Consider the following 72,089-nt stretch of genomic DNA (forward strand, 5'->3'; position numbering starts at 1 on the left):
GATCATAACAAAAGGGGGAACAATGATCATTCATCCGCCTTTGGAAGGTAATGAGTCTGGCTGGGGTTTTGTTTTGCTGATTGGGTATTAAAGTATAAGGATTGAACCGAATGGCTTGGGTTGGAGTAGAGATTGATTATTTCATTTTACTTCCTTGCCCTTGTCGCCTAAAACTAATTCTTTCATTAAAAAAATGTTTTCATTTTGGAAGGATGCTCATTATCAGTTTGTGTGGGGGACCTCGATTCCTGCTCATTTTTAATTATTATTTTATTATTATTAGTAGTAGTAGTAGCAGTAGTATTTACAAATGAGCTGGTTCAAAAAGGTGAACTGGTGGACTAAAAATGTCCTTACCTAAGCCCTGGCCAGATCACTTAATCTGGCATTCCTTACCAGAGAACAGTGTTTCACGTACAGGGTACTCCCTGGACCAACAGCAGCAGCAGCATCGCTTGGAACTTGTTAAACATGCAAACATTAGGCCCCGCCTCCCACCTATAAGTTGCAAACGAGGATGAAGAACAGCCATCTGTGTTTCAAGGAGCCCAGATGATTACGACACACTTTAAAGTTCAAAAGTTTTACTCTCGCAAGTGTAATAAACATTTTAGAGGTAATTATGTATTAACACTGATGAAAACAAGAAATTTCCACAGCTGTTTACGAACTAAATTTTAGTGAGTAAAACCAGCTTTTGACCGACATCCGAATGGTCTTCTGTCATCAAAAATGAACAAACTGTCTTCACCCATGCTGACTGTGTACCTCCCAACATCCTACTCTATTTTGGCCAAAAATAATTATTCATTGTTCAAGTTCACTCATGACAATTCCTGTGTGTTTTTTGTTTGTTTATTTTTCCCTCCTAGAACCCAACTAAGTTCTAAATCAAACTGGCTTTCCCCTACTGCTATAGGCATATTTCTACCAAAGCGAATTTAAGACCCCACTTACTCAGTTACAATAACCGACTTTCATTATTAGGTTTTATACATTTGAGGGGCTAAAATAATTTTATTAATCTTTGCAATACATCCCTCCATACAAGCAAAGTACTATCTACTACAGAGTTAGTATTTAATATATGTTTGTTAAATGAATGATTATGTTTATGAAGCCTATCTGGTCCTTATGGTATTAAAAATCGTATAACCAACTGTCTTAGGAGAATTCTAGTCACTATCATTTAGGTAATTCTCTGCTCTACTTAAAAAGCTAAAAAATTACTTATGTCTCCATCCTTCTTATATTCCACCAAAAGGCTCTGATTTCATTGATTTGGAATGCAGTCAGGGCATCAGATTTTTTTTTTTAATTTCTCAAATGATTCTAATGTGAAGTCAGAGCTGAGAATTACCAACCTAGAATGATCTCCAAGTAAGTGTCAAGAGTTGTATTAAAATAACAGAAATCAAACTGTATCACTGTGTTATGTAGACCTGGTTTAGGTCTACTGATATGGCTTACTGGGTTTATCTATCAACTCCATGCAATTAAAAAAAAAGATGTTTAGAAAATTAGAGATGCAAATGTTTAGAAAACATTAATGAAGGGCAGACATTTCTAAAACTGGGAATACACACTAATTGCTTCAAATGTCTCACCTAAATCCTTCTCCAAGTCTGCAGCTGACAGATTGAAGAATGATCCTCATAGATAAAAATCTCACAAGCCCCTGCCTTAGTCAACAATAGCATTTTGGGATTCTATGCAAGATTTATTTGCTTGGCTAGACAGTTTCTCAGAGCCACGATCTGGTTCTTTAATGAAAATGCTACTATTGGCATATCAATCCTAGTGCCAACTATTTGAAGAGATTTCTAATATAAGGTTTAGACATTCTTACTTAGTACCCTTTTTGAAAAACATCAGACTCATGCTGCCAATTATATAAGATGTACTATATTCTAAAGAAAACAGAAAAATGAAAAAGAAAGACAAACACACAAGGGAAGGGAGAAAGTGAGAGAGGGGCTTTTTATAAATTTGGGAGATTTTATTTAAAATGAAAATTTTAGCTGTTCCTAAAACAAAAACTGCTGTGATTAGCAACTCTGGGTAGCCCCATCCCTCACGACACAAGAGAAGAAAGCCAGAAGCTACAGTACCGCGCTGACTCTGTATAGGCCTCACATCCTTGAGTGTGCAACAGTCCCCATAAAGTCTTCTTAACTCATTTAGTAACTGCCTGGCTCTTGTTACCCCATGCTTAGGTGGAACTCAGGGTTTCACTAACGAGAGCATAAATTCTGAGGGTGTGGTAAAGCAGACATTTCTCCCTGTCGGGTCAACCTGATGACCTTACCTTGGTTACAGCCAGTTCCACAAAGTGAGCAGAGTCAACCTTACAGGAATCGTACACAGTCCAAGTATTTTAGAAATTAGCTAAGGACAACGTGGCTGGGAGGGGAAAAAGAAAATAATATGTGGAGAGAAAGGAAATTTTAGTTTAGGAAAAATTGTCTGGGTACAGAGATGGTTTATGGATTTTTACTGTCAATATGCCTTATAATTCAGAAGAAACTAATACATCAGTTTATAAATGCCCATGTGCACACATAGTAGAAATTAGTCTCTCCTCGTGTCATATTTTCTTTTTCTTGTTTAAATTTCAGATACTTGAAACTTTCCGGTGGCTTTGTTTTATGTACTTTGTCTTTACAAGTGCTCTGATGTGGGTGACTACGACTTTTTAAAATGTCTATTTGATAAAATCCAAAAATGTCGGATACAGGAATCTAGCCATTCTGATTTCGTTTTGAACTTCACTTTAGCCACCAGCTTCATTAACTACATTTTCTTTGTTTGACTTTCTTTGATCACTTCCTGTTATACATATTTACCCCTCACTACTATTTCAGTTGAAATATTTTCTTCAGGTGTTTATATGTCTATGTATATGGATTTCTAATTAAAAAAAAGAAAAGCAAAAGCACTAACCCAAGTATGACAAGAGGAAACTTTTTCTGAGAAGTATTTTAATGACATAACTTTCAAAGTCTTTCTTTTTTCATTGCTTCCCTTGACACTGACAAAGTCTCAACCATAATAATGTTCTAGAACTTTAAGATTTAACTTTGTACTGTGTCAGCTTTCTTCTGGAAACCGAGACTGCATTTTCTTCATTGTATCACTAAAAATAATCGGAACATAGCTTGCGCTCCATATGTTTAGTTAAGTACCTGGATGGAATGAAAAAGACTACAGAATATTTGTTCATTTATTTGTTGACAAATAATTATAAAGGACTTGTTTCCACTGCAAACATGGGAATCAGCGTTGAGCAAGTGATAAAAAGTTTCCACCCACAATTAGCAATTTCACATCATGATGTATACTTCTCAGTAATATCAGTGATATCACTATACAGTGATGAAGTAGGTGTTTAAAAGTATGCATCTGGTTTCCATACAAGACCCCTAACAGGACAGGGTAACAGCTGAGACAGGTCAGATGTATCAGACAGGGCTGACACATATACATGGGGAGGCAGGTGACAGTGCATTATAAGCAGAGGCAAGAAAAAGGTGCAAAGTCTCAGAGACAAGGAAGAATTTGGTGTTTTCAACTGACAAGAAGGATGCCAGTGTGGCTGGACCATGATGAACAATGAGAGGAGCGATATGAACTGAGAATGGAGAGATTTACATTTTAAAACATCTCTGTTATTGCTCTGTAGAAAAGGGACGGGGAGCAAGTGTAAAAACTGAAAAATATAATATGAAATAGATGCCAGCGCTGATAAACTTGACCCAATTTGAAATTTGCCTGAATCAGTGCTTGAAAGGATAAATTGACATTCCAAAACCAGAAGAAATCCAGCAGACAGAGGTCGAAACAGGGAAAGTCACAAGAAAACGTCCTATCTTACTCGAGGGAGACTAAGGATGAGACCTTTTAGACCAGTACTTCTCACACTTCAATACACACAGGAGTCTGAGGCTGAACTTGTTAAAACTCGGCCTCCAATTCAGGAAAGAGGGGATAGTGCCCCAGATTCGCATTTTTAACAAGCTCCTGGATGACACTAATGCTGTTGGTCTGTAGGCCTATTTGGAATAGCAAGGTTTAGAAGGAGGTCTAACAAGGTAAAAATGTAGCCATGCTAAGAAACAGCAAGACAATGGAGACACTTCAAAATACAATTGAACGCTGCCATAACTGGTTTTAAGAATTATCTACTGCAGCTTCAAGTAGTCAGGAACAAGGACGTGGATAAACTCGATTCCAATTTATTTAGGTTGCTGTTAGAGACTGGTTAATTTTTTTTACCCCCTGCCATTGTTAAGGTCCCTTAAGTCTGAAAGCTTTAAAAGAGAAAGGAGTATCAAAACTATGTGGAATACCTACTGGTACTTCGGTTCTGTCAGGTGGCCTCGTTCGCTGAAATCATCTCATCACTGGTATTTCTTTGCACCTCTGGGGTGGATCAAAGACGCACTAATTCTGTCCTTGAGCACGCTGTGGTGGGGTCTGTGAATCCGTGAGATCACGTCCTTTTAAAGAAATATTTATTTACTAATGTTATCACTGCTGTTAGGACATTGCCAGGGTTAGGAAAATATTCTGCAATAAGTAAAAAAACACACCTACTAAAATGTCTTATAAAACAGTTTTACTTTACATATTTTTGGAAAGAGTAAACTGACAATGAACCTCAGAAAAAATTAAACACGGAAATTCCTACGGTACAGTTTAACTTGCTGATTCAGAACTGTATAAGGTATCTCAATATTAAAATAGCCCACAGGGACAGCTGGGCCAAGGAATTCATCATATTAAATTTTAACATTGACTTTTTATTACTTGAAGATAATGGTCAAGGGAATGATTTTTCAGTTTCTCTTATGGTATTTTGAGTTTTATATATTTCAAAGATAGTTCTAAAATAGATGTAATTGTTATGATTAACACATGCAACTGATGTTATTTGGATGTTTTAAACATTATGCACTTCTGGGTCTCTCTGGGTAAAAATTTCAAAACAGTATGTTGGAGACACACAGATTTTCCATGCTTCTCTAACACATTTAGGAGAGAACTCAGTAAAGAACAACAAATCCCTATCTTGAGTATTGCCCAGGCACACTATTACAGATTTAAATTCATAACAAATTGCAATGAATATCATAGTGATTCAGGGATTTGCAACTCTAATAAAAGTAGAACATATCTTTTGTCTTCAGAAGGTTAATACACAATATTAATGTCTTCTACTTCATACATTTCACCTTCCTGTTACTTTTTAAAAACTCTCACAAAACATCAAAATATTATTTTTGATAGAAAGATCATAATGCATTGGATTTGGAAGTTGCAATTTTTCTATACTACCTTTTTATTTCTCCCCTAAAATACTCCCAACCTTCTTCCCCTTTTCATGCCTTTATAAAGTATCCAGTGTTTCCCTTTCATCCACATGAATAATGTGCCCAAAGCTTAGGATGCTAGGTTTCAATTCAGAACTTCCTTTAAATTTAATATGTAGGTCAACAAAAAATGAACTCTAGCCCTGGCTGGTGTATTATAGCCTGCACTCAGTGGATTGAGTGCAGGATGCAAACCAAAGCATCTCTGGTTCGATTCCCAGTCAGGGCACATGCCTGGGTTGCAGGCCAGGTCCCCAGTAGGGGACCATGTGAGAGACAGCCACACATTGATATTTCTCTCCCTCTCTTTCTCCCTCCCTTTCCCTATCTCTAGAAATAAATAAATAAAGTCCTTTAAAACACAACCTCTGGTTCATCTGAAAACCTTTCAGAGACTATCAAATGATAAGATGATAGTCACTTGTAGTACAGCAACGTGAACTGTCACTGGATTTCAGTGACCAACACTGACACTCTTTCAGCAAATTCACCTCATGCTTGGGAACCAACAGGGTTTAGTTTCTCGGTTGTCTCCAAATATAGCGACAAGTCGAATTAATAAACAAGAGGTTAATCTTCTTACTGTCAGAGAAAAAATGGATTTCTTTTTAAGATGATTTTCATACAGACTTAGAAAAAGATGTGAATCTGTGATTTAAATATGGGAGAGATTTAAAAAGTGGGACACCTCAACAAAAGAAAGGAAATGGCTTGAGACAAAAATAGGTAGTCTTGTGACATTTCACAATGGCATTTGAAATCAGGATTTGCATTTTCTTTAATATTATATACTTTTAAAGAAGTAAGTGTCAATTTTGATTGTATTGGATTATGTTTAGAAGATATTTCTAGGCCCTCAATGTTGGAATCATTGGCTGGAAGAATTCTTGAGACTTCCCAGATGCACAAAGAAGTATTGGAAAGGCCATGATTAACATGAATCATATGAGGAACACCTCCTCATTTTCAAACATTAATGAATGCCTCAAATATCACCTTCTTTTAAAAATGAGTTAATCAGTGTCCTACTATGGAGGTAATATAACTCCTACATGTAAAATGGGGGACTCGGCAGATAATTTGTGTTTGTCTCTCACTGCTCTGTGAAGGGAAGCAAAGTTTGCCATCTCAAAATATGCCTTTTTGGATATTGATTTTAATCTGGTTACTAAGGAGTAAAAGACTCAGAAAAAACTGTGACCTTCCCCCTAAAAAAAATTGAGATAGAGGGCCTACTCCAGAAAGGAAAATATCGTCACAGATAACTATAGTTTAGTGTAAACTCCGTATGATACAGAGAGAAACCCAGTAAGGATCCTCTGATCCTTCCTGTTTCCATTGTCAAAGATGGCTCAACAAACAGTTGTTCACTAAACGTTTGCTTTTCCATCGCTATGTAAGTTGCCTTCAGTCCTTTTAAGTCCCAAACCACAGCCCCCATTTTTCTTAGCTCAAGAAGAGCACACAAACCCCAGCAGCCCAATGGCTCTCTGGGTGTCATATCTTGTAGAACCTCCAAATTCACATCTGTGAAATAAATTTGGGTGTTTTCTCCTGCTCGTCTATCCCACCTTAACTTTGATTATGAGCCTAGTTCAGACCTAGGAGGTAGAAGGAAAATTATGTTTTGGGTATTCCCCTCCTGTTACATTTCATTAATGGGCTATCCCCTCTTCTATCTTTAAATACAAACTTATGCAGATTCTCACAGTTTTTATTTAGCTCATTCTCAAATAATAGAAAGTTATTTTTGTGTCACAAAAAACAGTTTATGTTCAGTAATTAAAAATGAACTTCTTGATAGCTGCTCTGGCCAAGATCAAGTAATATTGAATTTACCTTTCCACTTGCTACAAACGACTCAGAAAAAATATGGGTTTATAAGACACTAGTCATCAGGCAGCTAAGGACAGTAATATTTGAGCAACAGAAAAAAGGGGAAATAAACTTTAATTCATAATAGCGCTACATACAGAGATTAATTCAATTCCATTCAAGATTTAAATGTGAAAATTAAAATAATAAAATTTCTTTAAAAGTCATAAGGGTACAAAAGTCTTAGTGCCCTTGAATTAGGCAGAGGTATCTTAGATATAATACTAAAATTAAGATCAATAAAATATCAAGTTAATAATTTTAATTTTATCACAATTAAAAGCTTCTGCTGTTTAAGGCACTGTTTAAAAAATGAAAAGACAAGTCACTGACAGGGAGACAGTATGTGTATAACATGTATCTAATAAAGGACTTGTGTCCAGAATACAAAGAGAACTCCCAATACTCAATGTTAAGAAAACAAGCAACCAAACTGAAAAAGAAGCAGGCTACCATGACCAGTGCGGCTCAGCAGATTCGGTGTCATTCTGCAAAGCAAAAGGTCTCCGCTTAGATTTCCAGTCAGAGCGCAGGCCTGGGTCCCCGGCCAGATGCCCACCTGGGGGCGTGCAAGAGGCAACCGACGGATGGTTCTCTCTCACACAGATGTTTCTCTCCCTCTCTTTCCACCTCCCTTACCTTCTCTCTAAGAATGAACAAATGAAATATTTATAAAAAGAAGTGGTCAAATATTTGAATGGACACTTTACCATGAAAGAGGTACAGACTCTTGGGAAAATACTATGAAAAAGAAGATACATGGATAAAGCCTAGACTCACGAAAAGATGCTCAACATTTGTCATTAAGAAAACACAAATTAATACCACGATCAGATATCACAGTAACATATCAGAATAGCCAACTGTTAAAAGACTGACAGCCCCAAGGGCTATGAATGAGATGGAAAAACTAGAATTCTCATACTCCACTGGCAGGAAAATAAAGTTGCACAAATAATTTGGAAAATGGCTTTGCAGTTTCCTAAAATGTTGAACATATTCTTTCCATACGATCCAGCCATTCTATTATTTGCCTCTAGAAATGTTAGAATATGTTAATGCAGTGAATTGTACATGGATGTTCAGAGCAACTTCATTGTAACAGCCACCACCTCACCAATAGGAAAATACAGATAACAATCAACTGGCAAATGGATACAGAGAGTGTGGTATATCCACACAAAGAAACACTGTTTAGCAAGAAGAAGTAAACTGTTGGTTCATGCAACAATGTGGGCAAGCTTCAGAATAATCATATTGAGTGGAAAAGACTAGACAAAAACAGAGTTTATTGTGTATGATTCCATTTATACAGATCCTGGAAAATGCAGATAAATCTGAAGTGATAAAAACTGAATAGCAGTTTCAAAGAAGTGTCATTTTTGAAACATGCTAGTGAGGCCAATGGTAAAGATGCAATGATAACCTCAGAAACCATATTTGCATTTTTATTATATTTTTAGTAGTAATGTCATTTTCACTATTTGCTGTACAAGTAGACCAAAGAATTTCATAATTCCACAATCCAGTCTATTTTTTTAATTTAATAAATCTTTCCTGGGCTGTTGTACAAAACCCCATGAAAGAATTAAGTAATTGCCCTGGCTGGTGTAACTCAGTAGATTGAGCGCTGGCCTGCGAACCACAGGATCACGGTTCGATTCCCAGGGCACATGCCTGGGTTGCAGGCCAGTTCCCAGCAGGGGACTCACAAGAAGCAACCATACATTGATATTTCTCTCCTTCTCTCCTTCCCTTCCTCTCTAAAGATAAATAAATAAAATCTTTTTAAAAAAGAATTAAGTAATATAAACCCTGTTCTCCAAAAACTTATTGTTCCATTATTAAGCAATATGCACACAAATAAACTCAAATAGTCTTGTAAAAATAGGTTTTTTTTGTTTGTTTAAAATATGTTTTAACTCTAAGTCCATTCATCTATTTCATTGGCTACAGCAGATTTAGGCTCCATATACTTCAGTAGAATATTCTACACAGCAGGGCCATAAAGCTACTGACCAATAACTTCCACACTATACCTTTTACATCTTTTTTGGAGGTTGAAATACACTTTCTTATTTTCAGATCCCTACTTATCTTTCAGACCTTGTTTACATACAACCTCTGTTGAAATATTCCCCCAACCCTCCAAATAGAATGACCAGAAATCTCACCTTTGCTTTGGCAACACCAGAAAGATGCCATAATGAAATGGGAAAAGCACAGGTTTGGGGCTGGATTGCTATTGTTGACTCTTTTTTTTGTAACTTTATTTTGTAATCTAATTTGTCGGGGTTGCATGGGTTAACAAATTTATTCAAGTTTTCGGGTGTACACTTCTATAACACATTATCTGCACACCATATTGTGTGTTCACCAACCCAAGTCAAGTCTCTGTCCATCACTGTTTATCCCCCACACCCTCCTCAACCTCCCCCCACTCCCAGCCACACCCACCCCAGCAATCACCACACTATCATCCATGTCCGTAAGTTCTTTCTGTTTTTTTCTTCTATTTTCCCTTTTTTGCTCAATACCTTCACACTCATCCAGCTCCACCACCCCAACAGATGTCGGCCTACTTTCTGAGTCTATATCTATTTTGCTTGTTAGTTCAGTTTATTCATTACATTGCACATATGAGTAAAATCATGTGGTATTTGTCTTTATCTAACTGGTTTATTTCATTTAGCATAATGCTCTCTAGTTCTATCCATGCTGTCACAAAAGATAAAATTTCTTCCTTTTTTTTTCATTCCATTGTGTAAATCTACCACAGCTTTTTTAATCTACTCATCTACTGATAGACACCTGGACCACTTTCAAATCTTGCCTATTTTAAATAATACTACAATAAATATAGAGGTGCATATATTCTTTCAATTAGTGTTTTGAGTTTTTTCAGATAAATTCCTAGAAGTGGAATCACTGGGCTATAAGACAGTTCCATCTGTTTCTGAGGGAACTCCATACTGTTTCCCACGGTGGCAACACAGATCTTCATTCCCCATCCTTGTCTGCACTGCATACCTGCTCTGCAACCTTCAATAACCCCTAACCCACACGAGCCTCGCCTTGTTTTTGTATAAAATGGGACTAGTAATACCTGTCTCATAGGGCTTACCGAACTAGCCTATGTAAAACACGGTACTTGGTACCTATCAAATACACAATACTATAAAATACTTTTACGTAATAATATATATATAAAATGTCTGTAATAATAGGTGCATAGTGCTACTTTGTAATCATTATTGTGATATTTAAGCTATTTACTTTTTATCATCATTAATGTATTTATAACATTTTTTAAATAGAATTTAAAAGGTCAGAACTGTGTCTTCTTCATTTTATGTCCTTGGCTGAGCTAGGTGTCTCACTTGAGTAGGTATTCAATGAATGTTACTGGAATTAATGGGCCGATAAACGAATGGCACAGAAGTTAAAATGATTATATATTTTGGTATACTGGGTTGACTTGTCAGCGTGTAATGCAGTGAGAGCATATTGGAAAGTAATGGGGAGGGAATGCAGGAATAGAGGTTGAGTTAGTAGCAGCACTAGATTATGGGGACGATGGTGGCATGGAGAGTGAATACCGGTTTCTTTGTGGGACGAGAGGGGTTAGACCATTCCCCTTGCTTCTAGTATTTTGGTGACTGCGTTTTGTTTACCACTGTATAGTAGATTTCAGCATATAGTGACATGCAATTTTTACTTTTACTACAAATTTACAGTCACCGTGCAAGGGCATGTGTTAAGTACTGTTAAGATGATAAGATAGTATGGGAAAGCAGAAATAACCCCGAGGCTGAGACTACAGGACACCTGTCTGATCTTTGCCAAAACTGGGATGCCTGCTGAGACCCAACAAGGCTAACACTCCCACGCCCACTCCTTCCCATTCCTGATCAGGTAAGAACAAACTCAATGCCCTGGCCACCCAAAGGCAGCCTTTAACTAAGAGGACTGGATGCCTTCCTTTGCATTATTGTTTATACAGTTTATAAGTGCCCATGACTTTGTCTGGTATTAAGCAGGCTATTTATTATCAGCCTCATTTCCCTTATCTGTAAAATTGGGATATTCACATTCTTAACCTTGCAGAATTGCTGTGAGGATTAAATAAAGACACTCAGCATTCAGTAAACCTTTTGTACACAGTAAGCACTGAATTGTCCCCTATCACCAAATTTAGTAATTAACACTCATTCTTGTACAGAAAAAATAAAAGGGTTATTTTGTCTCTCCCTCTAGAACTAGAAAGTTATTTTCTAATCATATGACTACATTGAACTAGGAATCAGGGCACGGGAATTCTACTTCACTGCAATCACTAACTTGTTAAAGGACTTTGATTAGGTCACTTAGCCTCTCTAGGTTTGGGGTTCCTCATCTGTAAAATAAATTCTTCCACCAAGTGGTCTCTGTGGTCTCTTTTCACACTGTTTGGAACCCGCTATGCTGTAGTAAGGGAAGGTGATGCATGAAAAAGATGAATCCTGCCTGTGCCAGGAGCTGACCTTTCCTGAGAGCAGTGGTCTCGGAGGTCTGGGACAGTGGAGAGAGTTCATGGAATTAAGAAAAGGGAAGATGGCGAGTGGAAGTAGAAAGCATCACGCCATCTGACTGTAAAGCAATGAGCTATAAAGACTTATTTGGGGGAGTAGCATGTTAAGATAAAATATCGTAAAACAGCAGATACATGTATGTTTTAAGACACAGGGAGACATCCATTTTTGAAGAGGTGTTAAATGTGTACCTTTTGTATCTGTTAACTTCCTAAAATCAGTCTAACTATTATTCTCCTAGCATTTTCATCAACTAAGAATATTTTATTGTCTCTAGTAGTCATTCTTTTCACAATTTATCTCACTTTGTTTTATCATTTCAGAAAGCCAAACAACAAGCTATGAATTTTGCTGTCAACCTACGAAAGTTACCTTAAAACCAAAGGTGGAACTTAAGGCTAAATGTTTTCTGTGGCATTTCTTTTGTTCCCTAGAATTATCGTACAACCTGAAGAATTTTTATCAACAAAGTAAAAAATACCCCATGATCTCCTTCCTAGCTTTCTGTACTGCTCTGCACTTTAAACATAATGATATGCTTGCCCATCTTAGCTGAACTGAGGATGCTATAATTACTAAGGCCTGAGATATTCAAAGACGCTAGAGAGTGAGTCAAAGGGAAGAAAGGGGGGTGACTTAAAATGAGGATGCGCATGCACACCATGCTATGCTTAAGAGACAAACCATAGCATGTTTTAAGTTAGGGAGAAAATGTAAAAAGTAATTGGTAAGCTTGGAAACTAATGATTTACCATTATAGATGGGTCCAGAATGTCTAAAAAAACACAAATGATGGGTGTGTAGTAATACCTTTAAGACAATTAAAAACCATTAGAAAATAAATATAAAGGGATATGTTTCAATTATGTTATAACATATGAGGAGGAAACTCCCAAAGTGGAATTATCTTCTGGAGGGTGGGCCTTTTGTAGTACAGGCTCCCCCCACTAGAGAAGTGTTCTGGGGACCTATCTGTGTCAGCACACCAAGTGGTGTTGTTGTAAAAGGCTGCGCTTGGTTTTAGTAAAGTTTTCCCCCTGTGCCCTGCACATCCCCTCCCACCTGCATTTTAGTAAATTTTTGGAAGACTCTTTCACCACCTTTTCCCATTTTGTGGTGGGTGATTTATGAACACACCTGCCCACACCATGCTGAGTGTCCAACAGTTTTTGACCAAAACCAGCATGACCCCTGTTCCCCACCCTCCTTATTCACCCAACATGACTCAAGCAAATTGCTTTTGTTTCCTCAGATGAAAAAAGTCCTCAAAAGAAAATATTGCCAATGTGAAAGAGGTGAAACAAACAAACAAACAAACAAACCAAAAGCCATCAAAATTGACAAGTTTAAAAACTGCTTTGAGCGGTGGAAAAAAATGCCTTGATAGGTAGGTATATGGCCAAATGGAGAGTACTTTGAAGGTGGCTGAAGTTTAAACATGAAAAAATAAATACACAATTTTTTATAAATTCCATTTTTGGGGTCCTCCCTCACATTATCCCCGAATATCAATGTTCCAAATGTTGTCTATGATAATAACATCATTGACAATTGATAACTTTTGTATCCCATCTAACAGACTCAAGTTACTTTCATATATTATTACATATTTAGAAAGGCAGATAATAAGCACTTCGCTAGTTGACATAAATTACATCATTTAGTCCTTATAAAATAGCTACAAAGTAACATCTCCATTTTACATACAATGAACTAAGACTCAAAAATCAAGCCACCTCCCCAAGGTAACATAATTAATGACCTAAAAAAATTTAAACTGAGGCTTCTCATTATTGTTAGCAATTTAAGTTCATGGAGAGAACAAGATAAAACATACAAAAGAATTCTTAAAAATTCCAATTCCAGACACTTCAGCAAGATGAGAAACAGAAATCATGGGAAATCATAAACACCTGACAGAAAAAAAATACAAATAATAGAAATTTAGAAGAAAAGAATGGCATTTAAAAAACCAAGGCTCTCTGTGTTATTTTATATCTATTGCCTGCATCTGATGCTACAAATTCATGCTTCTCAAAGCACAGCTCTGTCAGAATCACCAGAAGGGCTGATACAAGAGCCCGCTAGACTTCTCCTCAAGACACAGTGCTTTTGTGGAAGTAACGTGAGAATTTCAATTTCAGAAAAGATTTCAAGTGATGCTCATCTGCTGATAGAGAGACCTTACTTTAAGAAACCACGGTATAAGCCCTGGCTGGTGTAGCTCAGTGGATTGAGCACAGGCCTGCGAACCAGACGATCACGGTTTGATTCCCAGTCAGGGCACATGCCTGGGTTGCAGGCCAGTTCCCAGCAGGGAACGCACGAGAAGCAACCATACATTGATGTTTCTCTTCCTCTCTCCTTCCCTTCCCCTCTAAAGGTAAATAAATAAATATTTAAAAAAAAGAAACCACAGTATAATATAAGCTATTAACTCTGGAGTGTCCAGTTAAAATAGGGTACTTGAAAGCTCCATGATGTCATGTAAAAGAATAGTGACTTTGCCACATAATTAATTCAACAAGCAAGTTTAAAAAGAATAAAAATATAGATTTAAAAAAATAATGAAATGCTCTGAAACTTATACTTTATATCCATTCAATAGTGTTTAGAAAGTATTTTGATACTTTCTTTATAAGTTGAAATATCCAGAAGAAAAAATGTGGAAGCATACTTCATATTTTTTTACATTTAATTTATTTTCCTTAAGCACAGCATACTGAGGAATTAAAAAAGAAAGGTATTCAGTGATTATAGGGATTCAGGAGAAACACTGCACAAGAAAATTTAAATCTTTCATTAATGGAAATACAACTGTCCTCATTGGAACCATGTGGGAATATACCTTCATATACAAAGCTAGATTATACTGCTTAAAAAACCTTCATACAATCATATAAATCATGGAACTTCTGGTTTAGTGCATAAACACTCAAAGCCAACCTTTAAAAAAAGGGGGCATCAACAAAATTTTAAAAGAAAACATAAAGTATCAGCTCTCATCCCACAAAAAATGGAATTAAACTATATATTAATGACATACAGTCTCCCTTAAAAGTCCCAAATATGTCAAGATTAAACAGCAGGTAGGTAAATAACACATGGGTCCAAAAAGAACTAATTAGGAAACAATTTTAAATATTTTAAATTAAATGAAAATGAAAACACAACTTATCAAAATTTATGAGATTCAGAGAAAAAACAGTGCTTACAGTGAAATTTATAGCTTTGAATGCAAAACTATACCATAGGATCTCACCTATAAGTGGAACCTACTCAACAAAACAAACCAGCAAGCAAAGTATAACCAGAGATATAGAAATAAAGAAAAAAATGACAGTAACCAGAGGGGATCAGGGAGAGGAATGATGGGGGGTAGGGAGAAAAAGAGATCTAAACTCAACAATAAATTTCCAAATTAAGATACTAGATAAAGTAGAGTGCAGTAAATGCAAATTAAGCACAAGGAAAAAAATGATTAGAGACGAAATCAATGCAATTAAAAACAGGAAACCAATAAATAAATTCAATACCACCAAAAGGCAATTATTTGAAAAGATAACTAAAATCTATAAAATTCCAGCTAGGCTAAATAAGAAAAAAAAGCAAAAACAAAAGTCTCTAGTATCAGAAATGAGAAGATGAAACCAATACAAATCTCCGACAAATTAAAAGAGTAAAAAAGTAATACTATGAATAACCATATGCCCACAAATTTGACAACCTAAGTAAAATGGACCAATTCCTTAAAAGATACAATTTGTCTTTATTTTAAGGAATTAAAAGGTTAATATTTTTCCAAAACAGAAAGCACTTGACCCAGAATGATCCACTGGTGGATCTACCAAACATTTAAGGAGGAAATCATACCAATTTTTTACAATATACTTCAAAGGATAGAAGCAGAGAAAATACCTCCACATTATATCAGGCCAGCATTAGCTTACTACCAAAACCAGAAAAATACCTTACAAGGAGAAAAAAAAGAAAACAAAACAAAAACTACAGACGAATATATCTCATGAACGTGTATGCAAAAATCCTTCACAAATTATTAAATAATATTCAACAATTCACAAAATAACTACAAATACAATCAAATATGATTTAACCCAAATATACAAGTCTAGTTCAATTTTTTGACATCAGTTGATATAATCCATCACATCAACAGGCTTTAAAAGATAAAAGTAGAATTATCACATTAGTAGATGCAAAAAAAAGTGATGAAATCTAATATTTGCCATTCATATTGAGCACTTCCAGAAAACTAGCAATAGAGGAGAACTTCCTTACCTTAAGAAAAATATCTACAAGAGTCCTATGGCGTCTTACCGAATAGGGAGAAACTTGAAACTTTCCCACTAAGTCAGGTACAAGGCACGGATGTCCCCTCTCATCACTTCTCTTCAACATTGCACTGTAAGTTCTAACTCACAAAATAAAACAACAAAGTAAATCAAAGTTACACTTAATGAGAAGGAAGAAATAAAAGTGCTTTTGTTCACAGGTGACATAGCTGTTTATACAGAAAATTTTTAAAAAAGAATAGACACCACTGGAATTAATAAGCAATTATAAAAGGATTATGAGACACAAAGCAAATAAAGTCAATTACTTTCTATATACCAACAATAAACAGATAGAAACTGAAATTTAAAATACAATATCCTTTGTATCAGTAACCCCCAAAAGGAAATACTTGGGTATAAATCTAACAAAATATGTATAATATCTATATGAGAAAAACTGCAAAACCTTAATGAGTGAAATGTAAGAACTAAATAGACGAAGAGATATTTCATGTTCATGGACAGAAAGACTCAATATTGTCAAAATGTCAGATCTTCCCAACTTGATCTATAGATTAAACACAATCTCAATTAAAATTCCAGCAAGTTACTTGTGGATATCAACAAACTGACCCCAAGGTTGTTAAGGAAAAGCAATAGCACTTGACATCAAGACGTACAATATAACTGTTGTAATCAGGACAGTGCTGTACTATAATGGTGGATATCTGCCATTATATCTCTAGAGATGAAAACATTAAGACTTAAAAACTTCTTGTTATGATAGAAATAATGGATAGAGAAAGGAGACCAGGCAGTACAAGAGTTTTAGCATAAGTGACCAGGAAAGATTAGTGTTCTTAACAGAAAAGATGCCTCAAAAAGTAGATGTGGTCTGAAGTCAGTGAAGGGCTATGAATCAGGTTAGGTTTTACAAATGCTGAATATGAGTGTATGAAGAAATCAAAGAGCCCTGGCTGGTGTAGCTCAGTGGATTGAGCACGGGCCTGTGAACCACACAATCGCGGTTCGATTCCCAGTCAGGGCACATGCCTGGGTTGCAGGCCGGTTCCCGGTTCCCCGTTCCCGGCAGGGGATGAATGAGAGGCAACCATACATTGATATTTCTCTCTCTCTCTCTCTCTCTCTCTCTCCTCTCTTCCCTTCCCCTCTAAGATAAATAAATAAAATCTTTAAAAAAAGAAATCAAAGAGATAGTTAGCAAACAGTCAAAAAATATAGGACTGAAAACAGTCAAGACCAATTTAAGGGTCATCTGCAGACAGAAAATATTTCAGGCCTCATGAAGTGATATAATAAAAATAATAAAAATATAAAGAAAGAATAGGAGCAAGCATAAAGTCTCAGTGAGAACCTAAAATTAGGAAGCAGAAAGAAGAAATCAAATGTTGTTTATCACTCAGCAATAATGTCAGCAGATCTACTTCACCTAGATGACCGAGTAGCAGTGTGTTTGATAATTCATAGTAACACTATTTACTATTTCATTAATCTTAATAAAAATCGTTGCTATTTTGCAAATATTGATGGCAATGAGATTCATCCACTATTCATGCATAAGACATTTACTCACATGTGTAACATAATGTGTGAAGTGCTGGAGACATATACATTGATATGATATGGTCCCTTGTTAGGAACTGCCCTGCCTGGTTTCAGAAGCTGTACCCTCCCCCCAAGGCTGAATGAGCGACCTTGGGACCCTAAGCCACTGAAAAGATAAAGCTTATCTCTCTGGCAGGAGCACCTCCTCTGCTTCTCTTACTTCTCCCTGCCTGGCCCCCAATGCTTGATCCATTAGCCAATGACAGGTAAGATTCCCCAAGGAGGGAACGACCTAAGATCGGCATGATTATGGGGAGGTCCCAGGGAAGGACTTGGGGGGCTGCGGCAAAAGGGCATGATGGACCCTCACCCCTCAGCTTTGACATAGCCTGAGTCCTCATTCTGTCTGCGAGAGGTCTTCTAATCTCTTGGCTGCCTTATTTCCCCTGCCTGGCATAAGCCTGAAACAATGACAGAGAGCGGTGCAGCCCTGTGCTGGAAAGGGCGGGTTCCCTGGGTGATCAGGCCTAAGAAAGAATACATAAAATCCTGTAAAACTTGATTTGCCAAGAATGCTCTCAATTAAATGATAAGCGTTTGAGCAGGAAATGAATTTGTTTCCCAAAGTTTTGTGGCCCTTTAGCTAACAGACGCTGACTCAGAATAGGCCCTTGTAATTCTTTGTATGTTATCTATTGTTTGATCCTCACTGCCTGACAATGATTAATGAACTTTACCTGTATTCCTGTGCAAATTGAAACCCAATAAAAGCCTGTCAAGACAAGGGTCCTCTTGAGAGAGTAACCGTGCTGTCCCTTTTCCTCCACAGGACTCCGTAGTCTGTGTGATTTTATCTCGTATCTCATTCATAACGCCGCAGAAACTGCGAGTCATGTCCGCATCAGTTCCTCCCTTCAAGGACCTCACCTTGAATAGTGCTCAAGAATTTCTATTATATATTTATGAAGCACAGTACTTACTTAAATTAAAGTAGCCACAACTTAAAGACCTTTCATTAAACCTTACCCTTAAGTAGGAATCATGTACCAACTTTCACACTTATCATCTCATTTGATCTTTATACCAATCCTGTTAAAATAAGTTGGCAGTTGTGTTTTCCTATCTGACAGTTTCTTCAAGACTATTTGGCCCCATCTGTCATCTCTTGAGATGTCTGTCAGCAGGGGCAGAGTGTTGATGGTGGGACAGGTGGCACAACTCCTGGTCCCCGTCTTAGGGGTGGAAAAGCCGGGTTTCCTTAGAAAGGTTTCTTCTGGCATTAAAGGTCAGGCCTTTAGGTCATCAAGGATGCAGACATTTCCCTCCCAGGTTCTATTTTTTTAATTTGCTGATTCAAAGTTATGTAATAAGAAAGTATATTGTAAGATTTATTTTCTTCATATAGAGGTAACAGATTGGTTATGTAACATTTAAGAGTAAAAAATAGTAATACAATATCAATCAGAATTAGCACTTCAGAAGCAACTATCATTAAGATTCTTTTGTTCTCTACAGATATAACTAAAGCTAGGCCTATTAAATATATATTTATAATCTCTATATAGTGATGCCATATTTTGTGTTTAAATTTATATCCCTCTTTTATCACTTAATAAAATCATTTTCCATGTGACAGTGTGCTGTTCCATTCTATAAATGAATTTACTTTACCATTTCTTATATGTGGGTTATGTTTGAAAGTTCGTTTGGGGAAGGTTGAACATAATGTTTATTTATATGATTCTCCTTTTTAGAGTACTCCACGAAAATTAAAAAGGCCTTTAAATAAAAAGTAGCTGGAAGAGCACTGATAAGAAAATCCATAGTACTCTATAATCCCATTAACTCTGGACTTAACCTACTCATTTTTTTATTAATAACTTGGATGAATGTGTCTGTGGGGTCTGCTGATCAAATGTGCAGATGGCATGAAACAGGGAGAAATACTAAGCATGTTGGATGATGAAATCATAACCCGAAAGGATCAGGCAGGTTGAAATGAAGGGCTAAATGGGAGAAAAAATCACTTTTCAAGGATAAAAATGCAGTTCCTTGCTTGAGTTAGAAACAAAAAGGCATCACTGGTAGATGGTATGGAAACGCGATTTAACAGAAAAGTTCAAGCAAAATAAAAATAACAAAGAGATGATGGCATGATGCAACCAACAAAAATGCTAATGCACTTCTGAGATGTTTTAATAAAAATTCTATGAAAAAATCTAGGAATCTGCATGCTCGTTTTACTCTGAACTGAACAGGTCCAACATGGACTTTGTTCAGTTCTCTGCTCTGTACCTTGAGAAGGCTATTTCAAATGGTTGTCATCTAATAGAGAGTGTTCATGTTACAAAAAATTCTCAAAGTATAATCAATTAAGAAAAGTTAAAAATATTCAGGATATTATCCAGAGGCAATAGTGAGTTTTAGAAATTGATTTAATAGCTGAATTAAAATATGTGGAAGGATTTAGGAAAAATAATTTCACTGTCCCGATAAACTTACTCTTTGTCCCATGAAAACAAAATTAGGTCTTAAATAGGTTCTGGTACCAATTCCAACGTGAGGAAGGGGAGATTTACGCGCCAACAAACAGTTCTTGGAACACCAACTGTGTTTCCTACAATTCAACTCAATTCTGATAATACTTATCTGGAGAGAGCATCTAATTCCACAGGTGAAGGGTTCAGTCCCACACACTATTCGTTGACTACTTCAGATGCCCTTTGCATGCCCTGTGCTTTTGACACAAGTCTACACACTGGAAGTTCCCTCCAACTCAGGATGTCAATCACAAGTCCTCATTATTGCTTGTACTTCTGACAGACTGGCTGTAAATCAGAGGTATCTAAAACCTCCACTTTAGGTTCAATTAATTTATTTGAACAGTTCATAGAACTCAAAAAACAGTTTGTTTACTCATTAGATTATTGATTTAATACAAAGAATATTAAAAGATATGAACCAGTAGCCAGATAAAGAGATGCATAGGTTGAGGTCCCAAAGGTAATTCTCTGTCCTTATGGAGCTTGGAGCCCAACACAGCCCAACTGGAAGCATTCTGGTTCCTTAACCTGGAAGTTCTCCAAACACCCTCCTTCTGGGTTATTGTGCAGGTTTCATTACATAGGCATCATTGATTAACTCGCTGGTGATTGGTGATTGATTTAACCTCTAGTTGCTCTCACCACCCCTGGAAATCAGGCATTGTGACTGAAAGTTCCAATGCTCACTTCATGGTTGGCTTTCCCAGGAACCAGCTCCCATCCTTAGGCACTTTCCACAAATTAACTTCATTAACATAAACAGTTTGGTGTAAAAGGCTTGTTATGAATATGACACCCATATTTTACCACAAGGTTCTGAAGCATTTCCAGGGACTGTGGACAAGAAATCAAATATTATACAAAAGATGCTCCCATTGTTCTTGTAACTCAGAAAATTCTAAATGATTTGAGAACTGTGATCCAGGAACCATGGATGAAGACCAAATATACATGAAAAACATACGTGTATTTTATCCACATGAATGATCAACTACATATATTTCTTATAAATCACAACATCACAGAAACAGGGCAAAGAGTTACAGAAAAATTAATTTTGGCTCAATACAAGAAATCTGGCTCAAATGTAACAACATATAACAATAGTAACAATAATAACACTTAAAAGTATCCAAAAATAAAATGAGCTGCCTCAATTTATATCCTCAGGTTAGAAATTTTCAATCTCTAGAGTTGTTCAAGCAAAAATTACTAAGCAGTTGACATTAAGCACCATGGGGGTTAGGGGTACCGACTTCTCATGGAGTTGAAAACTTGTGTGTAAGTTTTGGCTCTCCAAAACTTAGTTGTCCCTAAGTATCTGTGAAAGATTTGTTCCAGAATCACCGTCCATGGATGCCAAAATCCATGGATGCCAAAATCCATGGATGCTCAAGTTCCCCATATAAAATGGCGTAGATTAATGAATACAGCCAGCCCTTCACATCCATGGTATCCCAAATGCAGATAGAAAGCAGAACAGGTGTTTATTGGAAAAAACTCATGTGTAAGTGCACCAGTGCAGTTCAGGCTCATGTTGTTCAAGGGTCAATTATAAAATCATCTACCTTTTCTCCCTGTATAATGTTATTGACTCACACTGCTTAAATTGCCATTACTGATGAGTTTAAATCTTAATTTCATGTCCCATTTGTATCTGAAATTTTTGTCACCCAACAGTACCACCTTCCTTGTTTATTTCTCTATCAGTTGAGTTGTTCTCAACTCACAATGATATTGTGTCTGCCCCAGTGTATACTAGCAACATCCTGGAGAAATATTTAGTTGGTAAAACTGAGAGGGCTGTTTCTTGAATCTAGTGCTAGAGGCCAGAGATATTGCTAAGCATCCTACAATGCAAAAGGCAGTTTTCCACAACAAAGAATTATTCAGCTCTGAATGTTAATAGGATCAAAGTTAAGAAACATGTATGTCCAACAGGTAAAGAATTAAGAATGACCAACTACAAACTACAAACTCACTATTTTGACTTTCACTATCCAGGTGTCCCTTTAAAATCTGAGGTCTCCTCTCAGTAAAATTCAGTGATCCCTCTGCATTAAGTTGAATGGCATCACTAGCTACCCAGTCATCTGACCTGGAAATCTCAAAGTCATCTTTAACTCCTTGCTCTCCACTGCCTATTGATATACTTCTAAAATACTTTTCTCAATCTTTCCCTTGCTTCCTATCACTGCTGCTACTGACTTAGCTCAGTCTCACATTTTCTCCCAACAAGATTTTTTTCTAATTTAACTCACATTATTGCTAGAATTAATTATCTTTCTGAAACACAAAAAAACAACCGTCCTTTTATCCCATGCATAAAACACAGGTAAGCCTTTTGTGACCAATGAATAAAAGTTCAAACTTTGAATTAGCATGGACGATGCGAAACTACCTGGCCCCAAGTTAGTTCTCATAACAGCTTCATCCCATCCCATTACCTCCTTCCCTTGGATGCTGGATTGTAATACTGCTAGTGTATTTTTAAATATTGGTAATACAGAGACCTCATATGTTTCCACTTATGGATGAGAGACAGAAGTGTTAACATTAAATATGTCCCATTACATTACTATTTTTATATAAACATCTATAATCTTATGCAAGATGAATTTTAATTTTGAGTAGGCATTACCAGGGAGAATATATTAAGAACAAAACAGTGTGAAATGGTCTTCTCCCTACCATAGTGATCAGAGCTGTTTAATTTGTTTGGCAGCAAAAAGAAAGATGCTAGAAGCTCTTCATAGTTGGCTATGCAATATTTTAATAATATTTAGATTTTATAAACAAAGATTTCCAAAGATCAGGAATCCAAAATATCACCATGTATTATATTATTTGTATATTCTTTATTCTGTATAATATAAATTTACAATTCTGAATAATACAAATATTCTTTGTATCTGTATTGTATATTGGAAGAGAGAGAGGTTCACTGTTTATGTTACTTTTTTTTTTACAAAATATTCAAACTTCTTTGAGGAAAATTACAAACCTAATAGTCTACTGAGGGTAGTACCAAAAGTAAAACAAATATTTGTCTCTTTAATGCATATAGCCTAGGTGAAATAATTGGACATACAGATGGTCAGATGTTAAGTATGAAGCTAAGGGAGATCTCATGAAATACATTTGATTATGCATTGCATTGAAATATACCAATGGTACACAAATCTCAAAAATCTCCATGAACCAGGTAGAAAAGAGGCATGCTGTTGGGTACACAAAAATAGTGTACCCAAATCCTCTAGATTTGCCTTTGGAATTTGGACTCCTTTGTACTATAACATACATGGACTCAGACACTGTCCTCCACCGTGTCAAAATTGAAGTCTTACACAGTGCTGGCAGCCAAGAACCAAGTTAGGTGTTCCAGGGAGCAAGTCTGGGTTACAGCCAAATCTCCACGAAGCAGAGCTCTCTGAATACTAAAGAGCTGGCTGTGATGGCAAAAGTCTTCCTGCAGGTGCAGATGAATGTATATTGGAATGCAAGCACACCCTTTCAGCTGCTTTCCCTGTCCCACCACGACAACCTTATTTTCGGTGTTCTAATCTTACTGGACCTCTTCACTCAGGGACCTCTTGACTCCAAACTGTCCAGATGTGGGATGAGGTGCAAAAAACAAAACAGGAGAGTGTATTGTATAGAAATAAAAACAAAATAAAATAAGAATGGGGTAAGGGATAAAGATCCTTCCACTAATTCCCAGGCTTTTTTCTTGCATTTAGCAACATAATTGGGTGCATTCTATTCAGACTTAACACCTGAAAATATGCCTCAGGCACACATTGCTTATATGTTGAGTAGTTATTAATAGACTACTCTATCAAAATGAAGCCACAGACATCAATTAAGATATCTGTGTCATCACTGTTTTTTTTAAAGAAAGCATATTTCCTGGAGACTTACTGGCTGACATTCTTTCATCTCCATCAGTCTTCTGCATTTCCATTTATCTTTGTAACAAATTAGTTTTGATATAATTTAATTTGTTATCAGATCCTAAGGAACCATAGCACAGCAATAATTTTAGAACACTTCATTCCCTACAGGAAATTTCCACACAGGGAATTTCCTCCTCAACAATATTTTTTATAGTAAAACCCAAATCAGTAATTGATCTACTTAAGTAGAATTTTAGGCAAAATTAAACAAAGCAATTTTTCAAGCTCTGAAGTTTGCTTATCAGCAGTAAATGAGAGTTAAAACACATATAGCACAGTAATTGGCAAATAATCATTTTCTCATATCTAGCCCAATAATTACAAAAACCTAGATTTACGTATTCCTCTCACTGCAATTTTATGTCAATTGTCACATCAGACAAACAGTATGTTTTCCTTACTGATGAGGTTTTCCATGTCCCATGAACTCAACACATTCTTTCCTGCGCCTTTTGTCATGTTCCCCATTTTGCATTGCTACAAACAGCAGGGTGATGCTTCACTGTTTATTTTCCAGAAATAGTTCAACAATGAATAGTGAAACGATTTAAAAAATACGTCTTCAAAACTGGAAAAGATGTATTCTTTAAAAATATAGTGGTAGATATGAATGATGTCTCTGAAACTGACATGAAATCATAAACATATAGCAAAATCATTTAGTGCATGGACTATACCCAGCTCTAATAAATGGTTACACACATTTGGCAAAGCCAGCCTACAGTGAATCTAACTTCCTGTCTGTGAGATAGCCATACAATGAGCTCTGTTTGGCATTGGCTGGAAGATTCTGTGTAAAAAGTGGCAATCCATGAGACCCTACCAAATTGAAAAATCCATAAACATTCCAGAATAGAAATGAAAAGAATGAGATAAACATGACAAGTTTTGTAAGTAGAACTGGGTAGTGCAAAACTACGGTGGAATTATTAAAGATGACACACTAAAGTAATAGAAAATTCAGGTTAAATATGTAGACTAAAGAGGAGAAGAGTCTTTACTTTGATAAAATGTAATTGTTTAGGAACCAGGTGAAATCATCAACTTGCTCATTTAGCCAGGAGATAGCTGTTCTGTTCCGTTTTTTCCCACTGTTTTCGTAATATTACCTGCCATGAGGGTTGTTATTGGGATTCCACAGACAGCAAGTGGGTGGGGATGTTAGTGTTGCTTTTACGTACATACATAACTCAAGGGCAAGGTTTACTCTTTTGCATTATTTATAAACCAGCATAAAGTTGCACACAAAGCTCTGTGTGTGAGTGCAAATGTGCCCAAAAGCTCAATATGTATTAGACGGACAGTGTCTAGCTTAGCTCAGTCTCCACGAAGATCAAGGAAGAAGAAGTGAGCTTATAGAGCAGCAGAGAGAATTTTGAAAAGGGTTTAACAAAGAACTTGGCAATGCAGGTAACTGTACTTGGTGACAGATTAGCAAGGGAGGTTATGATCTAGCTTCTCTGAGAGTGCTTTGAAATTGCAGAGATCTCATCTCATCCCATAAATTACTTCTCAAGTTCTTATTTTGCCCTCTAAGATTTTAAGATTATAGTTAAGGGCCAGCTAAAAAATACAACTATAAAGGAGACATATAGGTTATATTTAATAAGAAAAAGCCTATTAATAAACTAAGAATGGCATTTTTCTCTCAGTAAAATACCAACCTTCCATTAAGTTTATTATTCATAGCAGGTCCATAAAATTAATTGGTACACCTGAAAATATTTTTGTTGCTGACAGTACAGCAAAGATTTTAATAACTTTAATGATAATTTTAAAGACATTAATTTCAGGCAGTTTACCAATTCCTGAGGAAAAAACACAGTTTTAGAGAACATCGGTGTTAGATGTTTAAAATATTCTCTTCAGTGTAGTCTTCAGCAAGTCATACCTAATACCCACAGTACTTGGGGGGAGGGGCAGGCGAAAATGTCCCAAAACCTTTAGTATTATTTTAAAGAGTTAGTAATAAATGTTTTCAATAGATGATTACTAAAATAGTTACCACATATCTGTCAAGTATTTAAACTAAAAATATGAGTTGAGCATTAATTCACGCATAAGCTGTTTCTGGAGAACTCGTTTTGAATGAGGCAGCGGCCCCATCCTCTCGGAGTGTCTTATGTATTTACTAGCACGCAAGATCATTTCATCAACGGCTCTCCAGCGAGAAAGGCTGGAAAAAAATCCAGTGGAAATGCACAGAAAGGAGGAACTAATCTTAAGACACCACACTTTAAAATAAGTCAAATCAAAATTCAAATCCGATGTCTTAGTGTAGGTAGTGTGCTTGTGATGAGAACAGAGGCGTCAGGAAAACCGAGGCCCGAAGGAATGAAGTATCCCGTGGAGCTGCGGGCACTGCCAGTGCGCGGTGTAGACGCCACAGCGGCGTAAGAACAGAAAGGACCCCGCAGGGACTTATCCTTGAATCCTGGCAGTGCTACTAAAGCAGCTTGGTCCTGTCCTCCACCTCCTTGACCAGGTGATCACCCAGCTGATCACCGAGAGATGATGGTTGTGAAGCCGACCCCTGCACGTCCTAGCCCAGGGTGGTCACTCCAGGAGTAGGACTTCGTTGCCACCTGCAACTTCAGTTTTTCCTTAAGCATGAACCCATTCCAAAATGCTTCTGCTAGCTTGTTCACTTCTGGGTAGAAACACATACTCCCCTTTTAACACTTTATTATTAGATGTTAGTTTTTTCATCTAAATATTATTATTTGGGAGGCACTAGTAATGCATGCTATCAAACTTATTTAAATAGGCTAAAATTGCAAAAATTAGGAGAATTTCCAAAATTAAAAGAATATTAACCAAAAGCAAAATTATTAAGTGAAACTATATTATCCCACATTGCAATAATATGCTGCAACTAAAAATTATAATTTTATTAAAATGATAATGACATAATAAAGTAATAGGCACAAAAATAAGGTGTAAGATTGTATTTATTAAATGACTTCATGTTCAAATGTGTGTGTGTAAATGTATGTGTGTATATGAAAGTAATTATGTACAATTTTGTCCAGAGATGGAAAGATACCATTCCAAACCATTAATAGTAGTCATCTCTGGGTTAAATAATTATAAATTCATTTTGTTTATTTCTTTTTGTAGATTGCACTTGACACATTTTCTACAAAATAATGTGTACATTTACGAGGGAGAAAAAGTAAACTTGGCATGCAATAAAATTAAATGTGTAAATAAAACAAGAAATGCACAAAGCATTAAAATGGACCAGGCTAGTTTTGCTTCTTTTTTTTTCTTTTTTAAAGATTTTATTTATTTACTTTAGAGAGATGAGGAAGGGAGGGAGAAAAGAGAGGGAGTGAAACATCAATGTGTGGGTGCCTCTAGCACCCCCCATGCTGGGAATATGGCCTGCAACCCAGGCACGTGCCCTGACTGGGAATCAAACCCGGGATGCTTTGGTTCACAGGCCTGCACTCAATCCACTGAGCTACTTCAGCCAGGGCCTTTTGCTTTTTCTTTTTACCCTGAGATCCCTAACAAGAATGTATTTTCTACAGTGGTTCTTTAGTTCCTATTATATCCAACACTATACAAAGTTCAATGAAAGATAAAGATTCTCTCAGATTACATACATTAGAAATTTTTGTCTGAGGAAGTTCAGCTTCTGTAGGAATTCTACGACTACGATATCTGTAACAGAAGGCTCTGAAGGCCAGGGACAAGCTGTTCTTAAGAGTGTGGGGCAGTTTCTCATTTGCATGGGAATCAGCCTTCCCAAAATAAAATTGCAGTATCCCCCGCCACCATCCCAGCACACATCCGCTCTCTCCTGGGCTCTCTTCTAGGCCTTTATTTTCATTAGTCTTCTCTCTGCAACCTTGGGCAAGTAATTTAATATTTATGTGCCTCTATTTCTTATATAAAATAAAATTATAATAGGCATTTTTGAGGATTATCGCAGTTAACATCTACAAACCTCATAAAAATAGCAATGGTATGATAATACTAGTTATGATTTTTAACTTTAACAGTCACATTTAAGAAGAAGGTATACAGTGACTCCACATAGTAGATAAAGACTAAGAGATCAGATAGTTCTCATCTTATATGTGATATTGACAGTCAAACACACTTTTATTGCTATCACAGCCCAACATAGTCATTTAGCCACCATGCAACGAAAAGGATGCATAAATATTCCAAACCGATTATAAATCAGACACAGATACTGAGCAATGTTGGATAAGGCTCAGCTCTGGCCTTTAGTTTAGTGAGGAGAGCAGGCAGGTCTTCAAGTGCTAAGCATGATGTGAGGATGAGAACGTGAGGCCCTAAGAGCAGAAAGAATGGCGCTAAGTGTATTCTAGCGAGGCCGGGCACAGCTACCTGGAGGAAGCAACACTTCAGCAGAGAGCTGAAGAACGAGACTGGGTTAGCTAGCAAGCTGGTGAGGGACAATAGTCAGCTGGCATTTTGTCCCTGGTGTTCTGTGCTGGCGCTCCGAGGCTGCCAACACTAACTTCACACAGGTGACAAATGATCTGAGTGCCCACAGCTGCAGCTGCCACTTCATACCCTCTCCCTCCTACTTCCATTGTTAATGAGCCTGAGACCAGCAAAGAATGCATCTCAGGAACCAGGAACTCTACTGTTAGCCTTGGAACAGAGATGCCAGAGAAGTTCTTCACTCTTGCTAACAATACAGCCACAAATCCTTTGCTACTTTCCTCTAGTACTTGTTAAAATAGAAGTTTGCTGTTACTAATTTTTATTTTTATACATTTTGGTGGCAGGTTATTTTATGCTCCAAAATATACTCATTATTAAAAAAAAACATGATTTTCCCCCCCCCCCCCCCCCCCCCAGGAACAGCTCTAAAGTATGTCAGTGCCTCTATCATTCCTTAAGGTTAATTCTTGCTACTAGGAACCCTTCTGATTTGCCCTAACTTTCAGCAGTTCTGACTTCGCAATATTCTACCTGCAGTTACACAACACCCCAGGGACACAGGTATGCCAGAAGGTATCCATTCCAGACGGAAATAGCTTTACCAAGGGAAGGCAAGCTTTGTGCCTTTATAGATACCTCCACATTTCAAATACTATTTTAAAAAAGATGTCTTATTTCAAACAGTTGACTTGGAGAGAAAGAATTTTCTATTTCTATATGGTGTGCCAGGTGTAATATTTCCAGTATACAGAGCTTCTATAAAGAGTTCCATTTTGCCCTTCACAAGTCACTGCTATATGACTGTATCTAGTCATTGGAATCTGTATGTAAATATAAAAATGTAATCCTTAATCGTCAACAAATGAACAAGCTTCAGAGCTGTCTGTTGCTGGTGATGGAAGTGTCATTAGTATACACTAAAGAGGTTCAAAGGAAGCACAGAAATTGGTTTCCTTTCTTTAAAGAGTTTCCCGTTATTGTTGGAAAGGCTGAAAATCGTGTTAAACTGATTCACTGACACTGACTAGAGGAAATAATGACATCAGGACACCAGAGGAAAACAAAACTTTACACTAAGGAAGAGGACCACAAATGGGATCTAATGGTGGGACATTTCCATTATTTGTGTGTATTTTATATTTGCATATTTTCAAATGCCAAGACTTCCAAAAATAAGAAAAGTCCCCAGTATATTTTTAAGACATTGTATTTGTATTTTTCAACATGCTCATTTAAACAAAGCCACACGTTCTCCTGAAACAAGTTTTTAAAACTGTAAGTTAGAGAATCTTGACCAAACTAGCTTCAGTATGTGAAGAAAAGTCTATTTCAATTTGTAGAAGAAACACAACAGCTAAGTCCACCACTAGGGGGGAAACCCTGCAGTACACACTGCAGTATATTTCCCTGAACTGAATATCCCCTTCATTTGGACACGATGTGCTTCCCCTAATCCATCAGTCTGCAGGTCAGGCCGTGCCCACAGGGCTGAGAGGAGGCGGAAGTCCTGGGTCACTGTATCTTACCACCTCCGTGCACATGGGCTAAAGATAAAGCGTTAACAGCAGGGCCAGCAGAGCAGACACCAGGACTGGCACGAAAATTTGTCACACTGACATTGACGTGAGAAAAAGCCTGACTCTTCGCAGATTCGTTCAAAGTGAAACAAATCCTGCATACTCAGTTTGACTGACACAGATGAATCCCATCAACATACATTTTTTTAAACTGAGAAAATATGCCCTTGTCTTTTTTAGGTGAATCATATACAAGTAGATTAGGATATACAAACCATCCGACAGTAGAAAGGTCTCTCTTGGGCAAAAAGGAAAATCTCTAGGTGTTTATCTTTTAATGCTATTGGTTCAATGGCATTGTTTGTTTGACCTTTCTATTTGTACAATGTTATACATACATTTATAACTTAGGTGAACCATACTTATCAGCTCCTTTAAAATGTCTGTTTATTTTTGTTTTGTATCATCGTTTCAAATGAACATCTTCTTTTTCACTAGTTTCTTTACATGTCTGTCACTATCCATAAAAGACATCATTTTGCAGGGGCTGAGAATAGGACTACCTACGTATATTGAGCTGGGACTCCAAGCATGCTACTCTAGTGTCCCCCAAACTATGGGACTAAATAGCTAAGGATGCTCAAGTGATTCCTTTGCTGCACTCCTAGAATCATAGAGAGGGTCTAGAGAGCTGGGACTAAGTTTCAGACAACCAAATATTTGGAGCATTTGTGTAAGATGGTAAATATACATTGCAGAGTGCAGAGGCGTCCTCAAACATTTCAACTGTTTCCATGAATTTATTTGCTTCACGTGTGTTATATATCCACATATGTCTACTGTAGAGAAACAAAGATGAACTGACAAACCCTGCCCAAATGATCATGCAGTGTATAATTATCTTAATAACTCTTTAAAAAATGTGAAGGTAAGACTGTTAATGGGGGGGTTAAAATAGAGTAAAATTATACATCAATAGTGGCTATTGCAGGAAATTTGCTTTGCATTAGCTGAGCCATAAGGGAATAGACTAGGACAACAGTTTCAAAGACTTGGTGAATTTTGAGGATGTTAATCACTGATGACTAGTAGGAAAACTAAATGTAAATAATATAGAGTCCTGTCCTTATCCTCATACCATTCATTCACTCATTCCTACAGTAGATAAATATTTTTCAAGAAATTTCTAGATTCTATGGATATAATACTGTAAAGACTTTGTGTCTTGAAATCTAAATTCCAATGTGATAGATACACAATAAATGCACTATAAAATCATTGTAAAATCTCATACTGGCTCTTACTATCATGCACAGCACTCAATGTTACTAAAAGAGCACCGAACACCTGTATCGTTGATGGCACTGGGTACAAACTAATGATGAAATCAAAAGTTTCTAGCCTGATGCTCAAGGCAACCTCCAATACCGCCACACCTACCTGCATAACATCATCCATCACTGCACATATCTGAGACCAGTGAAGAAGTCACTACCCAACATAAACCAAATATCTGACTGGTCATTAACATCTTCACCCACCAAAATTACTCTTTCCACTCACACCCTTCCAATGGAAAAGCCTTACTAAAATCTCTTAGCCAGATATCTTTATCCATTTAGGTGCTATACACATTGTGCATCTCCTTGTATAATAGCACTTACTTTGACTTGGATTTTAGTGTGTACTCATATTCATGAATATGTCCACCTCCACCCCAGTCATTTGACCAGCAAGTTTTTGAGAGCGAGGACCGTTTTCTTGGTATCTCAGTCTGTATTTAGCATACTATATTGCACAGTTAGCTCCCAGTATCTATTTTTTATGTTGAATTGTGCTACATTTGTTTTCATGAAATGGCAAAACAAAATTCAGTATCTGCTTCATGCATGCATTTGTTACAAGAGAGTGCATGCAAATTTATAGTTAGTCTAACTTAGGTTTAGAGTAATAATACTAAGTATAACCTGAGCCCCTGTTATGTCCAATTTAGTTCTGAACTTCTGAATTGTTCATTTTTTTGGCAAGTTTCTAATGTAATCTCCCAGTCAAAACTCTCAAGTTTTCAGAGCTCTTGTAGAGTAAAGCTATAGTGAACTGAAAACCAGAGAACCTATATTTTTACTCTATACATCTTATTTCCATATAATCACTTAAGCCAATACTTTATGTTTAAATATAAAAAATAACTTTTCTCTACAATTTAAAAGCACAGAAAACTAAGTGCTAAATGAAACTAGAGAAATTTAAAATAATAGAGTTAAAGTACATTCTTTAAATTCTGGTTTTTTAAGCAATAGATGATTTCTTGCTAAGTTATCTACCTAAAAATCTTGTATGTGAAAGTACAGAAATCCATCCATATATACCACTTTTATAACTGTGCAGTAATTCTAGATCATACATACATATTAGTTTTACATATACACACAACACATTCATATGACATATTAGCCCATACAAAATATACATACACAAGATGTTTATTTTTTATCATAGTGTTTGCATAGTTATACAACGTTCTTTCTGGCACACAGATGTAAAAATCATGCACATTTTACAGATGTATTTATGTCTGTACCCATAGGTAAAATGATTTATTATGCAGTAAATATATATACACACAAACACACGCAGGCTATTTTATTTTAAAAGTCATATCTGGTAAAACTACCTGGTAATATGGTTTAGGTATACTTTCTTCTTTTTTTTTTTTTAAACAAAGAAACATTTAAGAAAAAGTATTTTGGTGCCATTATCATGTGTTTTTTAGACCATTAATCTGGCCACGTTTCTATTAAAAAATGTTCTGTAAAGCCTTTATTATATCATGTTGGAAAAATGAAAGATTGTTACCCCCAGCCTCCATGATCCAGGTGAAAATGAAATGAGTGTATACACACAGGCACAATTCAGGACACAGAACATTTGGCACACAAAGAATGATCAGACGGGTTCCTACCCAGCACAGTTCCATTCAGTAGTTTCTCTTGCTCGTACCAGCTCAGCTTCCCATGATCCATGCTCCTTTTAAATACTACAAAGCAATTTAAACTCCAGCTGCCGCCCGCTTAAGCTCTTCATTTTGCGCTCAGAAATGCATGTGCTTAGACAGTGAGTGACGCCCTGTTGCAGCTGCCACTCTGAGTCCTTTAGCAACCCATCTCTCAGCCGCGCCAGGTTAAGCCATGTGCTGTGCCGCCTCCAAGCTCCTTCTCCCTAGCAGCTGGAAAGTGGTCGGCCACTGGGCGGAGAGAACGGGCACCAGGGCGCCACCTGGAGGCGCCTAGTAGAAGCTACAGAAAACTTGGAACAACTAGTAGAACAAGAATGACAGCACATTCTTTGTTAAGTGAGCGTGGTTTTTATTTACACTTTCCTGTGCACATTAAACACACACACACACAAAAGCTTCATTCTACCGCTTATGGCTGTTATATTTCTTTCTTGCTTCACAATAAAGTAAAAACTGTGATTTCATACATGTACAAATGAGGCTTGGGAAATTAATTATTAACTAACTCAAAGAAAAATAATGCTGGATTCTATCAGAAATGTCCAGGATTTTCATACTTAACTCAAAAACAGCTTTCAAAGAGAGAAATCTATGCCTCTGAACTAAAACAAAGAATGTGGGTTGAACAGGCTCTGTTACTTCAAAAAATTACAAAATTTATCTCTGGAAATGTTTAGAGTGTTCCTCGTCAATGTGTTATTCTGAGTCGAGTATAACAAAGAAAAAGAGTTTCCATTATATTTCATATGATAAGGTGTTCATATGACTATAATATTTCAAGCAAAGCTCTTGGAATTAATTTTCCTTTAAATATCCCCCTAAGCTTCTTCCCCTTCAAGAGGATAATTTGTATACCTGAATGAGCTATAAGCTTAATTAATTGAATAGAGCACTTAAAGGATTATCTACTGTGATATGCATTTTAAAATGTGATTATTGGGTGTTTTTTTATTCCTTACAGATCAACATGAACAAGCCTCTGTACCCCTGTTCCCCACCCCTATTCTTACTTCCACCAGGCATCAAGATTTGGGATTTCACTTTTTCTTTAAAAGTAAAATTCAACTTTGAAACTGTTTAATAAGAGACCCATCTACAGTGATTATATGTTTTGTTTTGTTTTGTTTTGCTTTTTTCAGGCACATGAGGACCAGAGCTTGATTACATACTCTGTGGGGCCCCTTCGGGAAACAGAAACTCTTAATCACTTAACTTTTAAATCAGTGTTGGAGGAATTCAGGCTGGTTAACCATAGAAGTTTGTTTCATCAATACTTGATCACAATTGTTTCTTTTCATGTGTATGACAAATGAACATATTGCCTTTTCAAACATATACCATTAAAATATTATAAAATAAAGTAAGATTTCTCTTTTAAATGGAGAATGCATGTGCCAATACATAAGCCATAATTTTTTGACTTTGTAAAGCCTCTGAAAATGTATGTGCTGGTGGGATTAAAAAGAAGGATAACTTTTCATGTCTCTATACCATCAACTCTTTGCACTGTGGAAAATAAAAACATTTTCCATTTAACTGACTCTTAAATTATGATATATTCTGCACTAGCTTAGTGTTGTGTAGAACTTCTTAGAAAGGCAAGACATTCAAATCTAAAGTTGAAAATTATAAAAAGAATAAAGAGCATTTGGAAATTTTTGATAATAAAGTAATAAATACTGATCAAACTTAGATATGTCCAACTTTTACCATGTAAAAGTTGAGACATGGACATATTTATCAGAAACATTTGTAGATGCCCAGTTACATCTAACAAAGTAACATAAGAAAGAAAAGTTAGAGAAGTCATTTTATCAGGAGAGAATATGGAGGCAGAAGGCAGATATATTGCACTAAGGAGCAACGTCATTCTCAGGCTCGGGACTCGGAGAAACAAAGAGCAGTAGTGGGAATGTGGCCGCAGTGGCTTCATGTACTAGACGTGTCCATGTTGCCTGGCTGCCTGCCTGGAGCCCTTCACACCTAATCATCCATGCTGGGAAGTGCTTCAGCCTCATTAGACCAAAAGTATATAACTGACCAGAAAGAGTACACCCACAGACTAGCCAGAAATGTACAGTTTTTGTAGCCTTACTGGAAAAATAAGACTGTCCAATTAGATTTTCAGGAATGTGAACTAAAGTAAAAGAGAGAAGTTGCCAGTTGGTGGAACACTGCAGCTGAAAGGCCACGTAGCAAATATGAGCTGTGTGCTAGCTGATGCAGAGAAGGCAGCTTAGCAGAGAAAAACAAAAATGGTGCAGACTCTAAAAAGAGTAGAGGTTAGAGAGAACATTCACTCATTTAATCCCTCCCTATTAAGTACTGGGCACAGTTCTAGCTGCCAGAAATACTGTGATGAATACAATACAGTCCCTATTTTCATGAGGCTGATTCTTGCAATGGGAGATAGACAGTAAATGTGTACAAATGCACCAGCTATGTTTTATTAGGTGACACAATTGTAGAAATAAAAATAAAGAAGGTTATGAAGTTTAAAAGTACCCATGCTACTTGGGTAACATGGCCAGGGAAGCCTGCACAATCATGTGTTCTTTGAAAAGAAACCAGAAAGCAGTGAAGGCACCAGCCATGCTAATATTTGTGGAAAGGATGTTCTGGGCAGAGTGCACAGTAGCTGCAAAGGTGCTGTGATAAGTTGTGCTTGGTGAGTCAAAGGAATGGCAAAGGGGGAACTATGCCTGAGATAGTGGGAGCAGGAGAGCAAGTGATAGGGTATGAAATCAGATCTTGAGTGAACAAGATCACATAAGGCTCGTGAACACGTGTCAGACGGTTAGCTGTTACCTAGAGAGATGGGCAGCCACCAGAAAAATACCGAAACACAAGACATGTTTTTAAGAAGAATTCTTCCTGCTGTAGAGAACAGATGGGAAGTGAAGGAGGTGACAGGGAGACCATGTGGACCCCGAGAGAGACCAAGTGTGGCCTAATTTCCAATTATGTTTCCCATGATGTCTGGCTGCATTCGCTTCAGTCCTTGAATTTTCGTGAGATAACAGTGTCAATAATTTTTTAATTCCTTTTTTTCTTCAACTGGATTACCAAAGACTCTAAGGAATATTGAAAGTATTCAAGAATTGGATATTTTGTATTTTTATATCTTTTGGCATAAGAGCTAAAAGTCGCAGAATTTTAAAAACATGTCACCATTTTATGCATGATAGAAAGTCCTTGCACATCAGAAGCTGATATCAGCCTATTAGATTGCCAACTGAAGCTATTTTTCCAAGGCATTTATTTGTAAGCCCATAGAAAAAGATCAGCTCCTAGAGATGATCTATCTGATCTTTGTGAAAGAAGTGTTTCAAAAGTTTACCTTAATGAATATTGTCAACCAATATTAATAAAAGGGTATTTACAATATATAGTTCAATTTAATACCTTATAGATAACTATTTTGTTATACTATAAAATCTTCAAAACGATGTGTGTTTTATCTACCCTTTCAGAGACAAAACAATTCTAATTTTTTTTTAATTTTAAAAATTATTTTCCAATCCTTAATTCTAGAATGTGTTTCTTAAAAGTTTTATTTATTTATTTTTAGAGATAAGGGAAGGGAGGGAGAAAGAAAGGGAGAGAAATATCAATGTGTGGTTTCCTCTCACATGGCTCCCACTGGGGACCTGGCCTACAACCCAGGCATGTGCCCTGACTGGGAATCGAACCAGAGACCCTTTGGTTTGCAGCTTGCGCTCAATCCACTGAGCTACACCAGCCAGGGACAATTCAAAGATTTTATAAGAAATCCATTAATGTCCAATTTTGTATCCTTCCAACCCACGCACATACAGAGACACATATGTCTCATTTGTAGATATGAAGGCATGTTTGGATTACTTTTTATGGAATTTCAAGTGAAACATCACAAAAATCTACCTCAAAGGGTTTCAGAATGGGAGATGGGACAGTCAGCTCACACTCTGTCACTGTCTTAATCAGACAAGACGTTTCATCACTGCCCTTTCAATGAAAATATCCAACTAAAACAAGAGATAAATTTAGATTTAAGTTAGATTATCCTTTAAAAACATTAAGGGTGCAACACTGAAACACTTGCGAAAATATGCAAATATATTTATCTCTTATGAATACATTTAGTGAAGCTTTCTAGAAAGCACTTGATTTTTTTTAGAGGGGATAAATTTATAGCATCATAGGTTTTACATTACTTGACAATTTTGACACTTTTAGAAAACAGTGAATTTAGTTATGCCACCTGTTTATTATTTTTTCTACTTGTTATTTAAGAATATTTGCTAAAACCGACATTTGAAATAAACATTTTCACGTCCACCTGTGAATTGTGTGTTTTTGTCAAATATGACCAAAAAAAAAAAAACAATCCACAAAAACCTGGCACACATAGAATCATAAATTTACTTTTAGGTACCCAAATGTGAAAAAATGCATAAAACATTGATTTTAATACTCAAAAATCAGAGTTACAGATATTCAAATCACTAAATATTAATAGTTCAACAACAAAAAAGCTAAAAGGAAATATATGCCTAAGGATCTCAGTAGAGTGATATAGGAAAGAAGCCAAATTCAAGGAAAGTTTACCTTTTGGGATTTAAATTACTTTAGGAATTGCTAGCATTCAGGTATATATTTAGTATTTCATAACATTATTGTTCTATCCTTAAAAAACAAGGTTGTAAATAAGATTTTCACTTATTTATAAATCCCAGCATACAACCATATTAAAACCTTTTATCTTATTTCATAGGTGGTCAGGAATTTTTCATCAGACGTTAAATTAGCCTAATTTTAAAATATTTATTTCATATAAATGTTCTGAAATAGCTTTTCAAAATTTAAAAACCAGCCCTTGGTGGTGTGGCTCAGTGGACTGAGCCCTGGCCTGCAAAATGAACGGTTGCTAGTTTGATTCCCAGTCAAGGTATATGCCTGGGTCGCAGGCCAGGTCTCCAGTTGGGGGTGTGGCAGAAGCAACTGATAGATGTATCTCCTGCACATCAATGTTTCCCTCCCTCTTTGTCTCCTTCCCTTCCCATCTCTCTAAAAATAAATAAATAAAGTATTTTAAAAAAATTGAAGACCAGAAGACATTTGATTTGACTTACAAACATCCATGTGTATCATTCAGGTTTTGGCTGGGCTCTTCAGCTGTTGCCATTATACCATTCCTCCATGATGTTATAGTTGATTTTAAATTAGTAGATTAAAAGAACACACATAGAACTTCAAATGTGACCTCAAAAGGATTTTCATGAAAAATAGGTGAGTTATTTTGAATATTTCAGTACTAACTATCCAGCATTTTAATACCATCTAACATTGTGTCACTGTAGTAGTTACAACAAATTCTATAGCTTCATGGTTTCAGTTATTTGATCAATTTAAATGACTTCACTAGCTTAATCTCATTTCTTGAATATTATTTCTGTGTTTTTACCTAACTCAAATAAATAGGAAGTTCATTACCTTATATTTTTAAATGAATCCTGAAGGGGTGACTGAAACAAATTAATGGGAAGTAAAATAAAATGTTTCTTTTTTAGTTTGCTCAACATTTTTTCTATCAATTAGGTGTGCCCAAAAATAAAACAGGCTTCCCCAAAATGTACTGAATTCCACACTATAAGCAATTAAAGCTTAGTCTGGATAACAACTTGGCAAGAGGATAGTGAAGTAGGGATTTGAATACCACACAATTTGTCAGACTAGACAGCTTTTCAAGTCTAGTCTGACAAAGATACTGATACTGAGATTTTATGGCATTATAAATAAATTATCTTCTCCTCTCATTGTACACTGCTAAAAATTATTTTACTGACTTCAGCCAAGATGGAGGCATAGGTGGAAACACTGTGCCTCCTCCCACAACCAAGTTTAAAGACAACAAAGTTTTAGTAAGAAAAACACAACAAAAACACAGAAAATTGAACTGTATGGAAATCCCACCACAATGAACCATTCAGCCAGACTGGTAAGAGGGGCGGAGTCAGCAGCTGGCGAGTGGGTTGGGCAGGAAAAAGCAGTGGGACCGACCCAGGAGTGCAGACAGCAGTTGGTTGATCCCAGGTGTGGGGTGGCAAGGGGCAGACCCAGTGAGGGCACAAGGAGACTGACTGACCACAGATAAACCAAGGGAAGGAGCGAGCAATGGGGCAGGCCACGCAAGCTAGGGTCCCAGCAATGAAGATTAAAGCCTAAAAGCACCAATTGGAAAAACTTTTGGGGTTGAGGTGCCAGGAGAAGCTCCCAGGCTCACAGAGAGTTCATTGGAGAGACCCACAGTCCTGGAGGGTGCACAAGCCCACACACCTGGGAGCCAGCACCAGGGGCATCCGGTTCGCTTGCAGGAAGAAGCAGAGGGAACCAAGGTCTGAGAGAGAGAGAGCAGAGCGAACGCCATTTCCCCTCTCTGACTCTGCTCCCACATCCAGTGTCACAACCCAGTGACTGGGTTGCCTCTCCCTGGTGAACACCTAAGGCTCTGCCCCTCATACATAGCAGGCATGAACAGACCAAAACATTATGGCTCAAGAAGAACAGCTCAAAGCCCCAGAGCCAATACTTCTAAGTGACAAAAAATAGCCAACCTATCAGATGCACAGTTCAAAATACTGGTGATCAGGATGCTTACAGAACTGGTTGATTTTAGTCACAAATTAGAGGAACAAATGAAGGTTAAACTGATTGAAATGAAGGGAAATGCACAGGAAACCAATAGTGAGAGAGAGGAAAATGGAACTCAAATCAAGAGAGTGGACCAGAGGGAAGAAAAAAATGACCAAACAGAAAAGAATGAAGAAACAAGAATTCAAAAAAAATGAGGAGAGGCCTAGGAACCTCCAGGACATCTTTAAACATTCCAACATCTGAATTATAGGGGTACCAGAAGGGGAAAAGAAACAGCCATGAGTGAAAAACTTATTTGAACAAATAATAAAGGAGAACTTCCCCAGTCTGGCAAAGGCACGAGACTTCCAGGAAATCCAGGAAGCTCAGAGAGTCCCAAAGAAGATGGACCCAAGAAGGAACACACCAAGGCACATCATAATTACACTACCCAAGATTAAAATTAAGGAGAGAATTCTAGAAGCAGCAAGAGATAAGGAGACAGTAACCTACAAAGGAGTTCCCATCAGACTGTCAAGCTGATTTCTCAAAAGTGACCTTACAGGCAAGAAGGGACTGGAAGGAAGTATTCCAAGTCATGAAATCCAAAGACCTACATCTAAGATTGCTCTATCCAGCAAAGCTTTCATTTAGAATGGAAGGGCAGATAAAATGCTTCTTAGATAAGGTCAAATTCAAGGAGACCATCATCCCCAAGCCCTTATTATATGAAATGGTAAAGGGACTTATTTAAGAAAGAGAAGATAAAAAATATGAACAGTGAAAGGACAGCAAACCCACAGTTATTAACCTAAACAAAAGCAAACTAAGAGGACAGCTAGATCAGGAGAGGAACCATAGAAATGGAGATCACATGGAGGGTTAGCAACAGGGGAGTGGAAGGGGGAGAAGGGGGGAGAAGGTACAGAGAATAAGTACCATAGACAGTAGGTGGAAAATAGACAGGGGGGAGGGCAAGAATAGTGTGGGAAATATAGAATCTAAAGAACTTGTGACACATGGACATAAACCAAAGGGGGGGAATGGTAGGGGAGGGAGTGTGCAGGGTGAAGGGGAATGAAAGGGGGAATTGGACAATTGTAGTGGTGCAATCAATAAAATATATTTTTTAAAAAGTAAAAAATAAATAAACAAAAGGCCCTGGCTCGTGTAGCTCAAGGAATTGAGCATGGGCCTGCAAACTTAACAACCAAGTTTCAATTCCCAGTCAGGGCACATGCCTGGGTTGCAGGCCAGTTCCCAGTGGGGGATGCACAAGAGGCAACCATACATTGATACTTCTCTCCCTCTCTCCTTCCCTTCCTTTCTAAAGATAAATAAAATTTTAAATAAAAAATTATTTTACCCCTAAACCTTATGTGATCCGCATCTTTCCATTACATGCCCACCAATAATTTATTTTCTGATGTACAAAGTATGTCCAGAAGGTATCCAGCCATGTAATGTGAAAAACAGAGACATTTATTGAAGAAGATACAAGATACAAGAAACATCATACATAAGACAATGATGTCTCAGTCCCCTTCAAAGTAGGCACCTTGGGACCTCACACAGCTCTCCCAGTCACCATCAGTCGTCCCATTGTATTTTCACGTATGTCATTGAGGGACTGAAATCTCTTCCCTTTCAAATGTGACTTTAGTTTTGGGAAAATCCAGAAGTTACAGAGCACCGAATGTGGGCTATTAAGGGGACTGAGTCACCTGTATGATTTTTTGTTTTGCCATTAAACTCTTCAGGAGATGTGTGGCATGCGCAGGCATGTTGTGGTGATGAAGCTGCCAATCACCAGTTACTCATAGCAGCGTTCTTCTGAATCATCTGAATAGTGTTTGCCGAGGAATACTCAAGCTTAACAACAACAAAAAAGACTGATGCACATTCATTGCTCCTCTTGCTCAGTCATTTTGAATGCAACAGCCACACAGTACACATGCTCACTCAGTGGCATCTACCAGCCCCACTGACTAGTACAGTAAAACTGTCATTTTTCATGCACGCATACACATTTCATTTCATTCCACTTTCTTGGCTGCCAGGTTACAATGTCATGCAACTATTCTCATTATATTAACAATGATTGGACTTTTTTTCTGGACAGACTTTGTATTATTCAACAGTTTAATTAATTTCAACACACATATTTTGTTAATTTCTTCATATATTTTTCTCTTTTCAAGCTTTTTTGCCCTTCTGAGCAGGTTTAATCTTAATATCTATAATCTATTAATTCCAAATAATTACACAAAATCACCTATAAAGGAAACAACAATTTACTAACACAGATGACAAATACAAATTTGAAAACTTTGTTCATTCTGTGTAGGTGAACTCTAGAAATTCTAAAATAATTCACTTAACTTTTGAAATTGAAACACATCTTTACTTTAAAGATAAACTGAGGTTTCACTAAGGAAATGCCTATAATGCGCTTCTAAACATTTTAGTGAAAGAGGAAAGAAAAGATCAATGCCTAGTTGAGTATCTTATAATTTTGCCATATTTATAGCTTGTTAGTATAATAAAAATGTCGCCTCACCCACAAATCTATGTTGACTAACAAAATTTGATAAGACACTTTTGTAAAACAAAGTTTAGCAATAGCTTTGGAACTTTCACAATATGACATAAAATGCTTCAAACATGTTTCTTCCATGAAAGCATAAGAAGATCTATACGAACATTTATGTATATATAACCCTCAGTCTGAATTGTTCAACCCTTTTAATCTTTCAGTAAATACTTAGAAGCTCCAAAACAAAACTGAACTAAAAACATTTAAGTTATATTTTATCATATTTTAATTGCTTATTTTTTGCAGACTAAATTCTCCTTTATAAAATGGTATGTGTAACTATATTTTAATAGTTTCAATGGTTGTATCAAAGTTAATCAAATGATGATACACTTAGCTTTTTGATAATTACCAAACATATAATTTGTTGGCCTAAAGAGTATTTGGAATGAACAAAATAAAAAAGATGGAAGCTTCATGAATGCTTGTTCAGTAGTTAAAAACAGATGAATACAATATATTGTAAACTTAAGTATGCTGCATATAATCATAAATTGCTACAGGATTTGGAACTTTCTTGGGTGAATGCTCCACTACTGAACAAATTCTCTAATATTACTTGAGTTTATATTAAATCTTTCCAAAGATGCATTTGTTTATTTTATTTAAATCAGAGTGGGTAAAATATATGCTAGATAAGAAAAATGCACCTACTTGAATCTCTTTAATATCATTGTCCCTGTCTGGAAAATGACAGTCATTAAAAGAAAGTTGTGAAATATTATAATGGCTTTTTAACTAAAAACATATATGTCTGCTAGCAATATGGACATATTTTCTTTTGTTGAATGGAAAAATACATTGTTATTTCTGTTTTCCTTTTATCCATTATGCATCATCAATAAAAAAACATTTTTTATGAGAGTTCTTTTTCACAGTGTGAATTACATTTGCTTAAAATAAAACTGTGGACATGTAAATACCTTTGCAGAATGCACTAGAAAGTCATACCATACAATCACTTAAAAGTCCATCACAATTACCCCACAACATTTGTATCTGGCCTTGAAAGGTTTGTGTCAGAAATATTCAACACTAACAACAAGTCCTAACTATTTAATCTTCCAAAGCTTGCCCACTACCATCAGGCCCTACCAATACTGCTCAGAGTAGATATATTGACATACTCAGTGTTCTCTCTTCAACAAATAACCTTGCAAATCAAATCAAATAAAAATAGTTTCCAAAAGTTACAGAGACTCTGCTATTTTAGGTATGTTGCATGATTTCTTTCAGGGTTACTCTAATACCCTTTAGCTGTGAGGTTCAGGGGCATGTGTGTGATTTCACACTTGCCCACACAGAATATGGTGTACCAGGGAATGATTGTTCTGCAATAAAACTATCACCTGCAAATGCCAGAAACATCTCTATGACACATCAGCGTACCACGGTATCTTGGTTTCTCCCAAATCAGGCCAATTTGTTATAGGAATGAGCCTTTTTTGCAATCTTTCTTGGTTATCTACCTCTTTAAATCTCAACTTGGAGAGCTGGTGAGTCAAAAATCCAAGACAAATGCCCTTTTTATATCCATATCTTCACATTTGTAAAATTCACATGGAAGCAATTATTCACAAACTATTGAAGAGAGGTTTGGAATTCATGCCAATTCATACTTTCTTTAAATGAAGTTAATGTATCTGCTAGGCCTGTGGTATTTTGTGTATATAATATAGAGTAACAATAATATAACATAGTATATAGAAAATATATGAAATACATGCTAAAATCATATTTGCAGGCCTGTTTCTCAAAGGTTTTCCCATATAAATTGGAAGGGAGTACTGCCTCTTTGGAAGGGCTGAGTTAGAGTTCTTTTGAAAGCCTTTGAAAACAGGGGTCGAGTTCATTTTACATCTACAATTGTAATAGCTGCACAACTTTTCTTGTCTTGAACAATTTAGTGCATTTACTTCAGGAAGGAATAGCAAGAGAGGGGCAGATGACTTCCTGGATGGCCTCCTCCTATCCAGTTTTGGGAGTTAGTGGGAGACAACCCTTCCTCCAACACAGTCGCTGGTGAAAGAGATCTATTAAAAAGAACTGCGTTGGTTTACACTGCAGATTGAATGGAGCATTAAATGACTGCATTAGTATGACTGCAGCGGGGGTAATGGTCGCCTCCAGTGGGCATATATGTTGCAATAATACTCTCACACAGGTGCAATAATTGTTCAAGTGCCCTTATTTAATTTGCTACAAAGTGGTACCCAGCATCTCTCCAGCAAATGGCCCACACACCTCCCCTCACCCCACAGTTCTATTTTTCTCTCTTAGCCAGTGAAAACAGATAAGGAAATATGTGTACTTTCCAATTCTCACCTATGTATCACGAGGGTGGGGGGGCTACTGAAAATCACTTGGGAACAGCTTCTAGGGGTGGTTCGCGATACCGCCCACCGATACAGTTTAGATGCTCTTAATCTGATCACCCCGTCTGCGCCTCCCCGGGCCTGGACTGTAATTTTCCAAACAGCCACCTCTTATTTGCAAATAAAGTTAAAATCAATCCACAGATACAGAATGCTGACTTCCTGTCACTCAATTTTACAGGGTTTTTCTTTGTAGAGCTGCCAGATTGTGACCGATGAGAGAGAGAGAGAGAGAGAGAGAGAGAGAGAGAGAGAGAGAGAGAGAATCACTTGCTTCCTAAGCAGGGATTTGCCTGCGATGCGCGGCGAGAGGACTGCGGCGACTGATTTACACAGTTGGCGCGGAGGAGGGGCCGGGGGTGCGGGGGGGACAAGCTGGCGGAGGCTCCGACAATGAGCTGATCTGGGGGCTCCCGAGCGCCTCTCCCTCCGTGCGCGATTTGGGGGCGGCTGATGGATTTGCATTCGGGTTGCAGCCTGGCGTTTCGCATATTGCCTCCTAATACCCGACCTGGCTCTCCCAGTTTGGGTGCAGACATTGGTAAGTAACGTGTAATCCGATTTTAGTTATTTCCTCGGCCATTAAAGTGTCACTTTTAAAGCAGGTCAGTCTTAAAAGACGCTGCCGGCGCGAGCGTCTCTTCGGCCTGAAACGTTCCGCGGTCCCTTCCCCTCCCTCCAACCCCCACCCCCACCCCCCACCCCTTCCCGCTTGAGAAGTGAGGGTGTTTGAATGGTGAGCTGTCAGGGGTCTAACTCTCTGCCAGCAGTACCGCTGCACCTTCGTGCTTTGCCTGAGACTGCCCCCCAATCCAAATCGAATTTGGTGTGTACAGCCATACCGTGGTATTTGTATCCTCTCTTCCTCCAGTTCTTCCCCGCCCCCCACTCCCTTTGCCGTCTGGCCAATGCTGGGATCTGGGATCTAGTCGCCCCCTTCTCGCATCCTTCCCGCCCCTCCCCACCCTCTTCTTCTCTCATCTTTGCACCACCCAGCCCCACTCCCACGTACCCAAAGGATCAAGAGCAAAGACACCCGGAGAAGGCAAGGGCTAGTCCCATCTCAGATCGAAGGAGGCCTCGGCAGGGATTGCGCTGTGAGTGACAACCTTTCAGGAAGCGAAAGAGAGAGAGAGACCCAGACACCGAGCCAGGGCTCTACAGGACCGCGAAGCTCACCACTGAATCGAGGGCACCGAGATCTTAAATGACAAAAATAACAATAAATTCTTTTAAAAAGCAGTCTGGGACACTCACTAAGCTTTGCCTGCCTGCCACACAGGGCATATGAAAGCTGTGGTCGTGAGCTCTGTCACTAACGTCGCCGCGCTAGGTGAGCGCCCGGCTCTCCCATTGGTATGCAGCGACCATTTCCCTGAAAGTCTCAAAGGTGGAAACACTTAGAAGGATTACAAGCCTGATTTGGTGGCCTTTGTAAAAGTTGGCGGCCAGAAGAGGACAACCTGCAAGGCTACGGCATGATGGATACAATTCAGCTTCGGGAGAGTTTGCAGCTCCGGCTGGGAAGTCCCTCGGAGCAAACCTGGGAGATCGTGAGCGCCCTGCTCTGATAGGTACCACCCCGCCACCCTTTCCTACTTTGCCTAATTGAAACCAGTATTTCTTGAATGTGGGATGTGCATTGTAGAGCACAGAGACTTCGCTTGCGGTGGCTTTTGTACGCTCACAGGTGCTAGGGGGTTGTTGCATTTTTGAACTGCATCATTTAGCTAGCTGTAAGGACGATGGTAGAAAGAGAGGTACTGAAGACTGACATAACCTCGGACCCCTTTTGGGGGGGGAGGAAATCGTAAGTAACTCCATCAAATAGGTCAGGCGGAGGAGCAAAAGGGCCCCTCCCTCAGTGGATCGCTCGCTGGTGTTGTAAAAGGTAGAAGAAAAAGGACTTGCGCTTTTAATCATTTTCCATTTCTAAACAGACCTATTGTGTGTTTCGCCTGGCTACAGCAGATTAGAAAATGATCTGTAAAAAGCTCAGAGCTCTTCAGAAAATGAATGATGCAGCATTTTAATTGTTATCCTGGGGTAGATAGTTTTGCTTCAGTATTGGAATATTTATCCTGTACATGTGGGAATTAGTGGGCTCGGAGACCGGGGGAAAGGGAGGGGGAGGTGGAAAACGGGCACATGGGGGAGAAAGGGCTTCTTGTCCTCCCCGTGGACAAATGATGCCTGGCGCTCCCAGCTGGAAGCGGACAAACCCGGAGATTCAGGGCCCTTCATCCCAACTTTTGGAGCTCTATACTGAGATAAAGGAAAGGACGTGGGCGAAATATCCTTTAGGACATGGTCCAAATCAAGAATTTAGAGGGTTGTAGTTCAAGGGAAAACAGAGAGTGATTGCAAAGAGGGCCTTTTATTGTCACTGGGAAGCTTAGGGAAGTCTCCCGGTTACCCATGGAATCCATCGCATTATGGTTTGCGATGAAATCCGCGAAACAGCCACCGCCTCTGCACGATGGGTACAGAAGGTGGTGTGTGTGCGCGTGTGTGCGCGCGCGCGTGGGAGGGGGAGGTCGGCAGCTGGCGATGGAGATGGGATTGCTCTGGTTCTCAGCTCAGGCTGTCGGTGTTGGTCTGAAACCTATCTGAGAAATAGGGTGTGTCTGGAATATTAAGGATGCAGTACGTTAAAGAATCCTGCCCACCTGCTCACTTAATCTCTGATAGCTGCTTCCAATCCTAGCTATTCTGGAGCTACACTTGCGCTGTCATTTTAAATGCAAAATATCATGCAAACAACCGACATTTAGGGGGACCTTTTGTTGACTCAGGCAATTCAAATTTTTTTAGGATGGTGAGAGATGGACGCGTTAATTGTGTTTCTCTTTAACATTTGGTTTTGTGAAGAGTACTTTAAGGGAAAGCCCCTCCACTGGCTAACTTTGAGCCCTCGGGCAACTGAGGTTCCGTCTAGGTTTTCAGTGATTAGACAGTCCCTCCCCGCCTTCCTCGTGATATGGTAACAAGTTGGTGTGTGTGTCTGTGTATGGAGGGGAAGTGTGCATTGATGACACACAGTTCACACTAAGTGGACTTGTTTGCTGCACACTTGACCCTGTCCAGTTTCTCCACTAAGATGCACTTACTTCCCCCACTGGCAGGCGGGACTGTGGAACTGTCCGTGGAGTGAGCCTTTAAGAATTCTTAAAGGGCTAAGGGCTCTTGTGAATTGTCATCTGGTGGTCCCTCTATACTGAAACAGGTTCCCTCAGTCATCCCCACCCCATGACCTTATGACCCACATCATCTACTTCCCTGAAATAGCTGGAGAATATACATATCATATATATCATATGGATGAAGGTGTATGTGTGTGTGTGTGTATGTATGTGTGTGTGTATATATATATATATATATATATATATATATATATCCATCCTCATCCCACGAAGTCTTTCCCAGTGGAAGAGAGTGAAATGTGTCATTGTTACTCAAGTGCTCTGCATCTCTTTCCAGAGCATTGGCTTTTCTCTGGTTTTAAAAAGATAGAAGGAAACACATGGCTTTTGAATCCAGGGGAAATACAAGGTTTTGCCCTGCAGCACAATAAAAGGATTTCTGGTGCAAAGAGATCGAAGCAAAATGCAGGAGAAACTCTCTGTCCAAGTCTCTTGCCTGCCTGAGCTTTCATTCCTGACACCAATGCAGAATTAGCAGGAGTCAGCTCTTCTGTTTGGGGACCTGAATTTCCCTATATTCCCCTCTTTGAAGAGAAGTGTCTGAGCTGTGAAAAGGATAATTCCAAGAGACGGTCATACTTTTGAACCCATCTACACTAGAGAAAGGAGCTTTGGGGAACTAGAGGCGCAAACCAGTCAGGCCATAGTTTCCTTGAGAGTTAAGACAAGAAAAAAGAAAAGGAAAAAATGCCTACACCCCTACCCCCTAGCATCTCCACCTTCCCCACTAAAGGAATGTTTCCCCATAGGTTCGTTTCTTTTTCCTTCTTTTGCTTATTTTGACAGTTTATCTTGACCTCCACACTCCACCCCACCCCCCCTTAAACACACATACAGAGACACAGGCGCTTTAGTCTGTGCCTCCTAGTGCTCCCTCCGGAACCCATGGTAAATGTGTTCCCCTTCTTGGAGCTCATTTTCAAGACGTGGAAAGCCAGTTCCAGGGTTTCAACACACATTGGAAAAAAATTAAAAAGCCAGCGCAAAGGAAGTCCGAGATGCCGCTCTGTGATTGAGCTGGCCTTCCTCGCTGCTTTCCTCCCGCCCTTCCTCCCAGTGCCCAATGATGTGCTGCCGGTACCCAAAGAAAGCAGCCTCGCAGCGGCAGCAGCAGCAACAGCGAACACTGGAAGTCTGCATCAGCCCCTTCTCCTCCCTCCTCTATAGAGAGTGCCAAGCGGCTCTTCGGCATCCAAAAGAAGCCCATTGAGAAGCCCATTGCATTCCCAGCACGTCTCGAGCTCGTTGCCTTTTTTTTCCTCTGCCCCCCTCCATTTATCCCCCTTGGCTTCAGTGAGAGAGAGGGAGAGAGAACCCTTAAACTCAAGCATTTCTCAATGTTCAATGCTTAAAAAAATTTCTCCTGCAAAATAGGTAAGTTAAAGACATCTGGAGCCTTGTTTGCCTAAATCTCAGGATCTCAAAAATAGGAAACAAACGTTAAAATAAAAATGGTAAAAAAAGAACTTATGTAGATTTTAATATTTTATGAGGAGACTAACCGATACTGCACTGTGGTCTCATCTGCCTTCTCTGTCTTTTTTCTTTATTTAATTGTTGGTAGAAATTGAGCATTGCTTGCCCGAGGCAGTTTCTCTTTGCTTTCTCACTGGTTCTCCTTTCCTTACAGCTGTGTACATTACATGCACATTTAATGTAAAGATTTATTCTTTTTCATTCTCCCTATGAATTATATCATTATGCTTTAAGTTTCAGGGTTGACCAAATATTTCCTTAATGCATGTCACTAAGTGTGGAGAGAAAATATATGCTAAAAGCTCCAGTTTATTTTTATTGATTAAAAACAACCATTCAATTTCTATGGACATTTTAGTGACTCAGAAAGGGCAATCTAATAAAGCTGCATTATTATAATTTATTTATGTATGCATTTTCATATACTGATGATATAAGGCAAGGAAAAAGAGTCACGAGGAAGGCTCTGTATTATTGGGGTAGTGGACTGTATTTGTTTCTTCTGATTAAAAAAGAATGGTGTCTTTCCTTGAAATGTATCTCATGTGATAGATCATTTATCAGCAGATGAGTATGAAGGGTTCCCCTTCTTGCCTTTAACTACCCAATTGTCCTCTAACCAGCCACCTGCTGTTCCAGTACCAGATTTACCCAGGGTTCTTCAGTTGATCTTGAGGGCAGGGACACACATTCCCAACCAAGCTGTTCGGACAGATACTCCCAGGTCCAGCATCCTTTAACTGTGACTATCTTTAGCTCTGACAAGTGTACAGGCTTGTTCTTTAGAAAGGATTGCCACTTCTCAAAGATTTGAAGAGCCAAATGATACATATGTAAAAATCTTTTCATTGAAGGAGGTGTTATTAATCTGTGTTTGGGCAAAGGGGGTGGAGATATAGTGTGTTACTAAGCATATACGATATCATTGAGCATGACATAAAATTTCTTAAGAGAAACCTTAAGTTTTCCTGAGATACCAATCATTTTAAGTTATCTCAGCATCTGATATTGAGCAATGGGTTCATATGTTATAGTACTCTGTAATCTAACACCGTATTTTAATTCCAACTTTTCATGAGTAGAAACCAATCATTTAAAGAATTTTTTTCCCCATCAGAGTTCAAATCAGATCTATAATGGCCACCTCTGATACCAATGTGAGCTTTAACAAGCAAACAAGTGTAATGGCCAGAATATTGCCATCGTTACAGAGTCTGTCTAGCCTTAAAAGGCATCACTGTATATAATGGCTTCTTTTTTTGTATGATATGTTCCTTATGAAGTACGGCAGGATAGTGTCATCACATGGTACAATATTTCACTTTCCTAATTGCAAAATATACAACAAATTAGACATGATGATAGGTCATTTTGAATGTCAGTTCAACAACAGTCAGAGTTATTATTTCACTCCTAAAAGGCCCCACATGTAGGAGTCAATCAGACTAGTGCATAAGACGAACAGCTAAAAATCTGCATCTTTATTTCTGTTGCAGTTTTGTAATCAACCACGGATGATGAAACCTTCTATAGCTGAGACATTTCACAGAGGAAGGATGCTGTGGATTATTCTTCTAAGCACAATTGCTCTAGGATGGACGACCCCGATTCCCCTGATAGAGGACTCAGAGGAAATAGATGAGCCCTGTTTTGATCCATGCTACTGTGAAGTTAAAGAAAGCCTCTTTCATATACATTGTGACAGTAAAGGATTTACAAATATTAGTCAGATTACTGAGTTCTGGTCAAGACCTTTTAAACTGTATCTGCAGAGGAATTCAATGAGGAAATTGTACACCAACAGTTTTCTTCATTTGAATAACGCTGTGTCCATTAACCTTGGGAACAATGCATTGCAGGACATTCAAACAGGAGCTTTCAATGGACTTAAAATTTTAAAGAGGCTGTATCTACACGAGAACAAACTAGATGTCTTCAGAAATGACACCTTTCTTGGCTTGGAAAGTCTCGAATATCTGCAAGCAGATTACAATGTCATTAAACGTATTGAGAGTGGAGCATTTCGGAACCTAAGTAAACTGAGGGTTTTGATTTTGAATGATAATCTCATCCCCATGCTTCCAACCAATTTATTCAAGGCTGTCTCCTTAACACATTTGGACCTACGGGGAAACAGGTTAAAGGTTCTCTTTTATCGAGGAATGCTGGACCACATTGGCAGAAGCCTGATGGAGCTCCAGCTGGAAGAAAATCCCTGGAACTGTACGTGTGAGATTGTGCAACTGAAGAGCTGGCTGGAACGCATTCCTTACACTGCCCTGGTGGGAGACATCACCTGCGAGACTCCTTTCCACTTTCATGGGAAGGACTTGAGAGAAATCAGGAAGACAGAACTCTGCCCTTTGTTGTCTGACTCTGAGGTGGAGGCTAGTTTGGGGATTCCCCACCTGTCATCCAACAAGGAGAATGCGTGGCCGACTAAGCCTTCCTCCATGTTGTCCTCTGTTCATTTTACTGCTTCTTCTGTTGAATACAAGTCTTCAAATAAACAACCCAAGCCCACCAAACAGCCCCGAACACCAAGGCCACCATCCACATCCCAAGCTTTATATCCTGGTCCAAACCAACCTCCCATTGCTCCTTACCAGACCAGGCCACCCATTCCCATTATATGCCCTACTGGGTGTACCTGTAATTTGCACATCAATGACCTTGGATTGACTGTCAACTGCAAAGAGCGAGGATTTAATAATATTTCTGAACTTCTTCCAAGGCCACTGAATGCCAAGAAACTGTACCTGAGTAGCAATCTGATTCAGAAAATATACCGTTCTGATTTTTGGAATTTCTCTTCATTGGATCTCTTGCATCTCGGGAACAATCGTATTTCCTATGTCCAGGATGGGGCCTTTATCAACCTGCCCAACCTAAAGAGCCTCTTTCTCAATGGCAATGATATTGAGAAACTGACACCAGGCATGTTCCGAGGCCTACAGAGTTTGCACTATTTATACTTCGAGTTCAATGTCATCCGGGAAATCCAGCCTGCAGCCTTCAGCCTCATGCCCAACTTGAAGCTGCTATTCCTCAACAACAACTTGCTGAGGACTCTACCAACTGACGCCTTTGCAGGCACATCCCTGGCTCGGCTCAACTTGAGGAAAAACTACTTCCTTTACCTTCCTGTGGCTGGTGTTCTAGAACACCTGAATGCTATTGTCCAGATAGACCTCAATGAGAATCCTTGGGACTGTACCTGTGACCTGGTCCCCTTCAAACAGTGGATTGAAACCATCAGCTCAGTCAGTGTAGTAGGTGATGTACTTTGCCGGAGCCCCGAGAACCTCACTCACCGGGATGTGCGTACCATTGAACTGGAAGTTCTCTGCCCAGAGATGCTGCACACCGCGCCTGCGGGAGCATCGCCAGCCCAGCCTGGAGATCCTCACCTTCCTGGGGGGCCGACCAGCGCATCACCTTATGAGTTCTCTCCTTCCGGGGGTCCTGTACCGCTTTCTGTGTTGATTCTCAGCCTGCTGGTGTTGTTTTTCTCAGCAGTCTTTGTCACTGCAGGCCTTTTTGCCTATGTGCTCCGACGGCGCCGGAAGAAGCTGCCCTTTAGAAGCAAGCGGCAGGAAGGTGTGGACCTTACTGGAATCCAGATGCAATGCCACCGGCTTTTTGAGGATGGTGGAGGAGGTGGAGGTGGAAGTGGAGGTGGTGGTCGACCCAATCTTTCCTCCCCAGAAAAGGCCCCTCCTGTGGGTCACGTGTATGAGTATATCCCCCACCCAGTTACCCAGATGTGCAACAACCCCATTTACAAGCCTCGCGAGGAGGAGGAAGTGGCTGTCGCCTCAGTCCAGGAGGCAGGGAGTGCAGAGCGCGGAGGGGCTGGGACACAACCACCAGGAATGGGGGAGGTCCTCCTGGGAGGTGAGCGGTTTGCTGAAACACCCGAGGAGAACCACAGCAACTACCGGACCTTGCTGGAGAAGGAAAAGGAGTGGTCCCTGGCGGTATCCAGCTCTCAACTCAACACCATAGTGACGGCGAATCACCATCACCCTCACCCTCACCACCCAGCAGCTGGTGGGGTTGCAGGGGTGGTTGCAGGAACTGGGGGGGACATGGCTGGGTTCCGCCACCATGAGAAGAATGGTGGGGTGGTGCTGTTTCCTCCCGGGGGAGGCTGTGGGGGCGGCAGCATATTACTAGACCGGGAGAGGCCGCAGCCAGCCCCCTGCTCAGTGGGGTTCGTGGACTGTCTCTATGGCACAGTGCCCAAATTAAAGGAACTGCACGTCCACCCTCCTGGCATGCAATACCCAGACTTACAGCAGGATGCCAGGCTTAAAGAAACCCTTCTCTTCTCCGCTGGAAAGGGCTTCACAAACCACCAAACCCCAAAAAGTGATTACCTCGAGTTAAGGGCCAAACTTCAAACCAAGCCGGATTACCTCGAAGTCCTGGAGAAGACAGCATATAGGTTTTGACTGAAAAGTAAAGATAAATTAGTGTTTTTGTTTTCAAAAGAAAAGAAAAAAAAAGAAAGAAATATATCCCTTGATCCCTTTACACTTTTCCCAATAAATCCATTCTCACAAGTTTCCCTGCCTTGAACAGAACTGGAACCGCATGATAACTAGAAAATACAGATGTATGTGCTCCCCTCTCAGATGTGATTTGGAGGAAGGGCCATACTCAGATCATTAATCAATGAAGTGCCTTCGCAGACTTTTGCCAGCAAATGTTACCATTATTTTTTTTATACTGAAATTTGAGACATTGACTGTGCCATGTATAAGGTATACTGCGGATCGTTGTACTGATCCTAATTAAGTAAAATTCAATGTATCTTTTTATTTCCAGTAATTCCTTTTTTAAGTTTAGTTTCGTTTGACAGGGAGCAGAGAAAACAAATTGAATTTTGTGTCTCTCTTTCCTCTTCCCATCATGGCACAGACCCTGTACATGTATTAACAACGCAGTTTGCTGCATGCCTGGAAACTGCAAGATCGGGAGGGAGGGGGCGGGTCTTTGCTCGAATGTTCTCACCCACTCTTTTTTCTCTCCCACACATACCCACAAGCAAATCACAGATCCCTGCACACAGGGCCCTGGACCTGCAGCCTCTTGCTTCTGGTGCAGGCACCCGTACACACAGGCACTACTCCCATTCAGACCAATCTAATTAGTTCGGGTTTGATCCATTTGTCTCCTCTCTGTAGCTCCACCTTTCCCTTCAGCCCTAGTGTACAGCTCACAACATCTCTCCGACCACCTAGGAAAAGGCATGTTCTAGGCTGGATCCTGCGGAAGTGGAGGCCTGGTGGTTTAACAGCCAGAGACACACACCTAGGGATGAGCATCCTGTTTGTGACACTCCATCCTGATGCCAAGATTTTTTGGAGAACATCTGCACTTTCTTATATATATATATATATATAAAAGAGCAACTGGGTATATATCACTAACAGCTTTGTAGGAAGCACTTTTAATGTTTTCTCTCACACACAAAGATTCGAAAGAAATGTGCATATATTTATTCTGTAATTTCAGTTATTATAAATTGTAAAGGTAATGTTTAATCATTGTATAGTGATTATGCGTCTGGTATAGCTTTCCTAATAAAAAGTTTTTGAAAAACATAATACATTATATATAGAGGATACAAAGCTTGAACCCTTAACTCCAGCTATGCCATGCCTTTCGTGCTCACATTTAAGAAAAAAACAAAAAACAAAAAGAAAAACCTTTCTTTTACTCGTTACAGAGAAAGCTAGTTTATTAACAAGTCTGATGCACTGTGATGTTGATATATGTTATAACTGCCCCCATCCCATATCAGGATATAATTGGGACTTTAAAAAAATCTGATATATATATATAGTTCACTTTTTAATTATATTATTATTTCAAAGTTAGTACCCCAGTGATGCATCATTTTTTTCTAGGCAGGATGTAATTGGGAAAAAATAAGGTAACTAGATTACTAAAAAGTCTAACATTAAGAGGAGATATTCAGGATCCAGGCATCTTAAGACACTAAATGTTAAAAGATAAAGAAAAATTGCTATTCTTGCATTGAAAACATGTGCACTAAAATCATACACACACATGCATTAACCAATCAAAATCTAAGGCCCTGGGGTCAATTTGACTTTCAGAATCCTGTTATCTGAAAGTTGTCACATATTGAGCTACTGTTTTTTCCAACCACATATGACAACTGGCCTCATACATGCTTGAGCTAAGTCAGAGGAAGTTGAATGAGTTTTTCTCTCTTTATAACGTTAAAATTATGTTCAAAATTAATCTGACAGTAATCTAGGTTATGATCCATTTACATGCGAGTGAAACCAAAGAAATCGGATGTTTAAGGTGCCAGTACTTGTTTAGGAAAGAAACTGGTCTGATACAGAGCTTTGGGAGGCACTTATCTCACCAGGCCATTAGAGGGCAGCAGAGCTCTAGGGATTCCCAGATCCTGTGTTGCTGGCTGCGAAATTGTGCAGTGGGCGAGTGTTCTCTTCTGGTATTTCCTCAAGCTGCCCTTAGTAGGAATTATCATTGTGTGTTGAATGTAATTCACAAGTCACTGATGCCTTACATCACTCTTTTCATAAATAAAGAAGACGAACAGCTTCTAAAGCTGTATAACTGATAAAAAACTAAGGCACTGTACTTGAAAAAAAAAGAGAGAATAAAACATCCCTGTGAATGTCCAGAATATATTTAATATATCTTGTTTAATTAATTATGTGTGGGTATCAACATTGGTATGCATAAAATTAAAACGCAATTATGTCAATATAAAAGTGTAACTTTTCAGGGCTACTTTGCATTTGGCACACTGTATGGAAAACTTTTGTCCTTCATTATTTGAGGTATATTTTAAAATTACTTCAGATGAAAAAAAGCCCACAGGCAAGATTCACTATTTCTTCACATACAACATTGAAATGTAGCTCTTCTTATGCAAGAAAATCAGACCCACGATTAAACAGGTGTCATTGTTCTTTTTTCACTTTTCTCCTTTTCACTTTCCCAAAAGTCACCTTTTTCATAGTTATCTCACTTTTCTTATTCTTATTCTCAACATTTCTCCTTTCTCTTAAAATCTTTTTTCTAAACACAGGAAGTCAGTACTACACTTTAAGTCCTTTAGAATCTGGTTTATGGAGTCCCTCTAAACTAGTGATTTATCATGTTCCCATTCTTCTTAATTAAATATTTTGGTGAATAGTAGAGAGAAGTGCTTAATAAAAACTTTAAGTACAAAGCTAGATATTTCTGACAGTGTTCATCATTTTCTTAGCAAATGTACACACATTCATAACCTGGTAAATTATACAAATCAGGTTAAAGTGCAATCCCTAATGATCCTGGTGCTTTTGCATTAAAAATGAGTGCTCATAAACCATATCAAATTATGATACAACTTGATAATTATCTTTTATTCATTAAAAGCAGAAAGTAAGACTTCTTAAATATAGGTAATGATTTTATCCTTGGATGAGAAATAAATTTATTTAGTGAAAATAAATTTATATGAGAATTAAATTTTGTATTAAAGAGGAGAATTTTTTTGCATCCATGGAATTTTCTACCCCTTGTCTAGGCCACTTATTTTTGCTGTGCATTAAAATTATGTAAGTTAACTTTACTTTGTAATTCCAGATACGTTTTCTTAAAGTACCATGGGTATTGGTATAGGCATTATGATTAGAATTTGTTCCCATGTTTCTGCTGCATTAAATTGTTTCTTTTTTTAGAAGAAGGGACACATTGCTATTCACTTCACAGGGATGGTCAGTTTGAAGTGGACCCAGATCCAGTGGATATTTGTGATTATTCATTGAGATTTTATCATAAATTACAGTAACAGTATTTTAAAGTAATAAAGTGTATTGCAATGCCCCTTTAACTATTAGATGGTGAGTAGAACATGGATAAATGTGGTATATTAGTCTGATTCCATAATAGTTTTAACATATTATCACATACAGTATTATTTGTGAATGCTTTTATGTTCTTATTTAAAAATTATATTATTTCACCTAATTGCAAAACACTAAAAATAATATACAGTGTATAAGGATGACAACAATCATATTTTAAATAAAAGTTCAGAAAGAGAGATCACAAGAAAAGTTTAATGATTGAGTTTCGAAAGTTTTTCTCTTACCTAAGAATGTTAGTTTTAAACCCTTGATATCTAGAAAAGAATATTTGTGTTTAGCATTATGAACATTGATATGGTTGTTGATAAAGTCCACTGATATGTGGAAGATAAGGACTTTAACTACTACGACACATTATTTTGATTCATTTAGTATAAATTCATTGTTCATACTACCCTAGTTCTTTGGCAATTATGTTGTTTAAGCCAATAAATTTTTGCATTTTTGGAAAATGGTAATGACAAAGGGCACATGAATGAGTTACTTCTCTATGAATGAGATACATGCCTATAATGAGTCAAGATAATATGAGGGGAAATGATAATAAAAGAGAAATCACTCCATTTTAAGTGATTCAAATTAGCTTAATTTGAACTTGAACATTTATAACTCATATTTAGCTCAAAATCCTCAACTGGGAAACTTCAGGTAAATGAAGCATAGATAGTTATCATTAATTTCACCATATAAGTATTTTGTTTAATATACTATAGGCCTTTTAAATGTAATAGGAGCAATAACACAACCATGTGTGTGTTTATATATACATATACATATAGTACTATTATATGTATATACACTGTATATACATGTATATAGTTTATATATGCTGGATTATGCTTACATGTAAATTAGGCATTTTCTCTCATGTGTAACAATTTCCGTTTTATGCGTTTATTTTCCTTGCTTCTGTCTAACTACTGTCCAAGTAAAGCTGGATGAAATGACAAATCTTCACTTTAGAAATAGTTACATGTAAAAAGTAACACTGTAATTAATATTTCTGAACTTAAAAGTTCTTTTATCTTCCAATTTGTTTCATTTTGTTATTTAAGTCATAGAGGAGAAATTTTAGTCAAATTGTGATTTATTTTAAGTTTTTACAGTAATGAAACTAACCTCTGACAAATATGCAACATAAGTCAAATGATAAACAAGTGCTCCTTTTTCATTTTTCTATTCCTAGAATAAATTTTACAGGTGAAAGTGATTTCAGTAGATTCATTAATTTGCTAAGACCGTTGCAATTGTCCTAGGCATGCAGAAAATATGAAAACTTGAAGGTAAAAGTAAGAGAAGTAAAGAAACTAAGACACTCACCCACCTATTTTACTTATTTTAATATCATGCTTTATTTAAAGTGTATAGTAATAGAAGTAACAATAAACAGCGGTGACTGTTTTCAGTATGCTTTTACAAAATCTAAATTGAAGGGGGGAAATTTTTTAACCTGAGAAATCTGGCAGAGACAAGGAGTTGCCATCTGTGAAGAGGTCATGGTTGGAGTCAGTTCTTTAATTCTGATAGTATCTACTCATGAAAATAACATGCATGTTTCTGAGAATACAATTGTTTTCTCTCTATTGCAATGATACAAATTTTCACATGTTTTTAAAATTTTAATAGAAAATCATACTTGTGGTGAACCTTCAATGATATATAGCCAAAGAGACACAATAATAAATTTCTAGTCGACCCTCATCTCACAATATCTTCAAACAGCCGAAGATGAACATTAGTAAGAAGCAGGTTTTCCACATTACCAACCAGTGATTTAAAAAAAAAGGCCCAGCATACTTAATTAAATGTTTGGTTTTTATTATATTTACTCCGCTGTTCATAAGATGAGTAATGCAGTGAACTGTGATAGAGGCTGTATTGCATAAGATTGTATCAAAATCAAACAGTTTCATCAAGAAAAATATGCTAGTGACCAGTAAAACAAATCTGAATACTTTAATTCAACTGTAATAATTACATTGTTCTCCTGAAGGTGAAAGTTACTACATTATTAATACCACATTACATATGAATACAGGGTTTTTGTACTTTGAACACATTTTACTACCATCATTTAAGTTTAAAGTTTATTTGAATAATGGAAGAATATGTAATAATTTTCCATAGCATTTAAAACAAAAGCATAACTGTCCTAACTTGGGGTGGCAAAGTTAGCTTTGGGGAAAATAAACAAACGCTGAACAGATATTTGTTCACGTGGGTAAATGGAAAGAAGTCCTCCTCTCCCTCCCGGCCCTGTTCCTTTCGCTCTTCCTGATAGCCTTGCTTCCACATCTGTTTCTGACTTAGCACCAGATATTCTTGTGACCAAGGGCACCTTCACTGAGCTCAAAGTAGGTACCCAGGCAAGACCAGGTAGTGATGAGAATCCTTGTACCCGACAGAAAATGACCAATTCACTTATCTTTGTGCTACCTAGACGGGGAAAATAATTCAACACATCTCCCTTCACTGTGAAGTAACTTATAAGATGGTAAAAGAAAAAGGCAGAACCTATAATAATAAAAATAGAACTATTTCTGGAAATCAAAAGAAACTCAACAAATGCTTTAATCCTATGGAACCTTTCTTTAAAATCTCAAAGCCTTGTTTTTTCTTACCTGAAATGCCTCTTGTCTTTGCTGTGGCATCCAAAATATTTGTGTAATTAAAATTGAAATCCAACTGTAAAATGTTTGTATTAAGACCAACTCCTTTTACTGGAATCCATACATTTTCAGTAGTTATTTTATACTTACAGTGTACACTTTATAATTATTATGCTATTATAGTGTTACTTGGAATTCTAAGTTTTTTTTCCCCCACAGCTAAAAATTCCGGTAAAACATTCTATTTTAAAATGCCTTTTTTATGGCTGTGGTTAATTACCATTTAAAATTTTTATTTCATTAAATTTATTGAGGTGACCCTGATTAATAGGGTCATATAAGTTTCAAGTGTACATTTTTATGATACATGATCTGTGTATTGCATTGTGTGCCCACCACCCAATTTTATAATAAAAACAGGTCTGTCAGTATGTTATTATTATCCATACACTGTGATTGGATAAGATACCTTAAAGTCCAGAGAGAGAAAGAGAAGAAGAGACAGGGAGAGAAACAACAATTTATTTTTTCACTATTTATGCATTTATTGGTTTGTCTTGTATATGCCCTGGTGCTTTGACCGGAGATCTAACCCTTGACCTTAGTGTATTGGGTGACACACTAACCAACAGAGCTATCCAGGCATGGCTTCAACTGAACATTTCATACACATTACACTGAGTTGGGTTTTTTTTCCCTACTTATGCTTTTCTTTACCAGGTTTGAATTCAAAAGCAAGATCTACTTTTTCATTTCTAATTAACAGTTCATTAGAGGCTTTACTTTCTAGCCATAAATAAAAGGGAGGTGGATTAGGAAATGTTAACAGGTATAAATGATCTGCCTGTGCAATAATTAGGTCCATGAATCTCTCACTTTTCCTTCAGGAAATCTTCCCCCACAGGAAGGACAATGAGAAGTGAAGGGGGAAATGAAACTGCTCTCTCTTTCTGAAAACCATTTGATGAAGTTTTAATGCAGAGTTTGAACTACACTTCCGTATTAACCTTTGGTGATCTATCTTTGGAAGAGTTTAGTCCCATATTGGTGCACTTTATCTGTCCACATAGTTCTAAGCCACTTCCATTACCATCTGTTAACATAGTCATTGGACATGAAGGCAAACCTTAACACTAATTAACCCAACTACATTTAAATTAAATTCTAATGTAAAACAAATCAGAAGAATAAATTGAGTTAATTGTGTATATTTAAACATTTATCTTAATCCATGATATATATCTTTAGAATGAATTATGAAGTCGTCTTTTCTTTCCTTTGTTTAATTAGTAATTTTTTCTGTACAAATAAGAACTCCTCATTACCAGCTATTTAATTTGGGGCACATTAACACAACTTTTCCTGAGTCCCACATCAGAATTCATTTAAGGAAGATAAAGATTAAAGATTAAAGATTGCACTTTATTCAGAGATACAACTATCCCAGACCCAAACATATGTAGTTTAAAACATTTTTATTACCTGCAATATTGTTTTCTTCTGTTTGTACTTATTTAAATTTTAACAGTGTGAATCATATTGAAATTTCTCTTTAATTAGGACCTATACTTCTTTTCTCTTCATAAATGTGGACAACTGGTTGTTGAAGAATCCTCAAATGAATTATGAACATATATTTTATTTACTCAGATATTTATCAAAGAAGCAACAGTTTGTCAATGTATTATAACTTTTGAAAAATTTTAATTTAAGGTTCAAAGTGGGATAAATATAATGCAAAATACTGAACAATGCATGAAATCTAGTTGCAACAGTATTTTTGTGACTAAATATTTTTATTCAGTTTTTATGTAGTTTTAAAATTTTATTATTTTTTATTAATTGTTTTTTAGTAATAGTTACCCCTATTTTTCCCCCATTACTCTCCACCACATCCCCTCCCCATCTTCCACATTCAGTCCTTCTCACCATTCCATTGTCTTTGTCCACGTGTCCTTTATACATGTTCCTTGACTCTTCCTCTTCTTTCCCCCACTGTCTCCTTCCCTTCTCCCCTCTTGTCACTATCAGTTTGTTTTTTATTTCCATGTCTCTGTATCTGCTTTGCTCACTTGTTAGTTTTGTTGATTAGGGTCCACTTCTAGGTGAGATCGTATGGTATTTTTGTTTCACCCCCTGGCTTATTTCACTTAGCATAATATTGCCCAGTCCCGTGCATGCTTTCATGAATGGTAGGAGGTCCTTCTTTTGCTATGTACCATTCCACAGTAAAAATGTACCACAGTTATACTGATTGACACTTAGGTTGTTTCCATCACTTGGCTATTGTAAATTGCACTGCTATGACCATTGAGGTACATATGTTCTTCTGAACTGGTGTTTCAGGATTCCCAGTAGTGGAATTGCCAGGTCAAAAGGCAGTTCCGTTTTTAGTTTTCTGAGGAAATTTCATACAATTTTCCATAGGGTTTCCACCAGCCTGCATTCCCATCAACGGTGCACTAGGGTTCCTTTATCTCCACATCCTCTCCAGCCCTTATTTGTTGATTTGTTTATGATGGCCATTCTGACCAGTGTGTAGTGGAATCTCATTGTGTTTTTAATTTTTATCTCTCTCACGACTAATGATGTTGAGCATTTTTCATATGTCTATAGTCCATCTGTATATCCTCCTTGATGAAGTGTCTTTTCAGGTCATTTGTCTATTTTTATTGGATTATTTGTCTTCCTGGTGTTTAATTATGTAAGTTCTTTATATGTTTTGGAGATCAAACACTTGTTTCTTGTATTGTTGGCAAATATGTTCTTCCATACAGTCAGTTCTTTTTTTCATTTTGATGATGGCTTCTTTAGTGTGCAGAAACTTTTTAATTTGATGTAGTTCCATTTGTTTATTATTTTCTTTATTACCTTTGTCCTAGGAAATACATCGGCAAAAATATTGCTCTGTGAGATCTGAAATTTTACTGCTTGTGTTTTCTTCTAGTTTTTTTTTGTGTGTGGTATCATCACTTATATTTAATTCTGTTTTCCATTTGGAGTTTATTCTGGTATATGGCATAAATCATTTTTGTCAGATAAGGGAGTGGGGTAGAAATGGTGATTTGGGGAACTTTTCTGCCAACTACTCTCTGCCTACCCTAACTGCAACTTAAACAGTTCCATTAATTTCCATTGCTAGGGGCCATCACAGAGTAATGGAAAGAAGTGTTGGAAACAGAAAGTGAAGAGAAGAGAAAGACAAGAGAATGTGTTGCCAGTTGGGGAAAGCTGCTAAGATAATTCTGATATGTCCACTCATCAACAACCCCCACTGTCAGAACTATTGTTTTTAGCAAGTATCTTTAGTGGAAACCAAGTAGATACTTTATCTTTCAATATATGCATTTTGCTAATTTCCATGTTTGTACTGTGGTTAAATTTTTATTTTTGGAAAATATAATATTAAATAAATTAAGGCATATGTACAAGATAGATATTCAATTTAAAATATTTTATTATCGTCTATACCAGTGGAAAGTACCAGATTTCACATTTAGAGTGACGTGATCTGACTAGCTCTGTTCTTATATTTCAGTCTCTGATCTTGTTGTGTAGAAGATGAATGAAGAATTGAGTGGATGATCTTATGGATGTATATTAAAATATTTTACTACCTTGCAAAATCCAAATTTTAATGCACAACATACACATTTTTACTTAAGTAAAGTGAGATTTTAAAAGGAGTAATACAAGCATCTATGTTCTTATTAAAGTCTGAATCTTGGAAACGCTACTATGATCATATTCTCCTCTATCTTACAAAAGTATGTGATAGAGTGATCAATGAGAGTTTAATTGATCATAAATTTAGCTTTATGAGAAATATTTAAGGCAAATACATACATATCTTTATATACTGCAGGCATTTATTTTATCTATTTCCATTAAAACTGGATTACCATATGAAAATCTGAAGCTCATTTTTGGGTATGTGGGTACAGCCTGCCACTGTACTGCTAGACCTTGGCTGTTTTGGATATTTGACTTCATGTGAAATTGCATAATCTTGTTAATATGTTATATTATCCTGGAAATACACTTGTGTTTGCACTCTAATTCTATTAGAAAACAATAATCCTCAACTGAATCATTTTTAAATAAATATATTTTAGTGTACTTAGAGTGTAATTCAAGTATTTTTGAAGTAATTGTAAAAATAATTGCCTAATTTCAAACTATAGTCAAAACAAACAAATTGCATGAAGCCCAGCATGTCTTAGAAGATGTAACAGAAGAGCATCTTGATAGTCAGTAGAATCAGGGATGTAGAGGTGATAAATTCTTCAAACATAAAGAAGGCTTATAGAAAATTGAAATTGGAAATATTTTATGTTAAGACTACTTAATCTATTGGGATTTTAAAGTAAAATATTCATATGTATGGATATGAATATATTTTTACCAACATCCCACATGCATTTATTACTATTTCCATGAATAAAAATGCTATGATTGTATATCAAAAAGTTAATATACACCTTACAAAAGCTATGAGCATGATTTGTATTTTATCTCTAGACTCACTGAAACAATTAGTAAATATTTCAAGTTGAATTTTTCTGAATAACTAGCTCTGTAAAAAACATGATGTTGTACTGTGGGAAAATATGCTATAATAACTCCCAAAGAAAGCCTCCCCAAAGCTTAAAAATGCTCACAAAATGTAAGTTTTATTGAAACTTTATAGAGTGCTGATACCTAAAAAACATAAAACCTTTTGTACTTTCTAGTAAGATGAACATTTTGGTTTCATTATTTATAGTTCTAAAATTGCAATATAATCAGATTTGTTTAAAATAGGTGAGGATCTCCTCTCACTATGGTATCTAGATTCTGCTATAAGTCAATAATATTTCATTATGAATTATAGTCTTATCTTAAAAGACTAGAGTCAAAAACAAGCACTTTTTAAAAAAAAATTCAATGACTACAAATATTTGTTAAGTGAATACTATAGGATTAGATTTCCTATAGATTTCCTTTGTCTCCTGCTATCGTCAGGTGAAGTGATGATTGGATAAAAAAAAGAACTGCTGCTTGTAATCTCATCATTTTGTCCAAGTTTCTCTAATAAAGCTACTATTATTTAATAGAAATCTAAGTCTAAAGAGGATCCCACAGATAAGCAGAGATAATAGGTTTAGCTACTAAATGCCTTCATCCTTGTGAAATTAGGCCTTGGAACTCCTTTTTGTCATGGTTCTAAGGTGGTAAATTATAATTCCATAGCTTGAGAAACTTTGAAGTTTTTTCTTATATATATAGTTTCAGTTCTCTACTGCATTCTAGGATGTGGGCTGAGACTATACTTTTAGAGGATGTCTTCATGGTCCAACCATGGTCTCCCCTTCATATGAAAGGGGAGATAATGAAACTCCACATTCAGAATCTGAGGTGTCTCCTGATGACAATTCTGCTGGCATATCCTTTTCTGTGTGTATGTTTTCCATTAATTCCTTGTTTCCCCCTTTCACATACAGTTTGCATTCAACATTGTTTTGTTAGTTTCAGGTGTATAGCACAGTGGATAGATAATCATCTTTTTTACAAAATGTTTCTCCCAATGTTTCCACTACCCACATGGCACCATGCATATTTATTACAATATTGTGGACTACATTTCCTGTGATTCACTTTACACTCCTGTGACTACTTTATAACTACCAATTAGTACTTCTAACCCCTTCAGCTTTTTTGCCCAGCCCTCAAACCCCTCCCCTCTGACATCCATCAGTCTGTTCTCTGTATATATGCCTGTTTCTTTTGCATGCCTAACGCTGTCAGCCACCATGGTGAAGGCAATCTTAAATACTGCAATAACCCCACCGGAAGATGTTTTCTCATACCCTGTGAAATTTTCAAACCATTCAATATTTCAAACCTTTCAAATTGAATTGTAGCTGAAAAGCACAAAGGACTTTTTCTCATTCTTCTGGCCTATTTGTTTATTTGGGATTGATAAGGAATTTTTGGAATTTTGAATCAGACCCAATTCAAACATGAATGTGATATATACGAAATGGGAGACATTAAATTCTTCCTTATAAATGCTGAATTCATGAAGAGAATCCAGGAGTATAATGCTTAAGAAACAATGAATCTTTTATATATGAGTTAGAATCCCTGCCCAGCCAATAATACCTGTATAATCTTGGACAGCTTGTTTTAATCTTTCTGAGCTGCTTAAATTCTTTCAGTTACATGGTCAGATTTACATTATTAAAAGATCACTCTAGCTGCTGTGAAGAATGGATTGAAGGGGACTAGAATGCCAGTTAAGGAAAGAGTTTTTTTAAATTATTGTTTGCAATCATTTTAGAGGTAAAGCAAAGTTGCAAAGGTAATAAAGTTCACTGCCTATCCTTCAGTCAGACTCTGCTAATATTAACATCTCACCTGATATTGCATTTGTCAAAACTAAGAAATTGACATTACATAGTATAATACTATTAACTAAAATACAGACTGTATTTTAACTTGGGCAGTTTTTGCACTAATGTTCTTTTTCTCTTCCAGGGTTCAACCCAGAATGCCACATTGCTTTACCAGTGTCACTTTTATTTTCTCCATATTCCAGCCTAAATATACTGGGGAGTTGGACTAACTAATAGCAGTGAAGATGGAAAGAAGTTGAAGTGAAATGTATGCTGAAACTAGGAACAATGAGATATGTTACTAAATGGATGTGAGTCCAGAAGCATGGGGAAGAATAGAGAATGGTTTGTAGCTTTGGCCTAAAGAACTGAGTGAAGGGTGGTGACCTTTATGAAGACAAGATTACTGGAGGGTCGCATAGGAACATGTTGAGAGGGGAAATCATTTGTTTCATTTTAGATTTGTGAAGATGTATTAGCACAATTGTAGTAAAACATTTAAATCAGGACTTTCAGCCAAAATGGAAACTTAGGTGGAAACACTGTGCCTCCTTGCACAATCAAGTTTAAAGACAACAAAGTTTTAGTAACAAAAACGTAACCAAAACAGACAGAAAATTGACCTGTACGGAAGTCTGATAACAGCGAACCATTCAGCCAGACCAGTAAGAGGGGTAGAGTCAGCTGCTGGCTGAGCAGAGTCTTGCAGAAAAAAGTGGCAGGACCGACCCAAGTGTGCAGGGGTGATTGGTGGATCCCAGGTGATCACAGGTGAACCCAGTGAGGGTGCAAGGCAGCTGGCTGACTGAGATCATACATTCGAGTGCAGATAAACCAAGATAAGGAGTGAGCAGTGAGACAGATCGCTCAGGCTAGGGTCCCAGCGACAGGAATTAGAGCCTGAACGCACCAATTGGAAAAACTTTCTGGGTCAAGGTGCCGGGAGAAGCTCCCCGGCTCACAGAGAGTTTGTTGGAGAGACCCACAGGGTCCTGGAAGATGCACAGGCCCACACACCCGGGAGCCAGCACCAGGGGGACCCCATTTGCTTGCAGGAAGCAGCAGAGGAAACTGAAATCCGAGAAAGAGCAAAATAAATGCCATTGCCCCCCTCTGACTCCACCCCCACATACAGCGTCACAACCCAGTGACTAGGTCACCCCGCCCTGGTGAACACCTAAGACAACGTCCCTCATACATAACAGGTGCGTACAGACCAAAACATTATGGCTCAAGAAGAACAGCTCAAAGCCCCAGAACCAATACTTCTAAGCAACCAGGAGATAGCCAACCTATCAGATGCACAGTTCAAAATACTGGTGATCAGGATGCTCACAGAACTGATTGATTCTAGTCACAAATTAGAGGAACAAATGAAGGCTAAACTAATTGAAATGAAGGGAAATGCACAAGAAACCAATAGTGAGGGAGAGGGAAATGGAACTCAAATCAAGAGAGTGGACCAGAGGGAAGAAAAAAAAAACAAACAGAAAAGAATGAAGAAACAAGAATTTTAAAAAACTGAGGAAAGACTTAGGAACCTCCAGGACATCTTTAAACATTCCAACATCCAAATTATAGGGGTACCAGAAGGGGAAGAGGAAGAGCAACAAGTGGAAAACTTATTTGAACAAATAATAAAGGAGAACTTCCCCAATCTGGCAAAAGCACTAGACTTCCAGGAAATCCAGAAAAATTCAGAGAGTCCCAAAGAAGTTGTACCCAAGAAGGAACACACCAAGGCACATCATAATTACACTACCCAAGATTAAAATGAAGGAGAGAATCCTAGAAGCAACAAGAGATAAGGGGACAGTCACCTACAAAGGAGTTCCCATCAGACCGTCAACTGATTTCTCAAAAGAGACCCTACAGGCAAGAAGGAACTGGAAGGAAGTATTCCAAGTCATGAAATCCAAAGACCTACATCCAAAATTGCTCTATTCAGAAAAGCTTTCATTTAGAATGGAAGGACAGATAAAGTGCTTCTCAGATAAGGTCAAATTCAAGGAGTTCATCATCACTAAGCCCTTATTATATGAAATGTTAAAGGGACTTATCTAAGAAAAATAAGATAAAAAATATGAACAGTGGAAGGACAGCAAACTCACAGTTATTAACAACCACACCTAAAACAAAAGGAAATTAAGAGGACAGCTAGATCAGGAGAGGAACTATAGAAATGGAGATCACATGGAGGGTTAGCAACAGGGGAGTGGGAGGAGGAGAAGGGGAGAGAAGGTACAGAGAGTAAGTAGCATAGATGGTAGGTAGAAAATAGACAGGGGGGAGGGCAAGAATAGTAGGGGAAATGTAGAAGCTAAAGAATTTGTGACACATGGACATGAACTAAAGGGAGGAATGGTGGGGGAGGAGATATGCAGGGTGGAGGGGAATGAAGTGGGGGGTGGGACAACTGTAATGGCATAATCAATAAAATATGTTAAAAATTAAAAAATAAAAAATAAAGTGTAAAAACATTTAAATCAATGGCTGCCATATAATAAGTGTTCAATGAATAATAGTCACTATGAGAGGCTTATCAGGATGACCATCATCATCCCTATCACCATCACCAGCATTTGTGTCTTCAGAAAATATTTTCAATATTACTTAAGATTTCAAAAAAACTTTCTGTGAAGGTAACAGTAAGAAAGTCATTCATGTTTAGTTCTCCACTTTTTTCTCTGTGAAGTGTTTTCAGAGATCCATCATCAATGGGAGTGAAAACTAGAAATGCCAGGACTTATTTGAGGCTGCGGAAAAGTATACGTATAATATTCCCATTCTTCTCCTTCCTGAACTGGGGTCCTAAATAAAGTCCCTCTAATACAGGGGGTGGAACTGTAAGATGACAAATTAAAAGGATCCTACACAACTTTGGCAGAAGCATAGGGTACAAAGGGCACTAATTGTTAAGAAAATCTGAGAGTTTTGGTGAGTTGGAGAGAACGGTGAGAGATTAGATTAGCAAGGCAAATTGAGACCATAGGGCTAGCTCCAGAGTACGGCTAAAATATATACTAAAGCGGTAGAAATTTATCCTAGTAGAGGGAAGATTATATAATTTTATAATAGCAAGAGCCTTATAAGTGGGAAAACTATACCAATGTAATAATGATATTCTAATGTCAAAAATTTATTTTTAAAATATTTTATTTACTTATTTTTAGAGAGAGGGGAAGGGAGGAAGAAAGAAAGGGAAACACCAGAGTGTGGTTGCCTCTCCCATGCCCCCTACTGGGGACCTGGTCCACAACCCAAGCATATGCCCTGACAGGCAATTGATCCAGCAACCCTTTGTTTTGCAGGTCCATGCTCATCCACTGAGCCACATCAACCAGGGAGTAATATCAAAAACTTATAAAAACAGCATGATTTCCTATGTTGAGTCCATTATTACCCACAGTCCTCTTCAAGAGTATTAAGAATAAATGTGTTGAACAGAATGATAAATTTAGCAAAAATGTCACTTTTGCTTTTAAAAAAATATTTAGTAGATTGTTATGCTGGAAAAGGCCCAAAGGATGCTGTAAAGATTTAATTATGATGTACCGTACCTCTATCCCTCTTGCAGCATTCCCTTCAAGTCAGAGAGAGTGAAAAGACTAACGTGCCAGCAATGAGAAATTGCCTTTGATTTCCTATGCAGGATGGTAAAATATCTCAGATTCTACCATGAGTTTTATCCAGAGCAAAATAACAGACGTCGATTCTGGCTGATCCAGAAGTGTGAAGGATCTGCGGCTTGAGAAAGGGCAGTCTCTGTCCATGATGCTATGGGACACATTTTTTGGTGCCGTACATAGACAAATGGCCCAGACTTTGCTGATTATCTGGCTCTACAAATGTCAGCCTTTATCTAGCCTCACTGCCAGTGATAAAATATTCTGACTGGAATCATATAGTTTATATTCAATCCTTTGGTTGCCTCATTCTACATGCGCCTTAGACAATGAAGGAGGAACAAAAGGGCAATTTCAAGGGCTGCTAAACGTGAAAATAGGAAATGAGTTTTATGCAACTAAAATATTACATGTTAAGAGTTATTCTATCATCCATTAGATGGAGGATGGGTGCATGTAAATTGAGAGAAGGAAGTCAAACAAATGGACAAAGTTTCTTAATTATGAATAATCTTTTATACTTTATTCATATTTTGCCTGTGCTTGTATTACTCTGGATTGCACACATTACTTAGAATTATTTAATTGTGTTGACATGGGTCTTGAGACTCAGGTTTTTTTACTGTGAATGGCACAGAAAGTACTGAAGCTGATTTTACTTACCTTACTGTTTATGACCTTATAGTTACTCTTTTCTATGGGGCCTCATGTATGCATTTTATTTATTAGAACTTCTTATATTTTATTCTCTGACCACATGTGCATGCTAAGCAGTAGAGAATAATTTCTAACCTCACTAGGTTAGAAATGCTCACAAACAAAAAAAAGATATTTAGAAAATGAATGTTTTCATTCAGAACTACCACAGTAGAATCCAGGCCATAAATCCCATTAGTAGATTATGTCTTTTAACTGCAATCCCTGGCAATAGACAAAATGCCAATAAAGACTAACTCCAGCCCTGGCTGGTGTAGCTCAGTGGATTGAGCATGGACCTGTGAACCAAAGAGTCACTGGTTTGATTCCCACTTAGGGCACATGCCTGGGTTGCAGGGCAGGTCCCCAGTGGGAGGCAACCATACATTGATGTTTTCCTCCCTCTTTTTCTCCTCCCCCTCCCTACTCTCTGAAGATAAATAAATAAAAACTTTAAAAAATAAAAAAATAAAAATATTGTTAAAAAAGACTAATTCCACACCAGGTGATTGTGTGATGTTTGAAAAATCCCCACTTCTTCCTCATCCACAGGGTTACTTAACTTTGCTGGTTTTATTTGAAACACTGGTGCCAACTCTGTGCTTTGTGTTTTGTATGAAGATACAGCCACAACAGTGTTGAGTGGGGAATCTACTGTTTTCATAATTAAAATATCCTTAGGGCAGAAATAGAAGAGCCTGCAATAACATATGTGCCATTTAAAAATATTTTAAAAGTTTTATGAGTAAGCCTCTGTAGGTCTCTTCTTCCTTGAAGTAAGAGATGTAATTTTTAAAGTCTTGATTTTGAATGATTTTAACATCACTGTCTGTGATACTGCTGCCTGAGTTTTCTCAGTTATGCAGATCCTGTTTCTTAACAAATAATTTCTCTATATTTTATGTCATATTGATTTGTGTGAAAAATTAATTCTATCACTTCAAATTTTAAACTTGCAGTAAACAGGGAACAAAGGATTTTATGAATAAAAGGATTTTATGAATACAATGATATAACATGATGCTTCCTAAATTATACTTAAAATGGGACTTTTAGGTGTATTTTAGGAATGTTGCAAATTGTCTCATTAAGAGATTGATGGGGTATGACAAGAATATATAGTACCATATTTTGCATAAAGTTATTGAACATCCACTTCTTCAAGCAAGCCATTGTACATACAAAACTACATGATCTCAAGGAAGCAATAGACTCATTTGGGGGAGGTTTGTGACTTATGCATGCAAAATTATTTCAAGATATTAAAAACTATTGGTATAGACAGACACACAATAATAATTAAGAAAGTTAAAATTTCTCTTTAACTTAAAGTCATATGGCATAATATCAAATCTGATATCCTCAACACCCAGGTCAGCCCTAAGCAAGGATCTTTTGAAATGCTGAAGAAAACAGCCTTAGCTCCCATTTTACACCTCATTTCCATTT

At 37.5% G+C, this 72,089-nt stretch overlaps 1 protein-coding gene across 2 annotated transcripts; it reads left to right on the forward strand.

Moving 5' to 3' along the window:
- The first annotated feature begins 45,118 nt into the window (after window positions 1–45,118).
- On the forward strand, window positions 45,119–54,410 carry SLITRK3 (SLIT and NTRK like family member 3). Of its 2 annotated transcripts, none has more exons than XM_037046612.1 (2): window positions 45,119–45,266; window positions 50,901–54,410. In XM_037046612.1, exon 2 carries the CDS (start codon window positions 50,919–50,921, stop codon window positions 53,859–53,861), a length of 2,943 nt encoding a protein of 980 aa, XP_036902507.1. In that variant the 5' UTR covers window positions 45,119–45,266; window positions 50,901–50,918; the 3' UTR covers window positions 53,862–54,410. The 2 variants fall into 2 exon arrangements, with proteins under 2 accessions (XP_036902507.1, XP_036902508.1); XM_037046613.1 differs by lacking the exon at window positions 45,119–45,266 and adding an exon at window positions 45,670–46,299.
- The last annotated feature ends 17,679 nt before the right edge of the window (window positions 54,411–72,089 follow it).

This window comes from Sturnira hondurensis, unplaced genomic scaffold (genome assembly GCF_014824575.4).
Source record: "Sturnira hondurensis isolate 20B ecotype Veracruz unplaced genomic scaffold, ASM1482457v3 Scaffold0005279, whole genome shotgun sequence".
Taxonomy (NCBI): domain Eukaryota; kingdom Metazoa; phylum Chordata; class Mammalia; order Chiroptera; family Phyllostomidae; genus Sturnira; species Sturnira hondurensis.

Coding starts and splice junctions, on each gene's coding strand:
- SLITRK3 (XM_037046612.1), top strand. CDS start 50,919: ATGATGAAACCTTCTATAGCTGAGACATTTCACAGAGGAAGGATGCTG.